The sequence below is a fragment of the Crassostrea angulata genome, chromosome 7 (assembly GCF_025612915.1).
Source record: "Crassostrea angulata isolate pt1a10 chromosome 7, ASM2561291v2, whole genome shotgun sequence".
NCBI classification, from domain to species: Eukaryota; Metazoa; Mollusca; class Bivalvia; order Ostreida; family Ostreidae; genus Magallana; species Magallana angulata.
This window is the reverse complement of record NC_069117.1, coordinates 38,407,341-38,479,429: the sequence shown is the minus strand read 5'-3', so window position 1 is coordinate 38,479,429 and position 72,089 is coordinate 38,407,341. Positions and strand designations below refer to the sequence as shown.

The window sequence follows — 72,089 nt, the reverse complement described above, 5'->3', positions numbered from 1 at the left end:
TCCCTGTATTTCAATGTGCTTGCAGTACTGACGTGAATCCTGTGCACTTCATCTAACTTGTATTTCAGTTTACTGTTTGTTTTGACATGTTCTCGGTGTTCAGCGTTTGATTCGTATTTTTGAATACTTTTTCTTTTGACGTCATCTCTGTGTTGTTTGTCTGTTGAATACCTCTTAATGCTTCTCTTTTTTAATTTTTCTTTATGTTCTTCATCATTTCTATATTTTTCAGTGCTTCTCTTTTTGACATTCTGTCTATGCTCAATATCTGTCGCATATTTCTCAATACTTCTCTTTTTAGAAGCATTCTTATATTCTTGATCTGTTGCATATGCCTTAATAATTTTTGTTTTCATTCTTTGTCTATGGTCAGTATCTTCTTGATATTTGATTTTGCTTTTCTCTTTTGTTTTGATATTGTAGTCAATGTCAGAGTGATACCTTTGTTTGCTAACATTTCTGATATTATCTTGAAATTCTTCATCTTCCAAATATCTTTGTGCAGCTGTTTTGAGCTTTTTATTTCTAAAATTCATGTCATTCTGGTACTTCTTTCTCAAACACTGTTTCCGTTCCTCTGCATAACTTTGATTTTTTAGTACTTTTGACGATTGTTGTCTAATTTTTTGCATTCGTGTCCGGTTTCGGCATCGCTTTTCATACTCAAGGGAACCTTTATGAGTTGGCATTTGGGTCATGTTTGACTCTTCTCCATTAACCGAGAGCACAACATTATAATGGTTTTGTTGCCGATGATTAAAGTAAAGTGCTCCTGTTCTGTTTTGTTCATCAGGTTCTACATCATTCACTGAAAATCTTATCCATCTTCCTCCAGAGAATGTGTATATATCGCTGTTCAGCAAGTGAGCTGTAGCAAATATTTCAACCTCAGTAGCCCACGTACCTTCTTGTGTCATTTGTGTAGAAGAAATGTGACTTTCTACAGATTGTTCATCATGTACGAATGGTTGAAATAATTGCTTGTTTTCCATCATATGCTTACAGACAGCGTTGCGCATTACATTGTGAAAATCCTCTGAGTTTGTAAGACTGAATGAAACGGCTCTGAAAAAGCAGTTTCCATCTCCTAAGATTTCCTTTTCTATCCTTGGGGTAGTTATGTTTGTTCTCGAACACTGATTATCAATTGAATCCTTGTTTAATATGCAAGGGACATTCAATTTTTGACAAAGATGTTGTCTCATGCTTAAATTCAAAGGGAAAAAACTGAACTGAAACTGCTCTTGACTAATGAACACAACATCATCATTTCTGTCATATGTTTCAACACTCGTGGTTTCTAATAACATGGGGCTTTCAAACAGGTCACCAGAATTTTGTTCGTTCTCTAGCTTGTTATTGTCATGTTCAATAGAGTTCATTTTGCAGGACACCCCAGTCAAATTACATTCAACGCTGTTTGAATATTTCATTGAAAGAGCAAGATTCAGTATGTGTGAATATACTTCACCTACATTATGAAGTAAAACCCTTGTACTTTTTCCAAACATACTTAACATCCCATTAGAAGACCTTGAATGAGAATCAAAAGCAAAATATCCACTTTCTGTTTTACCTATTAAAAAGGTGTTACCACCAAAGCAAACAAAGCAACCATCAGTTTCTGCAAGAGCAACCTGCAAAGCTTCATCCAGAGGTAATGCATTAAATTCTGCAAAGTTCAATTCATCCTCAGCCATAATAACACTTACAAGTGATTCGTTTGCATGAAATTGGTATGATCGATTAAAACATTCAAACAGTTCTGGTAATTCTTCCACAAGCAAATACCTTTCAGTAATTGATGAGCTCTTTTGCAGATATGAATACAACTCATTCCCTGTCATTAATACTCTGTCCAAATCTTGTGTAGTCCAATTCTTTGCATTTTTAAATTTGTGATAGGCCAATCCTGCTAAACAATTTGCAACACATTGAGTTCCAGCATTCTCTTCAAACAATGGATTAGCTTGATGAAATGACCCCTGTACTGAATAAGTTGAAACACAGTTACCTGTTTTAAATGATTTCTGCGTATTTCTGTCTCTTCTGTTTTCCTCAATATCATTATCTGAAATAGCATATTTCTCATAGTTTTCATTCTCATTTCTATTTGATTTCCTTTCAGTTTCCTTTTTGTTTACCGTCAAAATGCCCTCATCTTTTGTTTTCCTACTGGTCCCTCCATACATAGAGGTTTCCAGCTGCGCCTGACCTGCTGGTCCAGACACGTGCACGGTGTCCGGTCCAGGTGCCCTCGGTGGAGCACAAACCCTTTCTAGGGAGTCAGGGGACGGTGCCTTGTCCTGCTCACGGACAAACAGACTTCCCCGAGGAGATGGCAACCTCGGGGCAGGTGAATGCATTTTCACTCTAGGCGAGGCCTGCACCCTGGCCAGGGGTTTTTCCTCTTTAGGCGGAAACCCCATAGAACCGTGCCCCGGAAAATTACCGGGAGAAGCTGCCTCAGCTTCCTCCTCTGTTCCGCAAGGAACAGAGGACTTTGTCAAGGTCTGGTCGTCTAGGACATCAGGAAAAGATCTGCGTCTCTTCTGTCTCATTTTCTCTCTATTTCTTTCTCGCTTTTGTCGAGTGTTGACAGCTTTTTTCTTCGGCATCTGCAAAAAATATCCCTAAAACTTAAAGTTTTAAATATAATTTCTGCATTATTTATATTCATTCTTATTTGAGTGCAGGCACAAGGTAATCGTAATCAACTAATCATATTTGATTGTAATGGATACTTGATTATAACAAGAAGCCCATGGGCCACATCGCTCACCTGAGCATCACTAGGCATGATAAAATCAGCTGTATGGAGTCATAATACAAAATATCTAGACAATGTGGTTTAATACATGTAGATCCTGTATAACAAAAATCTGGTTCACCCATAACATTCTTATATTAACAATCAAATCCCTTTTTAACAGGATGATTTTATAGTCATATCACATTCGGCACTGCAGTTGTCATAAGACCCTAAACGATTGTTTATATACAGGATATAAACCTACATCAAACTCTGAACCCTTTATGAGGCCCGATAATCGTCCAGAAACCAAAGTTTTAACACTTTTAAGGAATCAGCAATATGTAAAAATCCTTGCATAAAAGTAATAGCATATATAATAACATTTCAATGTTGTAATTATTATCAATAATTAAAATGTTTTCTTTTGTACAACTGGATGTGGCCCCACCCTATTCCAAAAGATTTTAATTACTACATTTGAATCTACATTATCTGATGTTACTTTAAATAAAAATACAGCTCTTTTTGGCAAATGTTTTTTAGAAAATCAAAGGCCGGAACGGCCACAAAGGCGTCGAACAGACATTTTCTTTTATATAGAATGATATCAATAACTTGAATTTCTGTTAATTTAATAGTGACTTCGTATTTCAAATAATTTTAGACATAGAATAGAGATGTATATGAATTATGTTTTGTGCTGCTTTAAAAACAGAAATAAGTTTATTTTCTTATAAAATAGGTATTGGTGCTTTTACAATTCAAAAACTCATTATGGTTACAAAATTCGAAGAAAGTTCAAAAATAAATTATTTTTTTTAAAACAATTTTCACAAGTTCATGATTTGAATACATTAACAGTATGTTCCTATTATAATAACAAAACATACTTTTATTTATTCCAATTCCCATTTGAAACAAGATTCCCTATGGTACGGTTGTTTACAAACAAATCCACAACACGTGCTATCTAAAATGCTCTACCAGACCAACTACATTATCGTGTTTATTTTTAGCAACAAAATCACTAGATACGTTTATCGCTTACATATTTTTTGGAGACCGTGCCCGATAACAAATAAATTTACATCGCAAATTTTATTTCTATCGGGCACGCTCTCTAATTAAAATGTAAGCGATAAACTAAACTAATATTTAGTGAATTTTTACACCTGATTGAATTCATCCGCCATTTCTTGATTAAGCAAATTTATACTTATGCAATGAGTTGTCAATAACCAGGTAGGCAAAGTTTTTTTTTTGTACACAATTTATTTTTATAAATGGACTACGTTTAATACTTTAAGGAACTTATTTCTTATGCGCATTTAAAAGGCGGTGCAGTGCATGAATTTGGACGATTGCCAATCCAGACGATCGCTAGAAGGCTCTCGAGCATTAGCTCGACGCCTTAAAAAATATGATATTTATGTAATACTTTGAAAAAATTTGTCCCATCGCCCTCGTTGTGACCCCACCCTACTCTCAGGGATCATGATTTGAATAAACTTGAATTTTCATTACCTGACGATGCTAACACACCAGATTCAGCTTTCCTGACCAAATGGTTCTTGACAAGAAGATTTTTTTAAGATATACTCTACATATTCCTATGTAATAATTCGACCCCCTCCCCATTGTGGACCCACCCCATCTCCGAGGGTCATGTTTTCACAAATTTGAATCTACACTATTTGAGGATGCTTCTACAGGAGTTTCAGCTTTCCTGGCCACATAGTTTCTGAAAGACGATTTTTAAACATTTACTCAATATATTCCTTTATAAAAAAATTGACCCCCCCCCCCTTTGTGGCCCTACCCTACCTCTGTGGGTCATGATATTCACAACTTTGAATTTACACTACCTGAGGATGTTATCCCACAAGTTTCAGCTCTCCTGGCCAAATGGTTGTTTATCAAAGATTTTTAAAGATCTACTCTATACATGTATATTTCAATGTTGAAATTAGACTCCCTCCCCCCATTGTGGCCCCAACCTACCCCCGAGGGTCATGATTTTTCACAACTTATAATCTACACTACCTAAGGATGCTTCCACATAAGTTTCAGCTTTCTTGGCCTTATGGTTTCTGAGAAGATTTCTAAAGATTTCTTCTGTACATTCCTAATTTGTGGCCCCTCCTTACCTTCGGGGGTCATGAATTTCACAACTTTGAATAAACACTATGTGAGGATGCTTCTAAACAAGTTTCAGTTTTCCTGGTCTTATTGTTTCTGAGAAGAGAAAATTGTTTACAGATTTACTCTATATATCACTATGTAAAAATTTGACCTTCCCATAGTGGCCCCACCCTACCCTCGGGAATCATGGTTTTCACAGTTTTGATTTTACACTACCTTAGGATGCTTCCACACAAGTTTCAGTTTCTCTGGCCAAATGGTTCTTGAGTAGAAGATTTTTTAAAGATTTACTCTATATAATCCTATGTAAAAATTTTAACCCCCCCCCCCTTTGTGGCCCCAACCTATTCCCGAGGGTCATGATTTCACAATTTATATCTACACTACCTAAGGATGCTTCCACATAAGTTTCAGATTTCCTATCCTTATGGTTTCTGAGAATTTTCACAACTTTGAATCCCCTGAGCCTAAAGATGCTTTGTTCCAAGTTTGTTTGAAACTGGCCCAATGGTTTTTGAGCAGATGTTGAAAATGTGAAGAAAAGTTTACAGACAAACAGAGGGACGACAGACAAAATGTGATCAGAATAGCTCACTTGGGTTTTCAACCAAAGAGATTTTTAAATACTTGCAATAGTAATTTTATCAATTACAGCCAAAAATATAAATGTAATTTTAATTACATTTTTGATTAGTTTTGATTACTTTGTGATGCACTTTTAGTGTTGTTTATATTATAGTTCATAGAAAAAATTGTTTATCTTCATTTATTAATTTATGATTTGCCACTTCCACTAAGAGGATTAGATGGTTGTTGCCATTTTTATATGATATTGATCTGTTATAGAAGAAATAAATAAAAATATTGAGAAATACTAAAATCTAACCCTCAAAGTGTTTAGATAATAACAGTTTATACATCTGTAGGTAAACAAATTATGTCTTAAAATATATAGTAGATCTGATCGTTCATGTTGACTACTGAGCTGCCTTAAAATATAAATATTATCTCAAATGTGGAATCCGATGTAATTAGATGTTTACTCTGTGTTTTTTACTTGTGTGCAGATTTTTTAATATTATCTTATCTAACAAGTAGAGCTAGCAAATGGTTGACCATAAATGAGAGATAGAAAGACACATGTAATTTGTGTTTATCTTTCCAGAGAAAGAGACAAAAAGGTGTGCTAGTGTCACTAAGTGAGTTTGTCATTGTCAGTCAAAATATTCATAAAAGCAGCTACTGGGGTATGACAACCCCAATTAGGATCCATCATATTAAAACAATAACAAGCTCTACAAGCAATTCATTCCAATCATGAAGTGGGTTTATCTAAAATTTCTTTATATATTGCTGATAGTAATTTAATTGCAAAATTTAAATCAAATTATTTTTTTTTTAATGAAAATCAATATTTTGATAAAAGAATAATTATGATTGTAAATTGTGCAAGGTCTAATGTGAGCAAATCTTATAATTAAAATATTATCCTAAAAAACAAAGAATATTTAGGGAACCTTGCTTCAGTATTTGAATAAAATGTCTTTGAGCTTGTAATTTTTATAAATTAATTGGTATAATCTATATGTTTGGCTATTTCATTCATTATCCAATCATTAACTGCATTCTGGATCTATGAACAGACAAGGACAAACACTACTAGTGACACACATGCTTTTGTGTCTCTCTGGCAAAGTAGACACACAATATAAAATATCTCTCTCTCTCTCTCTCTCTCTCTCTCTCTCTCATGGTTAATCAGTAGGTAGCTCTAATGTTTTTTTCTAAAACACATTATGTTAAAAATAGTTTGTCATTCTGTTTGTCATACCTATACCTATGGTTTGTAAATCTGCAAGGAAGTGTGAAACACAAAGTAACAACTGACTAACATATTGTATGAACAGGTTGATATGCATGCAAAGTAAGGGGGTGGTATAATATATCATATGATACACCTTTGTATTATATTGTAGTGTAATGACAGATTATTTAATATTTGTCAACAATCAAACAAGATTATCTTAGTGTCCTTGATAAAGGAGATCAGCCTCTGTACCTGAAGATCCCTTAATGTCTAAAATACTTACAGTTCCTCCTGGATTAATATAATTAAGATCAAGTTGTGTATCTATGGGTACCTTTATTTAGCATTTACAAATTCATAGTTATATTTAACTGTTAAAGGGGGTATGGGACATCTGTTGATATAACTGTGGTTTATAATACATAACTGAAATAATTTCACCAGTTTAATATTTTCAAATTTTACAGTATTTAACCCAAAGAAATTCTTTTAAAAGTTTACAAAATATAAAATTTTTAAATCAAAAGCGGGATTCAAACTCATGTCTTATAGATCTAGATTTTTAGTGAACCCTTCAACCCACTGCACTATGCTGCTAGGTTACAAATCTGGAAAACGAATTAGTTTTAAAATAACACCTGATTTTAGTGTCCATTTCAATACATACATGTAGTACGTCACAACATGGAGGTGTCCCATACCACCTTATGTGTGATCGATATGAATAATATTTACTTTATTTTGTAACTGACTCAAATACCATTACACAATTTGAGTTGATTTGAATTTTAAAACCTGCATAAGCATCTAGATAATCAAGATCACTCTCTGAAGCTATCTGTGTGTTTCATTTACATAGTTAAATCAACTATGCAAATTTAAATATAAGTAAATACTTATGTAACTACATAAACACTAACCTCTTCCAGCATGTGAAAGCTATGGCTCAGATTCAACATTTAAGCCAATAAAGTACATAATTATTATAAGACGCCCCATGAATACAAGTTGAGTAACGTCAGGACCAGTAGTGAGAAACACAGTCACAAAAGTCATTAAAACCAGCTAAAAAAAACATAACTTCAATCAGCATCCAAAACCTTTGCCTCAGATTTAGTAATTAAGCCTGCAAGATGCATGAGCATCAAAAGTCGCACCATCCATGCAAGTCGCATGAAGATTGGACCAGTAGGAACTTAGATACATGTGGCTATCATGCTGCTCTATAAACTAACAAGCATCAAAAACCCTAACCTCCTCCAGGAACTGATTATCATGGCCCATATTTAGCATCCAAGTTCTCCAAGTGCACAAGTAGCTCCAAATGCACCATCCATGCAAGTTTTACTTTGACACAGCGTATTAGATATCGAGTATTGATTTTGCTCTAGATCACTCTTATAAGCAATGAAAATAGTATTAAACAATTAGAATGGTGTTGTATACATGTATAATACTGAATGATCAATGAAATCATTAATGTAAGTATGTCACTCCATTTATAAAATGAGAAATAAAACAATTTTCTCTTAATAAAAATGCACTGATTAACAAGGATCTGAGATAAGATTCATTATACAACCAATTTAATTGAGACCTAATGTGTTTTATTAGTAATAAGGTAGCAGTTGAAGCGCACAATGGAGAATGAATATACGACAAATTAATAAATTATATCCGAGATCTAAATAATGATTTGATGTCTCATATTATATACACTATAACAGACCCACTGATCAAAAGACACTGATAATAAAGAAATGCCCGGTAGATGAAAATAATCAGAACTGAAACATTGTTAGCAAGATGTTAATTCACAAAAAAGAATTTTATTCAGAGAGAAAGAGAGAAATACTTGGTATAAAACATAAACTTGCTTGTGATTTCCAATGGTTACAATATGAGAACTTGATTATAAACTTAAATAGAAATTGTTTATTTAGCAGATTTTAGCAGAAGAAATTCTCACTGTGACCTACAATGTCTTAATCTGATATTTAACTTTTCACTATGAATTTCCTAATCAATGCGTGTCAAACTGACTTTACATATACCTGATAATATCTCTTTCTCTCTCTTGTCTATCTCTTTCATTCTCTCCGTTGAGTTTTTCACTTATATTTCATTCATACCCAATCCAAAACAAGATTCCCATGGGTCACATCGCTATTTTAAGCAACAAAAGCTGATCAAATCACCAATACAGTATCAAATTCAAAGTGTGTTAACAATTAAGTACAAAATACTTAAACAAAAAGTTTAAAAATCTGTCAATTTTTATCATAATACCAATCCCATTTTGTTGTTTCAGTATTTAAGATAAGATTTTTCTCTATTCCTTTGTATCAAATGGGATTTAAAAATCCCCCCATTTTAAAAAATAGCGTATCAGCCCCAACCTTGATATAGTTATTCCCTTGTAGTACAAAATCCTTGTCAATGCTACTCCTCTTACAGGGTACCTGCAGTGCCAGTCAAATTTAGATATTATAGAGATCTATATGTAAAAACATTATCCTGAAAATTTTTCTGTGATCGCACGAGTAGTTTTCAAGATATTTGGGGAAAACCAGATTTCACACCTGAACGAATTTTGAATCAGTAAAATTCCACCGAGGGGACAAGATTCACGGTCTAGGACGAGGCTTTGCCGAGTCCTAGACCGTGAATCTTGGCCCCGAGGGGAATTTCACTATCCCACACGAGTATATAATAAATGATTATTTTTCTCGCATTATATTAGTTTAAAAAATATGATGTTTGACAACTTTCTGTTATGACGTTCAAAAGATTACTTTCGGTGTATCCCTCCGCGTGCTTCAAATAGTGCAAGTTAAATGAAAGAATACGACAGTTTTTTCAATTAAAATATGAAAAATTGTAATTAATTAAGCAACACAATTACTTAATAGATAATCTCAATGCACTATTTTGCATTTCCCTATAGCAGACAACATTTGTTTACGTTTTAAAACGGCGTAGTAATACACAATGTAAGACAGAAAAATCTCACACTGCTGTCTCACACCGGACAAACCGATCTCACACCAATGATAATGCAAGACAAGTATATCGTATGAAAACTGATGTTTTCTTGCATTGTTTCATCGATATTTGAACTTTTTTTTTGTTATTGTATTTCATTATCAACCCTGGATGACTAAATGTACTGTTGTTTGATTTTAAACCTGTATTTTATCATACAAGTGAAAGGTTGTCAATGTGACAGCAAACCGGGTTTTCTTTTATGAGAACTGTATCCATAATCCATGTTAACCCTGAATTTATAAATACTACCTAACGTGTCCAGTGAAATTGAGTACCCAATAAGCAATATTTTGCCAAAAATGTTAAAGTTCAAAAGCTGGTATTTTTTTCATTAATTATTAAAAATCAAAATCCTAGCAATATTCACACCTCTAATATTTGCAAAATAACAACTTCCTATATTGAAAACTGTAGGTGACGTTATCCGTACAATAAGGGTACCCTATATGCAATTTTTTGCCCAAAAATGACGAAATTCAAAAGCTGGTATTTATTTCATAAATTATCAGAAATCAAAATTCTAGAAATATGCACACCTCTGATTTATGTACAATTGATCTTCATTAAAACAACTTCCTATCTTGAAAACTGTAGGAGGAGTTATCTGTACAGTGAGTGTACCCTATATATATGCAATATTTTGCCAAAAAATGTCTACGTTCAAAAGCTGGTATCTTTTTCATAAATTTTCAGAAATCAAAATCTTAGCAATATGCACACCTCTGATTTATGTACAATTGATCTGCAAAATACATGTAACAACTTCCTATCTTAAAGAATGTAGGAGGAGTTATCCGTACAATGAGGGTACCCTTTTGGCAGCCACCCGATCGCCATTTTCACCACTTCAATAACCGGATTTTTTCCATTAATTAAACCAAGTTAAAAATGTAAAATCCAGAAAATTGTTTGCTTCACGAATTAAGTCAAATGTGCTACACATTTTGCATGTAAATGCACAGCATATATGTACAAGGGTTGTCCAAAAAGGTCGTGGACAATCGCGTTTTTGTCATATAAAATGGGTTTATATATACATTTTGTATATCAAAATGTTTTGAAATCATAAAATTTCAAATCAAACTAAAATGGGTTTGAATGTTTTCCATAAAATTAAACTAAAATTTTAACGTATCAAACGGCCCAGTGTAAAAATTGTCTAAACTTTGTAATTGAGTTTTTAATTTAGATATAAATATTTACAGTTTTTATAAAACTTGTCAAAACTTCATCAACTTCTATTGTGATGTAGTATGTATGGTCTACATTATTTTCATACGTTTTTTGAACCGTTTTCAAACTAACAGAGGACTTTTTAAAGATATTACGGCAAAAACATGTCTTTAAAAATGCCAAAGAAAGCGACGCAGGCATACCGCACGGAACAGCGCGCCATCATAAATTTCTATTCCGACTGAGGTTATACACAGATACAAAAAACAAAAGATGGAGAAAACAAGAAAAACATAGAAATAGTTCACATTTACTTATCTACAAGCGACACCAGCGATATTTTTGATGAAGCGTGCAATTGTACCCTCTGGCCGGTCAGTGAATGCAGCATATCACTCTCGGATAAACCATGACATTTCAGAAATGGCGTTATAACTCAGCGTCGGACTAGGCCGTCCAGCCTATATAGGCATTATGTATATTATGATAACTCCAATATAAACTAGAACTGTCCTAATGGTACCAATACCCCCGCAAGGCTAATTTCAAATGAGGACAAATAATTGAATTGAATAATAAAGGTTTAGAACACATACAAATAAAAAAAAATTCTAGAATTGTAAAAAAAAAAAAAGTTAACAAAATAAAATTAAAATCAAAATTGTCAGAATTTCACTTTGAATACATACAACAGTAATACATTTACAAATTTATGTATCTGATGATATTTTTTTTATTTAATTGTTTTAACGAAAAACCAACAAAATGACAATAACCCCTCCCTTTGCAGTAAATGGAAATACCGGTAGCCAAGCAATGCTCTTCTGTTGATAAAACTTTGAATATCTTTCTAATAAAAGTCTTGACAGATGCAATTAGTTGTTTCAAATTTTCCCCACTTTCTCCTGTGGTACAATGGAACTCCATATCAGAAATTTCCCAACAAATGCTCCATCTAAACCATGGCTCAGATAATGGCCCCTTGGGACAAATGAATTCAGCCACACTTGTCTTTGATGTTCTTATTTAATAGCTCCTAAGAATTAATCATTGACAAACAAAAATTTTGCATTGTCAGTTGATAGAATACTTATAAAAAAGAAATTTAGTTCAGACATAAAGACAAAAAACTTTTATTGGATGTATTTATATAAATATATCTTAGAGTGTTTTAATACTATTAATTAATTTATAAAATCTGTTAGGATTCCCTCCCTTACTTTTCAACATCAGTGTACAATATATAGAATAAGGAAAATGAAAACTGTCATAAAATCATTAAATCTTGTCTGATCTTAAAAAAATTGCAGGTGCACATTTTCAGATGGTGATCAACATATGTACAAATTTTCAGATTGTTCCATGCAGTAGTAAAAAATTCTATAGGGGGGAAAAAGTTGCGTCTACAGACGGAAGGAGAGACAGACGGACAGGGTGAAACCAATATACCCCCCTAAACTTCGTTTGCGGGGGTATAAAAAGAACTTTGCTCTGATTTATATATACATATACATTATTATACTCTATATTAAAATATCGTAATACTCTCCTGAAAATAGTGCTGTTATTGTGAATATAATGAATTTGTGTTCACGAACTTTTTGGACAACCCTCGCATGAAGCAAAATGACAATCAATTAAAGCACTATTGTTATAATATACATATTTTGTTTTTGTTAATACTCTCATTCTTTTGGATGACTTTATAAATAATTTTGATAATACATGTAAATGTTTAGTAAAAGGTAACGCGGGGTCCATTCCTTGTATTTAAAGCATAAAATTTCAACTGTTGCCGCCCAATTATTCATTAATATTTACATCTCCCAAGTATTATTCCCTCTATTTCTTTTTCTTACAGAAACTTAAAGTTAATTCATAACTCTATAGAAACAGACAGACTGAAATCTATACGTCCCATTTATCGATTGGTTGAAATCTACAACGGCTGAAACTGACAAGAAAATGACAGAACAGATATCGACACGCCCTGTTTATTCATTGGTCCAAACCTATAGCGACCTAGGAAAACTCACGGACTGCACGAAATAATCATGACGATGTCAGACTCAAAGTCTCACAGGAGACGATTTGGCTGTTTCTTTTAGCTAACTTACTTTCGTACATCAACAGTAATTTAGTGAATTTTACTTACTTTTCCTAATCAATTTATCGATTAGCTTAAAAAAAGATGTTACTATAAACAACAAAATGCTTTCTTTGATGATTCATTCGGGTTATGAAGGTAGTGATCATTGCAGAAAAAATTTACATAACCCGCATTTTTTCTTCAATGTCACCACCTTCATATTCCCAATGAATCACCAAAGAAAGCATTTTATTGTTTAAATATTGATTTCAGACCAATAACAATCATAATAGCAAGCACATTTTAACAAACAAACATGGCAATATAAACAGATCAAGGTGAAAGTTCAAAATGGTTGCAGTTACTAGCAGTACTAATATCAGTGTTGGAGGATAAAGATTAAAGTAAAAAACATATAGAAGCACATCTACTGTGGGAGAATCTTAGTTGTCTACAGTAAAGATATTTTGGTACAAACTTGCTGTCAGTATGGTTTAAAACGTGAAATTTTACAAACCAGTATGAAACTTTCCTTCCTGTTATGAAAACTGTTACTCTCAAAACTTCCAATAGCAATCCACTTTACAGAGAAACAATATGAACCCTAGTAATTATTCTCAATACTTTTTTTGTCAAAGTTGAAGTGAAAACAATAAAATGTTAAAATAAAATGTTTATCCTACCAACCCGCCTCGTCTTTTATTTATAAAGCTGGAAAAGGAAACACACTGTTAATTTACTTTGGCCTAACCGAGTTCAGCAGGTAGCGTTTTTTTTTTCATCATAAATTACCAAAAATTAAAATCCAAGTAATATGCACATCTGTGTAATATCTTCTATTGATTTTCAAAACATCAACTTCCTACATTGAAAACTGTAGGACAAGTTATACGTACAATAGGGACACCTTTTTGGTAGCCGCCTGCCTGCCATTTACACCATTTCAATAAACCTATTTTTCCGTTGGAAAACCCACTTAAAAATGGAGATGAACTTTCAATTTCAGTACTCTATATTAATTGTTTCATCACAGGTAGTGCATTAATATGCTTCCGGGTTTCGTAATAATTTTTGTTACATGTCATAAAGTGTTTAGCATAACGATAACCACAGTTTCTCACAAAAATGTTCATTTCAGAAATATATCAAAAAAATACAAGTTATTTATCACTCATATTTACACCATGGACCAATCAAAACCAACCCTCTGGTAATTATAAAAAGCATTCTGAGAGTATTGCATAAGCAATACACTTCCCCTACCGGTTTGTAAAATTTAAGAAAACAATGCACTGTGCAGAATATCATTTCTTACAGTCTTTTGTACCACAAATAAACAGACCAACCTGATAACAAACCCGATTGTAATTATACAAAACCCCTGTCAATTAAATTTACAACACAATGCTTGAAACTATTTCATAGAACTTATTTGTTTGTTAGAAACAATAAAAGAAATAGTGTAAGTAATGCACGATATTATTTACTGACTACATACTTTGAAATCCTCGTTTGTTCAATATACACCAAACCGATAATGAACCCGAACATTAAAAAATTAGAATATAAAAAATCAGTTTTCTCGAAAATATGTCAACCAGACCCTACAAAAATGTGAATTTGATCTGTTGCTTGACATTTTGAAGCTGTTCAGCAAATTTCATATTATTCCTCAAAGGCATAAAGAAAAAAAGTGTGGGAAAACTGAAGTGGGACAGACAGATGGACAGACGGACAGATGGACAGAGAGACTGATGCATGCAGAGGAATGCTATAGTCCCCTTCAGTGAAAACCAGTAGGGGACTAAAAAGTTTTTACTTCGCTTTGCAGGTTTTGAACAATTTCAAGCAAAACATATTTGCCTTTGAATGGATTTTTCATAAAAATCGGATAATTCACCAAAAACTACTTAAATGGAAAATCAAATAAAGTCATGTATGTATCAACAACAATAAATATAGAGACAACATTTGAATCACTGACTGTCCATCACCAATTGTGTAGTGAGACATGGACAACTATGATACCCTTACATTGTGCTGAATTATTACCAATCTATTACCATGTTTACCCTGCATAACTGACCTTTTAATTTCATTCAAGAAGAAATTGTGTGATCATGAATCAACAACAAAAAAATTATATAACTGTAATAAGTGAACTAAAGGTCGATTATGTTTGCACGCTGAAATAAACATCTATATACATATATCGCAAAATATCTAAAATAGACTATTCTGAATAGCTGTATTATTACCTAAAGCCTTTTCAAGCTTTATAGCTGCTTGACCTGTTTATTGTGCGTGCTTCAAACTTTTTGGCAAAGAAAAAAATATTGGAACTGCCAAACTTTCTACACACCATCTGATCAACAAATAGGCCAACTTCATGCAATGCATTCTGTGTAAGTACAATCACTAGATTTAGCTACGTAGCTTGATTTACCTACATAGCTATATTTACCTACCTGAAGTAGGTTTATTTAGCCAACTTTATGCAATTTTGCATTTTATGTAAAACAGACAAAAAGTCGCAAGGAACTGTCTATCTATATTTGTACTGTGTAGTTTTATAAAGCAACCCAGAGCAAAAAAAGTTAAAACATTGCTGCGTTTGAGCAGTTTTAAGGAAAACATGCATTTCTATTGTTTGATTAACTGTATGACACCTTGTGTGCGATGAGGCATGGATATGTGTGATTGCTTCATATTATTAAGTTAACCAGAACTGTTCTTCTTTGTTTTCCCATTTAGAAAATAGCTGTTTGGTAAAACATAACCAGTTATATATCATTTATTTTAACAGTTAGCTCCAAAACTTTTAAAACTTTGACTGCATTTGCGCAAAAAGAGCAACAGTTTAAGAGTGATTTTTTATGAATTGTTTTCAGATCAGTTCAAAGTTGAAAATTGCTGCTTCACTTTAGTGCTAGTACAAATGCCCATTTAAGACAAAAGTATGATTGAGTAGCTAAATAAACCTACTCCAGTTAGGTAAATAAAGCTATGTAGGTAAATCAAGCTACGTAGCTAAATCTAGTGATTGTACTGGACCTGTTATACACGAACCACATTCAAGACATAAACAATCACAACAACTTTAGATAAATAAGTAATAATTGGCCTCTAGAAAAGACCAAAAACGATATGTTATTATGGTTAAATACTTTCATGTCGGTGTCATTTACAATACACCATGTTGAAATCAGACCCATGGAACTTTTACTTACGCTGCGCACTGATCAAATAGGACACGACCACTATTATATATCGATACACTGGAATCAATGCGTGTATTTCTTCTGATTGATATTGCCTCTATCACTTCTACTTAGGCCTAATACTGATTGGAATACGACGTTCTTCTTGACAACTCAATATTTGACAATTTCCCAAATTGCAAAAGTATCTTCGTAGTTTCTCCAGACCGACGCTATCTTTTCTATTTTAAGATAATGACATCATTTTTGTGAACTCTTACGAAAAATGTGATTCAACATATTAATTCGCACGATAAATTTTCGACTTTTTGAATTTTTTCTATTTAACAAAGTACTTCAAGTATCTACTTGTTTAAATCTGATTACTTATATAGATATATGTGTACATTAAAAAATGCATTTTTTTTCCTTATATTTGCAACAGGCAATCATCAGGATGTGAATGCATAATATTACAGATCGGCTATTACTGCATGCGCGGATTTAGGGAGGGGGGGGGGGGGGGGGGTAATTAGGGGGGTCCGGACACCCCCTATAAAATTCAAATTTCTTTAAATTACATTATAAAAATAACAAAAACATGCCTTAGAACCCCCCCCCCTCCCCCTGACAAACTGAAATAGCAGTCAGACCTTTTCTTCTATACTGCATTTCAAAATCTTTTTCCATTCTGAGATATGAATGATTAAAATTTTAGACTTTTGGCCCCTAAAAATCCCTAATTACGTATCACTTAATAAAATCATTTCATTGCTTGAATACATAACTGTAAGATAAACACATTTGCTTCTATAACATTTCACAAAATATCTCTCAGTAAAGGGCTACAGATTAAAGACTTTTGAGCCCTTTGATCCCCTTATTTGAGGGGCCAGCCCCTTTTTCTTGATATCAAATGAAAGGACATTTAATTCTGAACAAATTTTGTTCAACAAGTGTTTAGAAAGTCGTTACCGTTCTGGAGATATATGAGAAAGAAGGCTTTAGGGGCCGATCCCTTATCTCCTTATAGGGGCCGTTAAACGAAATTTTGAAGGTTGCATTTTGTTAAGAACATCATTTGGAACAACTTTTCTTTTGTACTGCATTACAAACTATTTTTCCTTTCTGAGATATGGGTGATCAAAATTTTGGACTTTTGGCCCTTCAAAACCCTTAATTACGTAACATATGATAAAATCATTACATTACTTGGATACATTACTGTAAGATAACCATATTTGCTTCTATAACATTTCACAAAATATTTCTCAGTAAAGGGCTACAGATAAAAGACTTTAGAGCCCTTTGGTCCCCTAATTGGAGGGGCCAGCCCCTTTTTCTTGATATCAAATGAAAGGACATTTATTTCTGAACAAATTTTGTTCAACAAGTGTTTAGAAATTCGATACCGTTCTAGAGATAAATGAGAAAGAATGTTTTAGGGGCCGATCCCTTATCTCCTTATAGGGGCCGTTAAACGAAATTTTGAAGGTTGCATTTTGTTAAGAACATCATTTGAAACAACTTTTCTTCTGTATTGCATTACAAAATATTTTTTCTTTCTGAGATATGGGTGATCAAAATTTTGGACTTTTGGCCCTTCAAAACCCTTAATTACGTAACATATGATAAAATCATTACATTACTTGGATACATTACTGTAAGATAAACTTATTTGCTTCTATAACATTTCACAAAAAAATTCTCAGTAAAGGGCTACAGATAAAAGACTTTAAAGCCCTTTGGTCCCCTAATTTGAGGGGCCAGCCCCTTTTTCTTGATATCAAATGAAAGGTCCTGTAAATATTAACCTTTCTTACATTACATGTCTTAACAAAATATTTTTCAGAAAAGAGATAAACAAAGAAAACAAGAAAAAAATACGACATTTTTTTAAACTAAATTTTCGGGTCCAGGCGAGCTTCGGCGCCTTTCAATCCAGTTCAAAATGAAAATAAAATTGCAAATCTACAATCTTTTGTCTACCATTCCATGAAAGTTTGAACTCAAAATCTTTTATAGTTTAGGAGAAGTTAGAGTAACAAGCCACCCCTCTAAAAATCGCTTAAACGTCAATATCTCAAAAGCGGAAGTGACGTCATCATTATAATTAAAAATCTATAAGGTTCCGATCACTATCTATCATATTTGAAAGTTTCATGAAAATCGGTCGAGCCGTTTCTGAGAAATCGCGTGCACAAAATTTGTAAGAAAAAAAAAAATAATAATAATAACTAGACACGATCTCGTTGCGAGCAACGAGGAGGTCTTCCGTCTGATTTTAGAATTTGAGATATATGTTAGATCTTGATATTGCTAAACATGATTTAGAATAGAAAAACGGGGTCTACATTCTAAGGGCCGGATACTATTTTGTTTCAGGGATAAGAGCTTTGTTCAACAAGTGTTCAGAAATTCGTCACCGTTCTTGAGATATCTGAGAAAAAAAAGTTTTAGGGGCGAGTCCCTTACCTCCTTATTGGAGCCGCTGAACCAAATTTTGAAGGTTGCATTTTGTAAAGTACATCATTTTGAGTATCTTTTCTTCTACACTGCATTTCAAAACATTTTCCTTTTTGAGATATAGCTGGTCATAGTTTATGGACCCTTGACCCCTAAAAAATCCTTATTCCATAACACATGAAAATATCATTACATTACTTGGATACAGAACTGTAAGATAAACATATTTGCTTCAATAGCCTTTCATTAAATTTCCCTCAGTAAAGAGCTACAGATGAAACATTTTAGAGCCCTTTAGTTTCCTAATTTTAGGGGCCAGCCCCTTTTTTGATATCAAATAAAAGGTCAATTGAATCTCAACTCATTTTGTTCAACAACTGTTTAGAAATTCGTTACCGTTCATGAGATATATGGGAAAGAACGTTTGAGGGGCTGATCCCTTAACTCCTTATAGGGGCCATTTAACGAAATGTTGAAAATTGCATCTTATTAAGTACATCTTTCTGAGTATCTTTTCTTTACTGCATTTAAAAATATTTTTCCTTTCTGAGATATTGGTGATCAAAATTCTATAATTTTGGCCCCTAAAAAACCCTTATTATGTAACACATGATAAAATCATTACATTGCTTGGATACATAACTGTAAGATAAACATATTTGCTTCTATAACCGTTCACAAAATATCCCTCAGTAAAGGGCTACAGATTGAAGACTTTAGAGGCCTTTGGTCCCCTAATTTAAGGGGCCAGCCACTTTTTCTTGGTATCAAATAAAAGGTCATTTAATTCTATACAAATTTTGTTCAACAAGTGTTTAAAATATCGTTACCGTTTTGGAGATATATGAGAAAGAAGGTTTTAGGGGCCGGTCCCTTAACTCCTAAAAGGGGCCGTTTAACTAAATTTTGACGGTTGCATTTTGTTGAGAACATCATTTTGAACAACTTTTCGTCTGTACTGCATTACAAAATATTTTCCTTTCTGAGATATGTGTGATCAAAATTTTAGACTTTTGGCCCCTAAAGCCCCTTAATTACGTAACACATGATAACATCATTTCGTTGCTTGAATACATAACTATAAAATATACACATTTGCTTCTACATCATTTCACAAAATATCTCTCAATAAAGGGCTACAGATTAAAGACTTTAGAGGCCTTTGGATCCCTAATTTAAGGGGCCAGCCCCTTTTTCTTGGTATCAAATAAAAGGTTATTTAATTCTACACAAATTTTGTTCAACAAGTGTTTAAAATATCGTTACCGTTTTGGAGATATATGAGAAAGAAGGTTTTAGGGGCTGGTCCCTTAACTCCTTTTAGGGGCCGTTTAACGAAATTTTGAAGGTTGCATTTTGTTAGGAACATCATTTGAAACAACTTCTCTTCTGTATTGCATTACAAAATATTTTTTCTTTCTGAGATATGGGTGATCAAAATTTTAGACTTTTGGCCCTTCAAAACCCTTAATTACGTAATATATGATAAAATCATTACATTACTTGGATACATTACTGTAAGATAAACATATTTGCTTCTATAACATTTCACAAAAAAATTCTCAGTAAAGGGCTACAGATAAAAGACTTTAAAGCCCTTTGGTCCCCTAATTTGAGGGGCCAGCCCCTTTTTCTTGATATCAAATGAAAGGTCCTGTAAATATTCACCTTTCTTACATTACATGTCTTAACAAAATATTTTTCAGAAAAGAGATAAACAAAGAAAACAAGAAAAAAATACGACATTTTTTTAAACTAAATTTTCGGGTCCAGGCGAGCTCCGGCGCCTTTCAATCCAGTTCAAAATGAAAATAAAATTGCAAATCTACAATCTGTTGTCTACCATTCCATGAAAGTTTGAACTCAATATCTTTTATAGTTTAGGAGGAGTTAGAGGAACAAGCCACCCCTCTAAAAATCGCTAAAACGTCAAAATTTCAAAAACGGAAGTGACGTCATCAATATCATAAAAAACCTATAAGGTTTAGATCACTATCTATCATATCTGAAAGTTTCATGAAAATCGGTCGAGCCGTTTCTGAGAAATCGCGTGCACAAAATTTGTAAGAAAAAAAAAGAAAAATAATAATAATAATAATAGGGAAAAAGAAACCGAACGAAAACAATAAGGTCTTCCGTTGGAAACGGAAGACCTTAATAATAGGGAAAAAGAAACCGAACGAAAACAATAAGGTCTTCCGTTGGAAACGGAAGACCTTAATTAAACGTTCTTTCCAACAAAATCAAGAAAAAGGGGCTGGCCCCTTAAATTAGGGGCCAAGACACTCGTAAACTCTATTGCAAATAACTTAAAAACGATCAAAATTTTGTAATGCAATATAGAAGCAAAGTTGTTGATTGTAGCAATATTTATCAGGTAAAATCATTTTCACACCCATTTATGACGTAATTAGGGATTTTAAGGGGCCAAAGTACTTAAACTTTGATGCAATATATCTAGAGAAGGAGACATATTTTGTTAGGCAATGTAGAAAAGAAAATGTTTGCATTGATGATTCTAATCAATTCCACTAATCAAAACTCCAAAGTCTGTCCCCATTAAGGATCTATAGGGCTGGCCCCTAAAATATTCAATCATTTGTATCTCAAAAATGAACAACAATTTTAGATGGGTGTAAGAACAAAAAATGTTAGTATTCGTGAGAACTTTCGATTGAACTCAAGAAAAAGGGGCTGGCCCCTTAAATGAGGAGCCAAGACACTCGTAAACTATATTACAGATAACTTGAAAACAAGCAAGATTTCAAATATCTTTGGTACTTAGCCTTTTTTACAAAATTGATACCAGCGAGATTTTAGTCACTGTAAGTGATTGAGACATAAACTTTTATAAATGATAGACAATCGATTGAAGATATATTTAACGGGTTTTCTTTTGTCAACCGTCACTTCCGGTACTCACCAGAAGAGTTCAAACAATTCATTTTTTTCACAAGTTTAACTGATTATCTTTGGTGTTTCATCTGCTATGATTAACAGTAGTGTACACGAAACATATGTATAAAAAACCCTAGCTTTTATTTTCATAAACCTCTTTTGTTCGTCCGTTTTCGGTCTCGAGACAAAAAACCTAGATTCACCAAGATCGCAGATTTGGCAGAGAATATCGATATTTCATCGTATCATATGAAAACAAAATCGGACGGAAGACCTACTCGTTACTCGTAACGAGATCTAGTTACATAATAGTTGTTTTATAGGTCACACTGCATATGGCTTTGAATCATGTTTATATAAAGTCCTAGTATTTTAGACCCGTTCTCGTTGAAATGAAACAAAATGCCTTTTTATGCTAGATTCATTTCCTCACTAAAGATACGGATTTAAAAAATTCATCGAGAATATGATAATGAAGTTGCAAAATATTTTCAAGTGTTTCTAATGTATAAACTATCTCTGTGACGCTAAGCTCACATTGGCGAAGAAAATACCAGTATTTTCATAGACCTCAACATGTTTATGTGTGTATGATATCTCAGTGTATGATATCTCAGTGTATGATATCTCAGTGTATGATATCTCAGTGTATGATATCTCAGTGTATGATATCTCAGCTGGCCACAGTCTGACACTGTATACAAGGTAATATTCGCCCCGTTTCATTTTTGCCCCTTTCGCTCCTGTTGTCTGCGGACGAATTTAGGACCGGGCGAATTCCTAATTACTAACTTTAAAAACAGTTGTGTGGCAAATTCAAGACGGGGCGAAAACTTTGTTCGTTTTTTTTGGTTTGTTTTTTTTTTTTTTTTGTAGAATTACCTAATGAAGATTATTTTGAGGTAGATATTAGCAATTCCGGTGTAGGCGATGTTTACGTTTGAATATTTAAGATAGGCATCTTAAAGTTTCATGTAATTCGATGTTGTGGAAAAAATTCGTTATGAATGATAAAAGACGTTAAAATACGTGAACATTTTGCCAGCGAGGTTTTTAAAATCATTCGTTATAACCGGTATACGACAACTTTTTAAAGGTTATATAAGAATTGTATCGGGACCTGAATAAGAATTTGTTATAGCTGTTAATTTGCTATATTCGTGTAGGTTAAAATCGAGTTTAAATAAAGGATAATATCTCTCTATCTGTCTGTCTGTCTGTCTGTCTGTCTGTCTGTCTGTCTCTCTCTCTCTCTCTCTCTCTCTCTGTATTATTAATCCAGAAAAAAGTAATGGCATAGTATCCAGTACAAAAATGTAGATTCTAAAGAATCAAAAGTCTGTCGTGTACGAAGTTTAGGTCTCAAGATTCCTACTCATTTATTTGTTTTGATCCATTAATTAAATTATTGTAGAAGGTATTAGCCATCCTCTATGAGACCAACGGAACAAAAGGGGAAATGTATCATATTTCTCTGAAGCAAGTCGTTGTTGAGTTGGCATCCATCTATCATGCCTCAATTTTTAGACAAAATTTTCCGAAAGATAAGATAATAGGTGTTTGGGAGACATTTAAATGTTCATTCATATTTGATGATACTTGTATGCAAATATTTGAATGAATTTTTCAATAAAATTCAATGAAATATCAAACTCCTCATGGTAATTTCTATCAACATTAAATGTACATCCTGGTGCGTCTGGATGGTGATTTACCGCTGTGAAATGATTCACATCTGGTCCATGTTAACTCAGGTATTCTGATTGTACACGTTAATAATTAATAAATTGGCTGAAAGGGGGGGGGGGTGTTCGTGTACATGTATATGTACACGCTCTCTCAGGAGTAAATCATAAGAGCCAGTTTTGATACGAATTCTGTTTATAGCATCTACTGATCATGAGCTTTACCAACAGAATACCAAGAAAATGTATTTTTGGTAATAAAAAAAAACAGATAATGATTGGTAAAATTACCAAGTGCATGCATATACACTATCTTTCTTATTTAAGGATCCTATAAGCAAATATAAATCATTTTACATGTAATTACCTCGGCTTGAACTTAAATTATTGTAAAATTAAAACATGTGGTAGTACAATATTTCTTATTTTGAGGTGATCTAAATAATTTGAAGGAAAAAAAATACGTATATACATAGTGCAAAATATGATATTCCTAAATTATTAAACATTAAACCATTTTGCCTTAAACACTTATGAATTTATGATTCTGAAATGCACATGATGTAACTATGCTAGGCATGACCCATTCAACAAAGCGCGCTATTGTTCTCTGTGGTCACTGGTCAACTAATGACGCGGTGTTGAACTAAAAACAATGCATCGCGGGGTGACTACTTCACTGTAAATATTCCACAACACTTAATAAAACGGAGCTTGAATCCACGCGCTTAGAGCTTCAGCGATAAGAACTTTGGCAAATGCTTCAGGAAATGCCACCTCCTTCGTCAACTGGTGTCTTCAAGTTCGTTCTATTCCGTTTTCCCCCTCGAATCTTGGTGGTAAACGCATTCTTACATGTTTGAATATAAAAACACCGGCATTTTTTCAAACTTGAGAATTTATTGTTTACAGACGCTCCAGAGCGGGTGCTTGCGTCAAATTCTCTCTGTGTGTTACCTAATTAATATTCAAACAATATGCGCTCAAGGTAAGACTGGTCGCCATGTTCTTTTGCTCCCATCTGAGCGCGCTGTTATGTATTTTAGATCCCGATAGATAACAATATTTGCTGTTAATTTCTTCTTTCGTTTAATCACCCCGAGTCTAGCTTTGATTCATTTTTTTCTCTTTCTCAGCGGGAAATAGCTTGCAGACGATTTATGCTAATTAGCCACGCTGATCGAATTCTATCCGACTATCGGTCGAACCTAGTAAACGCATGATGTAATAATAACAAACGTAAATAAAGATTGGCCTGGCCTATTTAACCACCGGCTTCATCGTGCATATCTCTTAACACATATATTCATAAGACTTCAATTGCCAAGATATATCCGTAAGTTATCGTGTTATGTATTTATCAAATTAAATGCTATCCAGAGTGTTTCAAAATTTGAAGAAAAAAAATTATTATTAAAAACACTTCATCAATATTCTGTAGATTTGCTCATCGTTAAATTGAAAGTAGGGGGAATCTGTTGATGATCATTGCCATTATTTCCCATTGAGCCACGTGTGCCCAATTAGCAGGAATTAGTACCGAGATCAGTACTTGGTGGTTCATATTGCACCATTTTGTTTCTGTACATGTAGGTGAATGCGATATATTTCATCGAAACACCCAGTAACTGGAATATTCGGGACAATCGGCCATGTAAGTTTCCTCATTTTCTTCTTTAAATGGCAAATAAATATATTAAAGATATTTAATATCGTCTTTTTTAACCTTTGTTTAATTATAATTAAAATGACTCATTTTAAAAATTCTACGTACGTAATATAATTCAACCGCACGTTATGCATGGTAGTCTCCGGGTTAATTTATCAAGAGCAACGTTTTTAGTTTTAATCTTCATTCACAAATATTTCGTCAAACCTGAGCATTTAAGTCATTCATCTTAATTCTGTCGATATTTAAATACTCGCCTACGAACAAAACCTTCCCGACAAAGAAATGCAATTTCGAGTTCTTCAAATTATGTAACATTAGTCTCAACCTATAGTAGAGAAATCATAATATTTGAACATCAAAGTTATTTTATAAATTCACTTTTAAATTCAAATATTTGTTTAAAATGATAAAACATATTGTATTTCATAGTCTCTCTTAACTCAAACGAAGTTAAGGCCAACTTTAAATTTACGGGGAATAGTTTTACCTGTGTGTGTTGTGTGTATACGTTTATTCAAATTAAACCTTCCTTATTTTGACACAGTTGATCGACATCGGGCAGACGACAAAAGCCGGTGTTGTGTAGAGTACCGAAGAATTCCCGATCGGATCAACATTTTTACCTGTTGGCGCACACATGCAGTATTAATCGCCCACAGCGTGTGGAAAGTATATACTGCACAGACTGCAGATGAGTGCAACAACGTAGTCAAAATGGTTACCATTTCCCCGGTGTAAGACAACAGAGGATTGCGAGTCATTCAAGAAAGGTGCACGTACGAGGAGAGAGAGAGCCATGTCGGCCTCCTATTTATGTACATTGTGTGTGTTGTGTTTTGTGTTGACTTTTGCGAGTGGGGTGTATATTCGTGCCCCCTCGGGAAAGGAATCTTATGCCCAGTATCCGAAATGGAACGCCTGTATTAACGCTTCTTTGAGTTTTGAGTTCAAAACAAGTCAGGGTACGGGAATTTTAATGTACACGGACGATGGGGGCTCCTATGATTTCTTTGAGCTGTCGCTCGAGGGTGGGGCCGCCCGACTCAGGATAAACATAGTGGACGGTCACGATGGAAGTGTGGAATTCCAGGTCGGACAGAACCTGAATGATAACAAATGGCATCGAGTGACGCTTCAAAGAAACAGGATGGAGACCACTTTTTCAGTGGACCAGGAATCGTCGAAGAATGTGTCATATGGGTCCGACTTTTACTTCGGAAAATTGGAGAATAATAGCGATGTGTTCTTCGGAGGTTTGCCCGAGTCCTATATGAAGAACCTGGAAAACCTTGCCCTGCCCTCGGTCATGTTCTCAAAGCATTTAGCTGTGGAAATACGTAATGTCATATACGGAAATTGTTCGTGTGAGCACGTCCGTGGGAGCTTAGTTCACGGAGTCTCCCTGGATGGGAGGTTTACCGAGGCCTGTGAACAGAGGAATCCCTGTGGGGACTGCCTCTGTATCAGTGCTGATGCGGGACCCCAGTGCCAATGCGACGAGACCGACAGATGTGGGAAAGGTAAGAGAACAGGTTATTCAGGCAACTTTATGTCAACAGGTGCTTGAGTTAATCTGACTAACCATAAACACGCAATCGTTAGGCCTTATTGACCAAGCTCAATGCACCAGTAGGTATGTGGTCTTTGTTGTTGTTTCACATGTCCACACACCTATGGCGATGGACGACCCATAAAAATGTCTAAAAGTCCGGATCACCCTATATAGTATTATTGACATTGACTCTATTATTATCATTAGCTCACTACATACCAAACGGACTAAAATTGTCCACTTGATCTAGCTACATACCGTAATGAAGTACCTGTCATTCTAATTCTGGACTACCAAACCGGACCTGTTTAGAAATTGGACAAAGAAAAAATCTGATGTTTATCCCAAGTTAACCTATTACAAACATGCTGACAGAATTCGTATTCAGAAACTGTGTATTTAAATTAAAAGCAGGGACCAAAGATAAAAACTTCGTTGGTTTGCATGTAGCCTTGACCACTGTGTATGTCACCGAGAAAAAAGACATGATTTATAACCTCAGTAAAAATACATGTAGGTGATCTAGTTTCCAAAGTCAACAGCAACATACGATGGAAAAGTTTCTAAAAAGAAAAAGATGTCTGTAGCCAAATTTAATTTGATCAGAAATAGAAATCGGTACATCACCTAGCTATTTGTTGTGCTTGCGAGCGTTTGGCAAATAGGTGCAAACTCCTGTGGTTTCATAAATGTTATTCAAATAAAAACAAATAAAAGGCAGTCTCCACGACGAAGCTTGACTTTGTCAATTAAATTGACTTCACGAATCTACGAATGTTCTGTGTAATGTATTCATATTATTGCCAGAACTTATTTACACGTTAAAGTTATTCAAACATTCCAAGAATTTCGCTTTGAAACTGCTAATTTTCTCAGACATTTTAACAAATGTATCACTAGGTTTTCACATATTCTCTCTATCTCCTATACCTGTTTCATTGCTACTCTAGCGAAATGCTTTTCTTCATAACAGAACTCAGTCTACAGAAGATGCCTGAGAAAACTGCATGTTACAATGTTTCGTGAGCGCGTTTTTTTATCAGGTGCTTATACCTTATTGGCCTCAACAGTGGTGTTAGTTGTCGGTTTTCCTTTTCCTTGATGGAGGGTGAAGGAAGAGTTGTATAAGTTTCTCTGAGTAGAACAATCAAAAAAGGCTAAAGATCTGCAGACATATCTCCAAGGAATCTGTTTCGTGAAATGAATTTCTCATATCTAACTTCAAGAGGGGATTATTTAAAATATGAAATTTCTGTTAGACCCGACATTATTTTATTGAAATACACAAGTAGGAAGTCGATCTTTACAAGGTGTATATAGTCATGTAATTACGAATTACCATTATCGATAGAAAGAATGGACATTGTCAGAGAAAATTCGGGTATCACGTGTACTTACTATTGCAGATACTCTAGTATATTGGTTATTTCTCATAATTTCAAATCAGGCAATCATTCCTCATGTATGCTTTTCAAAACGAATAAAAGAACAATTCAATTGAAATGATATGCATGTATAAATATTCTTATCTATTGGCAGTTTAAGTGCATTCATATATTTCTACAGAAGTATGTTCATGATTTGATAATAAAAGTTTTAGTACCCAGTAGCTTATCTTGCAGCATGTTTGTTTATTATTCTATCAGATGCCTGTCGATTTTCGTGTCCACTTTTTTATGAACTGTAACGAAAAATTTGCAACGGAAATGTTCTGTTCATATGGAATAGTCATGAAATTCACAGGAAATAGGCATGACTTCCGGGCAATGACTTACTGAAGCTAAAGCCATAAATTCTGAGGTGCAGATGTTGTCTTGCAACTTTGACTATTCACTATTCTATTGAAGTTTTTAGCTTAATAATTTCAAAGAAATGGAAATACGGTATATTACATATACATGTAGTATATAAAACGATATCTTCTATTGAAAGGGAGCTTTATATATTCACATAATTTTAATTTTTGTTGAAGTTTTCATTGGTTGATTTAAGACATTTTGTCATAGAGTATAATTATATAAACTTCAAATTCATACCTCTATGCTCAAAATATTTTATCATTTACGGAACTCCGTACAAAATAAGCCTTTATATACTTTCCGTTCCTGTACATAATATGGATGACTATTCCGTGCATATATTGCAAACAGTTATATGCATCAGCCTGCGAAATAAAAAGTTCTATTTTTATTTCTTCATCAACTCTCTAATTACGGAAAATTAGTTTACATAAGAATATAGGCGGGACGGAATATTACAAGAATCTAATATTTGATATACTGAACACGTGGCCTTGAATTAAACGACGATGTTGATTAATATGCAGGAAAAGTCGAAAAGCTGCGTTCTCGGGTGTGTGTGAATGTGTGTAAAATGTTTACAGCAGAAACAGGTGCAGGTTAATCTGCATAGATTGCATGTACAATTGCCACTTGAAAAAAAGTTGAAATGTTACATCAGTCCCGCGTCGGTTTCATTTTTGTCAGAAGTTTCTGTCAGTTTCCATGTTATTTTGGGAGTTTGTATATTTTGAAATGATGTTTCGTTTGGGTTTGCTGGCTTAGTTGCAAGAAGTCTGCATCTTACGTTGTCGCGATCGCAAATGGAAATAATTTGTTTATATCCTATACTCTGGGAATTTATTGACTTTGTTTGCTTTAAGAAAGTTTTGTACAAATAGTTTTTTCCACATAGAAATGTAATTATGCTAAAGTCTTCTGCACCTTTCTATATGTATGGTTCTAATTACTCAGGAACAATCTGTGAGCATCCTCTCTTCGCTCGTTGTCAGTTATCTAACTAGATGAATACAAGGAATTCTTCACACTGTGTTTTAGGGGGCCTAGTGAATTAAGATTAACTTCATTTGGTTAATGGTTCTGAAAATATTTTGAACCGACCACAGAGCTGATAGTATGTACAGTAGTTTTCTTTCGAACCATTTGCTCAAAATTTAATCAGTTCTTGGGTTTTGCAAGAATATTTAAATTTGTTTAAATCAGTCTTTCGATATTCCTCTTAACATTTTAAAATTGTGGTTAAATACTTTAGCTGTTTATGATAACTTTTTCACCAACTTATAAACACATTTGCTGTTTGATTGAAGCATGTCAGCATGATGAGGTTGCTAATTAGGAAAGAGGAACCTGTAATTGGATCGTTAATATCAAAGGAATAGTTACGCATTTTTATGGAATAGCAAATGATGAGGCAATGACGAATAAAGAGATGAGAAAGAAAGGGTGTTCTTCATTACAAAAAAAAAACCCTCATCGCGAGTAAGTGTTACTCATTCAGGTGTGCATCTGTTGATCCTTGGGATGGAAGTAATGTTTTACTTGGACAGCTTACAAAGCGAGCTTTAGATCAGTCGAGCTATGTTACAATGTACTTACCAAATCGTCTGCTGATTCAGGGGTACATGTATGAGTCAAGGGGTTAGAACACGAGACGATGAAATGTGCTTCAAGGCCAAAACTAAAATGTCGCATATCATTTTCAAAAAGAATCATAATTTAAAATTTCCTATTTTAAAAAAATTATTTTGAAGGAGCTCATTTAAAACTTGTATACAAAACAGTATAGGATGCTTTTGAAAAGACACCTGTAAACGTATTAATGGATAATAAATTTCGTAATTCACGTGTACGTTTTGATTATTAAGTACATGTAAATGTGAATCTGAAATTCTTTGATTTATCGCCCTAACACACATTCTGATTATTAACGGGTCGCATTATTCCATAAAGGTGAATTTTTGACCTGGAAACAAACAAATACAGAGGTGTTAAAATCAGTGATAAGATGGTTTGAACTGTTCATATAAATCCTCTCCTCATCCAATAATTGTGCTGATATCTACAACGTTCAGGTGTAAGCTTCAACCTTTTAATGGCCTTAAATTGAAGGGGCTGTTGTAATATTAAGAGTCGTATCTCAAGTACTACTTGTCCGTCCAAACATCAAACATTCCAGGCAAGGTCACAGAGCAAAAGTAGACTATTTTCTTTTACATTCTATTTTTCACGGTTAATGATTTTTTTATATGTGACACTGGTTTTTATTTCATAACCTAGTCATCATTGCATGCACAAACATCTGTTTATATATGTGTACTCTACTCAAAAACCTGTTTCTGATTATAATAAAAATGCAGCACCTATAGCTGTAACAGTGTTAGTGATAATGTTAACGTCGAATGTCATTAAATTTTACATGTTAATGTCATTATTAAGGGTGTTCAAAGACATAGAGAATAAAATTGGAAAATTAAAATGATTTTTACACGGAATTAAAAAAAATATACAGTATATATAGGGGTGCCCTTAAAAATTTGTACAAACTTACAACAAACATGCATGTATGACGAAGCTTAGCCTACACACGTGCATTGAATAGCAAATCTGCTCCATAAAATCACAGGATTAGATAATTTAATCTGATACACATGTAAATATACGCACCCATTTAGCAGTGGGTGTACGATTTTCCTAGTGGACATTTGCCCTTTAACCATGTTTAAGAAAATATAACTATTGTTCATTCAGATTGAAGCAGATTATACAAATGTCCCCGAATTTAAGGTCAAGCTATTTTTTGGCTTTTTAAAATGTTCTATATTTAATTATGTTTTTAAAAAAAGAGTTTACACCTGCACACATGGGAAGGTTCACTCTACCGATCCTAAGTCAAATCCTGAACATTCAGAGCATTTGATTTGAACATTATGCGAACTCGAAATCCCGAAAAGATAATCCGTATGAAAATATTTAATGTAGTGAATTAGTATATGATAAAGCAATACATTAACATTGCCAGAGGATATTAACTCTCCATTTGTTAATTTCATGGTTTATTGCCTTCCGCTACAAAGGAAAGATAGCGCATCTTGTGTTCTGCTTTTTGTCTTTCGGACCCCTTTGGTCTTTTACGATGTGGTTAATATGATTCTGCAGAGACCTTCCGTCGTGGTTCGTCAATAAAAGACATCATTTCCAAAACGTCTTCCTGAGAAGACTTCGTACATCTTGATAAGAAAGACATTTTCTCGAAGTCGAGTAAATCTGGAGAAGATCAAAGACAATTAGTAGAGGCACACATATGTGACCAGCAAATAGTGGTAAATTATTTTTATATACGAAATTCGAGCTATAAATGAAGAGAGTAAATAGCAGAACATTAGATTGGCGAGAAAAAGATGGTAGGAATCATTTGTGCTTTGTTCATTGTTTTATTTGGCTTGCGTTTGCTGCCTTTCCACTTTTATCGTTAAAAACGCAAAACAAAATCTAGCAAACAATGTAGAAAGTCATGATAGAGAGGCGAGATGTACTTTAATGATTCTCTCTCTCTCTCTCTCTCTCTCTCTCTCTCTCTCTCTCTCTCTCTCTCTCTCTCTCTCTCTCTCTCTCTCTCTCTCTCTCTGAAACAGAAGGTTTGAGAATCTGAGAACCACAGACGTTGGAGCTAAAGGATCACTCGTATAATCTTCTGACTTTTGACAGATGGGAGCGAGGTTGCTCTGAGAGGAACTTGGCCCCCTCCCAAGGACGTTATGCGCCGCCGGTGACAAATGTCTCAGACAAAAGCGTGAAATTATACATAATCTCGCGAGTTGCTAGGCAGCAACACGAAAATGAAATTCATTGTATACCCTAATTTTATGGCATATGTGATAGTTTTTTTTTTAAGAGGAAAAGAAGAATCTTAAGGCTAGACGAAGTATCAAATAAAAGAATATATAAGCAATGAAAACTGAGTCTCATTCGTAAAATTTACATCTTATAACATTATTACTTGCACATTACGGTTGAAGCTAATTGTTCAAAATGCATAAATAAGCGACATTTCTTAAACAAGAAATGTGATCAACGACTATTTCAGGTAATAACTGCAAAAAACACTGTCTGCCACATTTCAATAGGACGAACCACAGCCTTTCATCTAATAATAGCCCAACAAAAAAAACTGATTTCGATAGAAGAAAGCTTGTTTTCACTGAGTAACTCTACTCCTACTCGTATGTTAATGAGGGAATAGGAAGGATCCCATTAACAGGTTCTATGAGTATGTCAGATAGCAATCACCTGTAGGGTATTGGCGGAATCTTATGCTGCACCTAGAAAACCTTGCTACCTACACAGTTCATTGTTTGGAAATAAAAAAAAAGATTGTCGACTTGTATTTTTTAATAAATGCAATAAAGTATTATTATCCTGTAGGATGAAGATTGAAAACTTGAAAAACAGGTGGTAAAGCAATTATGTCACCCCCCCCCCCCCCCAAAAAAAAAAACCAACATAAAAAATTGAATTATGTAAGGTCTCGGGTGTAATTTTTAAAGGGTTCTTTGGTATAAACATGACACCGATATACTATCTGCCTATGCAACGTTTAAATGATAAAAAAAAAAAAAACTTCAAGGTTGGCACAGTGAATAAAAGACCGATTTAGACGATTAAGAGACCTATACTGCCAAAAAAAAATGCTTCGCTGACTTGCCATCAAAAGAGAATTAGAGACCATTGTGTTTGCATGTATGTGATAAACAATGTGCATATGTTAAGATGAACGGATGAATTCATTGAAAGATATCAATTTACACATCAAGTCATCAAATTTGATGGTCCTGCTAAACAGTGAAAAGAAGAGACATATTCATTTGCACGCACAATTACCTGTGCTATATAAGCAGTTTAAGTTTTCTAGTTTTCTATAACATGGTTTTTTTTTTTAAACCTTAGTATCTCTATGTGACATGAATTAATATGTGTTAAGACCGCATAAGTAGGTACATGCATTCTATAATTGCATATTTTACTGGGGGAAATGCGACCATTGGATGATTTACATTTAACGTCCGGGCTAATGAAATAGCCAACATTCCAAGTAAAATATGTCTGATGCGTAATTCATTATAGTAGAAGTATGGCGATGAATTTTATCGTTCATTATTTTTTATATTGTCAACATAACCGTATTTACTGTATCGAACAAAAAATGTACAATAACTTATCCTTCAATAAAGATAGTCAAGGTGAAATATCTATTTCAATTTTGATTTCATAAATAATAGGTAAATTAATTAATTATGTTTCTGTGCATGTTGTCTGTATACATTGCAATATTGCCTGTCTACTTGTGTTTATTTGCGTGGGTTCATAAAATGTAAGGGTGTATGTATAATGAAATGAAAATCAATTGACTGAAAAAAACCCAAATATTTACTGTATTGTAAGACCCTTTTTAATAAATTTATAGTGACAAGAAATGATTACAAAAATTAATTTATTTTACAGAAATCTCTAGCGTGTTTTACCATCTTCCTATGAACATGCTGATTGGACGAACTTCTGTCAATCCTTCGGGACTCGATGCCAATATCGATGGATCCAATGGACTTCCGAAGAGTGTCAGAGGCCCTGAGGGTAACGCCATCCGTATTCGGGGTAGGAGGGAGTGGCTACAGGTTTCCGGGCCGGGCCACAGATACGAATGTTTCGGGGATCTGGAAAAATGTTATAACGGTAATTCACAAGAACTTTCTCGTAATGCTACGAATTTAAATAAATACTTTAGTAATGCAAGTTTTAAAAGTTCCCTGTTCTTTAAAGGGTCAAGGGCACATATTTTGTGGATTTTTTTTAATAAGAATTGAATAAAGATGATTCGAAAAATATGCAAACTCGTGCATGTAAATGAGGGTGCCCACGAAATATACAAAAATTGAGCCACCTTGAATTTTTAGCTATTCTGTGAATTTTTTGAGAACTACACCAGCAATTACAAAATAAATGATAGAATTGAAATTTACAGACTTCCTCTAAATAGTATTATTATACAGAACATTTTACTCTCATACAGGGTACACTCTTGGCCTGTGGGTGAAATTCAACGACGTGGGGGACACAGAAGGGGTGTACATGTCCAACGGGGGACACAGCTCCAGCTCCCACGGGATTGCCATGACCTACAAACTCGGGGAACTGGAATTCGTGTTCCGGACCAAGTCCGGACTCTACTGGAACGTCAAATACGACAACGCACTGGAGGATAAGTGGTACCACGTGATGGTGTCCTGGACCAATAAAAAGGGACTTAAGTTATACATCAACGGGGATCTGGTCAGCGAGTCTACTACACCGGAACAGAGGTTAATTTTAAGTCATGTTAAGCGATATATTGCTTTATTTTTCCTGTTTATTTTCTTTGGGAAAGGGTTGATTCTACCGATTCTATTGAGGTTTTTAATGTCTCGCCATTACGTTGATTTGCAGGATGGCGATAACTAGAAAACCTCGTTTCAACGAGTTCCTGATTGGCCGCAGTAACGATAGAACGGGCATGGACTCTCTAGGAATCATTACTGTAGATGACCTGAAGTTCTGGTCCGAGTACAAGGACGAGTATCAAATCCGGGAGATCGGTAAGTCCACTAAAAGACAAAAATAAGCTTTACCTTTCCTGCTTACCAAGGATGTTGTCCGATGCCAACATGCTTTCTTATTCTGAAATGCCAGTAAAACTTTCTACAAACCTTTTTTACAATAGCCTGAAATTGCTGATCATTTTTATGTATACCATACAGCTTTGTATAATCTTATGTTAAGCCTCATATATAAATCAAAGATAAATTCCTGGGTGCTACTATATATACATGTAGTATATGGTTTCACTCAGTTCGATTGTTGGATAAAAGGTTTTAAAATTTCATTAAAATCATGGTATTTATTCGTTCTGTGTTAACACAGGACCCATGTACAGATACTACCTGGATATGGATAGCATCGTTGGAAGAGAACTAGTTGTGGACAACATGGCGTCCGAGGTTTTGGGAAACGTCCAAAGCGTGAGCGGCAAGATCGGAAACGCCCTGAAATTCAACAAGGACGGGGGAAATGTGGATCTGGCGGATTTCAGCACCTCCTGCCTTGGAAATCCAGACATCTGCCTCCATGGATTTCTGATTTCCTTCTGGATCAAACTGGACGAGCTCCGCAGATATTCCTACTACTTTTCCAGTCCGGGTATTGACGTCTACTCGGTGGGCAAAAACCTGTACGCCGTCGTCCACGCCGGGAACAGGAAGTGGGAAGCCCGGACGTATGGTTTAGAAAGTGGTATCTGGCAGTTCGTGGAAGTAAGCTGGAGCGAGAGTAAGGGGTTGTCTATCTACATTGACCTTCGGCTGGCTGTTAAGCAAGCGGGGCATTCTATAGAGTCACCGAAAAAAAGCACCGATCCCACGTTCTACATTGGTCGCGCTAACTATGCTAATCAGCAAGAATATCCCTACGGTCTTATTGATGATGTGGAAATGATGTATGGGGAGAGAGACACATTGCTGTTTTTGGATCTGATACAGAGAGGTAAGCGAGATAACTCTGTTCTGTTAGACTAACTCGGTTTAAGATTTTTATTAGAGTTATCCTTCCTGTAGTGTGTTAACAATATTGGTACGCATTTAAGAACATGAAACAATACCATTATAAATAACATTAACAGTTTTTACTTGAAATTAATTGTTAAAATATTAATTAAAAATGAAATTCCACACACTTTGCTTACTTCTATTTATAAATACATGTACACGAAAAATCATTGCAGGCAAACCGACGAAAAACTACGTCAGTTTCGACAGCATGGTCGGAGACCGGGTGTTCCACCCCAACATGCTGATTGAAACCTACGGCGGGCCGAAACTCGTGTCCGGAAAAATAGGCCAGGGCATTAAACTGAATGGTAACAGGCAGGTAGTGGACTTTGGCGAGCACCAGGCCAGGTGTCTTGGTAACCTAGACAACTGTAACCATGGCGTCCTCCTAGGATTGTGGTTCAATCCAACAACCTTCAGGGACAACATGTATTTTGCGTCCACTGGAAAGAACGGCATCACCATCAGAAACACCGGAAGTCGTGTCACAGTAACGGCCGCCACGTCAACCCGCGAGTGGTCGGTTAACACGGAACTTTTGTCCTACGGGAACTGGTATTTCCTGGAGGTGTCCTGGGATCCGGAAAAAGGCCTGGAGCTGTACATCAATAACAATTTGGTGGATAGCAGTGACAGTCCGAGAAAGCGCGCGGTATCTGTGGATACGGGCATTTACGCCAGCTCGCAGGAAAATAAGTTCTATCTTGGCCGAGGAAACACCGGGATGACGTCAAATAGTTACGGTAACGCCATGTATGACGAGCTGGAATATTGGTACGGTCCAAGGGACTATCTGATCGCCTTCGATTACATCCAGAGAGGTGATTTATAATTTCATCACATGCATTTAAATTAAGCCTATTTTAAAATTTGAGCATATGCAATGGATTTTGAAATCTTGATATTTTTTGGTTGTAGGTAAACCAAGGGGTTATATAATTGATATGGAAGCCAAGAGAGGAGATGATCTAGTCCACCAGGACCTGCCTCTGCGGCTGTATGGTGACCCCCAGCTTGTGCAGGGCGTAATAGGCTACGCCTTACACCTGGACGGCAACAACCAATACCTAGACGTAGGCAGACACGCGGACGAGTGCCTGGGAAACTTACAGAAATGTACCAATGGACTGACAGTATCGGCCTGGCTCAACTTCAAAGACTACTCCGAAAACATGTACATACTCTCAACCGGAAACGACGGGATCCGGATGTACCAGAAGGGAGGAGAGACCGTCGCGGTGGTCCATCAGAACGGCAAGGAGTGGGAGGTGTCTGTGCCCAATCTGGAGCGGCAGGCGTGGCACTACGTGGAGCTGTCCTGGCACCCCGACTTCGGACTCAACATGTATGTTAACAACACCCTGGTCGCCCACTCCTCCTTCACTAACGTCGTACCCAACGTCAGGAAGCCCGGGGCACGCGTGCTGGTGGGTCGGGCTAATGACGGGGATACGGGGGAGACTACCCGTACAGCTATGATGATCGTGGACGAGATGGAGGTGTGGTACGGGCGGAGGGAGGGGCTGGTCGCCTTCGACTATATCCTCAGAGGTAGGTCATGGAATGATGTAGCAGACTAATGCCATTGTAGTATACGTGTTTCTTACGTAATGTTTAGAAGACCAATACCATTGTAGCACATGATTGGTAAACGGAACACAATATATGGCAATCTTAAATATTTCTCGATCTAGAATTATTAGCTATATACATGTTATAGTTCTTGCATTAATACTGTTGGTAGTAATTTGTTTTAATAATATAAAGCTTTGTTACGCAACTAACAAAATACATGTTGCTTAAAAACGATTGCAATCTTAGAGGAGTGGTAAGATATTCATGGATATGTTGATGTTATCAACATGCTTCAAATTTTATTTTTATTGGACGTTCTTTAATTTTTTTTATCGCATGTTGTCAAATAAAATGGAGTTTAATTTGTTCTATTGGAAGTTTTTTGTATGAGGCATGGATTTGTTGTTGTTGTTTTTTTCAGTTTAGCTATTGGTCATAAAAGTTATGAGCTTATTACGCATGCTCTTTTAGTACGAGAAACGTAAATAATTGTTGTCTTATGGAATTTTAATTGGCCAGGAACTGCTTTGGATGCAAATTAGGTAGTATGATGAAAGGTGAATGTTTGTATATGTATATGGGCTCGATGTTTTGTACTCAGGACAAGAATTAAAATTTGTTCGAATATATAAAATAGAAAATATTTTAATATAGGTTGTGGTTTAATGTATGGCATGAAACTGAGTCACAGAATGAAGGTTAAAATTCCATTTCTTTACAAGACCTAGTTACAGGTGATCTGAGGCGTTGCCATGGAGACGTCTTGTTGTTGTCTGGGAGTTGAGAAGTTCCCGTGAATGGCAAGTTCCGGTTATGTGGATGTTGTCTCTCATTTCTTCATTTGCATATGTTTCTGTCTGATAGATTTCTCATTCTAATCTATAGAGCATGAACATTTTGTTTTCATCCACGTATATAGATCTATAAACAGTTGTCAGAGCGTTGATGGAGCGGTGGCGGGTCGTTTTCTTGCATGGACAATTTTTTTTTTTTTTGATTTGTTTTTGTTTTTTTTAGTATTTTTACAAAGAAGTTTTATTTATTTATTTCGAATGCTATGAGTTTTAGTAATTGTGTGTGCAATTCCTTATTTTTATTCCAAGAAAAGTTGGTATGATTTGATCTTACATATGTAGAGTGCTTGTGTTATGTTTATTTCATAAAATTTACATTTTCACAATACATGTATTGATTGTTTATACTGTTGCCATCACCTCATATCTCATTCAATTTTGATTATTTGGTATGAAATTATTTTAACTGGTGTATCATAATATTGCACAAACCAATCACTTTTCTTCGAATTATTTTTATTAACCAATCATTGCACCCTTTTCACCTCTATATTCGTTGTCACGGTAACTGCATGGTTTTGATTGGTGTTTTTTTTTCTAACCCTTGACTTCCAACAGACAACATTCAACACGAGACTATCTCCTTGGAAACGGCGTCAGGGGGCGTGGTTAACCATCCCCGACTAACTATTACTTTAGCCAATGGTGCAAGTCTAACCAATGGAAGAATAGGACAGGGGGTTTCTCTGGAGGGATACGGCCAATACTTGGACCTCGGAAACAATGGCGACAAATGTATGGGAAATCTGGACAAATGCAGAAACGGACTAACCATTTCCCTTTGGATAAAGGCGCGAAAATTAGAAGATGGTACTTATTTCCTATCGAGTCCTTCCAACACGCTTTCCTATGAGTATGGACAACTGGTTTCCCGGTTCTTTATGAACGGAAAGATGTGGGAAGTATCAAGCCCGAACGTTCAAGCCGATCAGTGGCATCAGGTGGTGATGTCGTGGTCCCCCAATGGTGGTGCCGAGCTCTATCTGGACGGCAAGAAACAGGGAGCCACCACCACGTGGAGCTCCTTCCAAGGAGACGATCCCACCGTCGGCAAGACGTTTGTGGGTCGGTCGAAGGACAATAGCCGAAAAACCGTCAATGCCTTGGTGGATGAAATTCAGTACATCTATGCTCAGAGGGACCAAGCCATAGCTTCTGGACAACTGCAAGGTTTGTTGACAAGTATAACCTCCCCCTCCCCGTAACTTTGTAGAATTTCACGATCCTTAGCTCACTATAATAAACCAGTGTGGTGTCTTTCGTAGTAGTACATGTACTCAAGTGTCTTTTCACCTTTCAAATCCATCCTCACTTCCCAAATCTACATTTATGGTTATGTATACAGGAGGAATCATCACATCACACAGATACACTCACAAGTCACAGAAATATTGCGGACTCTACGTCTTTGTTGAGAGTCATGTCGAGTGTATTTACGAGTTTTGATTCTTTGTTATCAGGATACGTGAATCACCAAGCCTTGCCTCTAGATCGGGTACCCCGCATTGAGAATGGCAAGTTCTTCATCAAGCTTCCCATAAGAACCATCCTCCTTCACGGAAATCCGGCACAGGTCCAGGGCCAACACGGGCGAGCTATTAGAATTAACGGAAAGAGCCAGTACCTAGACTTCGGAGAAGACTTGATTTGTAAAGGCAACCTTGCTAACTGCGAGTCCCGTGGTTTCACGGTACAGTTCGCTGTCAGGCCGGAGCGGCTGATAGAGAACATGTACCTGATGGACAGCTTCCCCCTGTCTGTGTACTACAGGGACGGGAAGCTGTGGGCCACCGCTAGGACCCCGACAATGTCCTGGACCACTTCTACCCCTGACTTCATTGCGGGAGAATGGCAGCTCGTAGAAATCACATGGCAACCACAAAGAGGTGCAGAACTATATTTGTACAATGTTGTATAATCCATAAAAGGATATATATGCATCAATTTGTGTATCATTTCTTTAGTTTACTCGATCAAATATTATAATTGGTTTTTTTTTTCATGATTTTTGCCTAGGCTTGTCATTACTAATCGACGGCACAGAAGAATCCCATCAAACCTTCGGAACCCCTCAGCAGGAGATCAGAGAGTGGGACCGCAAGACCTACTTCGGTCGTTCCCTGTCCGACATGGTCCGGGAGAGATACGCTGATGCCACCTTGGAAAGGCTTGATGTCTGGAACGTCCAAAAGGACTACCTACAGGTCCACGGCTTGATCGGATCCAACACCACCGGATCTACTGGGTACATAGTAACAGGCGACCACAACACGACGTCTGGCGGTTCCGGACAGAGTCTCCACGTCGATAGGATCAACGTCACCCACAATGTGGTGACCATCCGACCGGGCGTGGAGGTGGTGCCCGATGACTTCATCACGAGTGTGATTAATGACGACCGTCGCATCATTCGGGATGGGGTCCAGACGACCTTCATCGAGCCTGGCGGTGATACCCACTTCATCCCACCCCCTGGGGACAACAGCGGGGTGGATATCATCGTCCTGAACGGAACCATACGACGGGAGCAGAGAAGGAGGACAACTCTGCCACCACGTGAGTCTTTTAAAGCTATAAAAATTATGAAAATAGTCTAGGTTTCTTTAATTTGATATTACTTCTGGTATTGCTCTGAGCTGTGATATTTTAAAATCAGGACGTTGTCATTATCTGTAGCATTTTATTGAATATGTCACAAAGAAAAGATGACAAAAGATGACCTCTTCATCATAAGATAATGAAAATGATTAAACGAAAAAGTATAAATGCCACATCTACATGTATATTTGTAGTGGAAAACAACTTCAATATTGAAGCTTATTTTAGTGCACCGTACTTTATTGCATTTTACTGCAGCGTGCGCTGAAAAAAACCCCAATCGAATCTTATTTTAATACTTAAAATTACAGTACATGAGAAACTCGTGTGAAAATATAGTTCAAAAAGCATTGGCTTGAATGGTGTTATAGCAAACTGACTATAATGACCAATTTGCCGACGTATTTTCAAAAAGCCGCACCGCATCATCATTTTATGCATGTGACATTTACTCAGTGTTAATATCCATTCTTCCTTTGTTGTGCGAGTTTTTTTAAAAATAAACATAGACACAAAAATGAGATGATTTTTTTTCTAAAGAACACAAACGTCTTTTTCACGGACCGCTGAGTGAAGAAAAGCACCCCTTATCTGACGTTATCTTGTCTCGGTATCATAATCTTGGCAATCCTGACTGCAGTTTTCCAGGCTGAATCATTCATTCCACTCAGCTATTTTTACATACACATGTTATGTCAGAGACCTCTTGCATTGTATTGCCTTTAATTTGGTTGAAGGTCCGTTACGAAGTGGTACAAAAACTCGACTATCAAACCTGTCAATAAATTATCAGCGTTAAAGCTGCAATTAATTTTTTTTTTTCATGAAAAGACTTCTACCTGTATGCAGTGAATATTTTAAAATAATTTTCTTGCACACTAAACCGCGCGTATCTCTTATATCTTTCCACCATTGCCGGGGGTTAACTTTAAGCGTAGCCGGCTAGGGAGCTACCACTTCGCGTGTTTATGTTTTGCTCCTGGGGGGTTATTAATTCTGTGAATGGTGTATCGGTGTGATGTATCAAACTGGTCCACCGCTCGCACCTCGCTGTGACTGAACAGGCACACTTCCAAACTCATCTTTTGCTAGGAAGCGCTCTGTCGATTACCGTCTGCTCAAATTTTCGTTTTCTTGTCGATTACCGGAAATGACGATTGCCGTTTGGAATCTGATAGTCTGACATATACATATTTCGGGGGTTGCTTCATCCTCGTGTGTTTATCTTTAGGAAATATACATCACACACGCGCAATCTGCATCCCATTGCGAGCCGAAAACAAATCTATTCTGAGAAGTGGTTGTCTCTAAGACATACACACGTTTGAAATCAGTAGGATTTAATTTCTCTGATTTTGTTAATGGAGTGATCACAAAAGATTCTATTGGAATGAGGACAGAAACAATTTTAGCGGTGCTGGCAATAGCAATAGGTAAGCTGTTTTTCACCTGTAGAAAGTTAATTCCATGAGTCATTCGGGAAAATCTTCTCTTTGATTGTTATTTTAGTAATTCATTCGCGTGAAAAACTAGTTTGGCAACTTAGCATACGACAAATTGATGCATATTTAAGATTGTAAGAAAAAGTTGACAAGTCAGGAATCCACGCGTGTATTTTAATTGAGTGACTGTTTTTTAAAAACATTTTTGTGTGGGCCGAGTTCAGATTTTTCAGAGAAGTGTTTACTCAAGATTTTGTTTTTCTTTTAATGCTATGTTGGGAGAAATCTGGCTCAATAATCCCCCACAAAAGCACGTTACGACACAGAGAGAAAATAAAATCGACAGTTTAAGGGGACTACCTTTAAATTACACGTCTTAATCTATTGGGGGTCTAAATGGGTTTAACATGTACATACTAAAAACAGGAAATAAAGAAAAGTTTCGATTTAATTCGCTAGATCTATAGACCTGATAACCTTGAAAGGGAAACTGGCCTCTAATTTGAGATGAAATCTATCCCTGTAATTTTAAAATTCGAAAGAGAGACGTCCATGCTGAATCTCAGTCAATGATGTGTCATTTTGGTGCGAAACATATATTTATCAATCCTTTAAGTACGCAATCAAAAACCTCCATTTCCTCAAACGAAATCTACACAGCAGGCGTCATTAAAAATCTCTCGCTATGACTCTCTGTCTCCTTCTCTCGATGGTAGGAGGAAAACCACTTGACTCATGCATGTGCATTTCTCTACCCCCGACCTCCTACTGTATACTATCGGCGGACAGTAGCCGCTCGGTGTGTGTTTACCTGAGAGATGTAGGGAAAACATTCCTGAAAGAAGCGGTGGTGAAAATAGCTTCCGCATGCAGCTGCTTCAAATTAAACATGTTTCATGTGTTATAAATTGCACTTAAATGATACCAGCTTATATTTGATTTATCGGATCTAATAGATTAAAGAAATCATCATTTTCAAAAATAAAAATGTTCAAGTTTTTATAAGGTTCATAATCGCAATAAAAAACTTTTTTTTTAAATGTTTTTTTAAGATGTGACATACACACCATTGTAGTTTTCATTGTAGACATATGTTTTGTAGCGGTATTACCTGAAATTAAGTGATTAATCACAAATAGCCACTGGACTTGGGGCGTTTGTTGATACAGATACTGTCACAGCGCACCTTGCTGCGAAACAAATGACCCCCAGGAGCAAGGGCGGTCCGGCGATTCGTGGACACCGCTTATGTACAGAGAAAAAAGGGGTGTCTTCAAATGCATTCCCGATGTCTTATTAAGCTGATGAATTATTGTAGTAGGCCTGAACCCAATTTTTCTTTTTTTAAACACCAAGAATAGAGAGAAAAAAACAAAAGGAAATACCAAAAAAAAAAAACCTCCGAAATTTAGAAGTAAATTACTTCTATCATAGGCATACCATACTGACAAATGTGTACTGTTTATATAAATAAATCTCTGCACATCGCTCAAAAATTTTTGACGAGAGAGCAACATGTGTTTTAGTTGAGCGTCTAATGTTATCGGCAGTTGACCTCTTTCCCTCTGTTTTGTCTGAAGGCGTTCTTAATTTGGTGTATGTTCCACAAATCTTTCGACAAATCGGGCAATACAATAGTCATCTACATTGTGTATACACCGACTAGTTATAAAAATACTAGTATACATGTATCAAGAATTAAATAATGATTAAACATTTAGACAGTTTTGACTTCACAAGTTATATCTCATTTGAAAACACATTTGGTACCATCATGTGTTGTAACATCGTTGTGTGCCAAACCAATAGATAGATTAAACTGAAAAACTAATATCACTAAAGCTAGCAAATCTCCTCATAGTTTTGGTTTTAATTTCAATGTTTTTGTAATTACATGTATTTGGGAACCGAAAGTACCAATGTAGAAAGATTCAGTAGCTACTTCGCACACTAACAGATATATGACCTGTGGTATAGTGACCGGTCATTGTGAATGATGAAGATCGTTTATCATTGGTCACGTCTAATCATTGTTTGTGTATATCAGTGTAGGTAGAGGAATTTGATGTGTCAGAGATACTATACTATACTTACTTTGTTAGGGGACGGGGGGGGGTATTTCTACGCTTAACAATTTGTATATTGTACATACATGCGTTCGTTATTTTATATACATAAACGAATAGAGCCAAATTTATAAATAATCCATATATAAGCACCAAACCTTCATCTGGAGAAATGTTTTAGGTTTATAAACTCGCGGTAACATTTTACACTTTATTGATATAGGCGCATCCTCCCACATACACTGTATGTTATTGAAACATTGTATTAAGTTGTAGAGCTGGCGATATGCCGATGTAGGTAATATCACTCGATGTTCATCTGCCGATGCAATGTATTCTAAAAAAGATTTCATCTGTTGCATAATTGCAAAGTTGCAAGATAATGACAAAAAACAGTGCATCTCAAATCAACGTGCTGTTTTTTTTCCTAATTTTCATTGCATTCCAAGCTATGTTTTATGGTTTTTGCAGAATGAGAGAGAGAGAGAGAGAGAGAGAGAGAGAGAGAGAGAGAGAGAGAGATCTTATTTGATATATTAAATATAACAATGAAATATCAGTATGACGGCAAATTGTGACTATACAGGCGTCAAAAAAAAATTAATTTTAGCATATACATGTACATGTATATTGTATCTCAATTCACTCAGTCCTACACTATATGTGTGCCTCATTTACTAGAATTGAGAATAAAATATTTACATCCATATTACAATGTATACGCGAGTTAATCTGCCTATGGTTGTGATTTTGTATTGAATTTTAATCATAGTGACAGCGTTGATACAAACAGTATACCAGCTGTAAAGATCATTACCATATAGCAGAAATAAAGCCTATATGCGTACATATTGATTCAACTTTGATGCACATAATTAACAACTTGCGAAAATATACGTTTACAACATCTGGTGCATGTTGTGTTTGCAATTGGTTTAACATTTTAAAATACTGGACTACCGTTTTCATATTGAAAATGCTTAGACACGCTTCGTGAACAAATAGCGGAAATAAACATGCGTGCAGCTTGAATGCAACATACATGTAGGTCTTCCATTTTTCTATTCCTGTCTTATTACACCAATGTCTTTTATTCAACAGCCATACCCACCACCCAGGCCCAGATCAACACAAACCTGTACGAGGATGTGGAGAGACAGGTGTTCCGCCAAACCCGGCGCTACTCCACACACACTATCCGCTTCCTGGGCAGCGCCTACATCCACTACGACTTCGGCGCCTTCGGTGTCAACGCCCCCAAGATGATGGAGGTGGTGTCCAACGAGACCTTTCATTTCCAGTTCATCACGAAGAAAGCCAATGGCCTTCTGTGGTTGGACAACAGACAGAATCAGCTCATGTATATAGCCATCAAGGTATAATGGGTTACTGGAACTTGAGTGATCACATTGAAGCACAAATATTCTGAAGGTTTTTATTTTGGTTTTTGGTCCATTTTTATTTTTCATTTTTTTTTTTGAGAGAGAATTTATTTGTTTGCGCTTAAATTTTTTTTTATTCCAATTTTCGTTCCTGTGTAATTTCAAGTGCATACTTTTTTAGTATTTATTTTAAATGATTTTTGGGTTTTGTATGTCCGAGTTAAAATGAAGCAAGCATCAGAAGACAAAATGACCCTTCAAGATCGTTGAGAATTAGCCATCCAAGATTTCTTTTATGTACCAGTTTTAAGTAATGTATACGGTAACACAAAGTCACACATTTCCAACAAATCATAATTTCTGGAAAAACTTGAAATTACAACTAAATACTTGTAGTTTATAGAAAGAATTTGCGTTAAGTGTTGTACAGTCTTTTATTTGATATACATAAAGCTAGCACTGAAATCTCTAGCAAGCCGACTGAGGGTTTCCTTCTTTTCGTGTATGAATATTTCAACGATCTTGGGCACACCTCTTAGCAGTGGCTTGAATGTCATGTGCACTCTGTTTTCCTGCGAAAATATATATATGCATATAAAAATCATATCCAGCATATTAGCAGAAGGAATTTCCCCCCGCTTTGATTATCAAAAATTCCAGTCACTATAAGAAAGGTGACCCTCTTATCTGGAGCAGCACAGTTGATATTTGTTTGCTCTGTTTTTGGCAGAATGTTGAAAACGGCAAAAAGTGTGTAAGTAATCCGGAATGACAAGATCATCAGGACTCTGGTGCCATATACATACTAAGCATGCCTAGAGGTTACCATTGTTTACCGAGACAAGGAGTTGTTTTAGCATCAAACTCTTCCTCACTCACATCAGACTGAGTTCATGGAACGTGTTTCATAATTCATCTTCATCTTAATCAAAGGAAAAAAAGAATGAAATGTGTTCAATAACAAAGCAGATTTATATTAAATATAGCATCCACAATGAGAGAGAGAGAGAGAGAGAGAGAGAGAGAGAGAGAGAGAGAATGTATTCATTACATCAGATCAACTATTTTGTCTTTTTACAGGGATTTTTTTTGTTTCTGCAAGATTTTGTTTTGCTTATTTGCTTTTCAAGTTTTGACCGATTTTCGTTTTGCATGATTTTCAATGGATTTGTTTGATCATATCATTCTGTAGAATGAACGTATATAAAATATATATAAAAGACGGGGCAAGAGGTTTATACATAAATATTCCTTCATTTAATGTCACTATAGTCTAAATATATATACCGATAGAAAACATGTATTTATTTACTCTTTTTATCATCCACATTCTTAAAGTGTTTTTTTTTTTTCATTTCAACGTATATTAGATCTTACTTTTGTTTCTAATTTTGTTTCTCTCCAAGTTTATTTTCATTTTTATTTTTTACTTTTATTTCAATATTTTTCTCAGTTTTCATAGTGGTAACCAGTTTTTTAAAAAAATTGGTTGATTATACGCACATTTATTTGAGTTAATGAGCTAACTAATTTTAAAGTATTGTGAGTTCTGTATCTGTGTTCAGCCTCTCATCTGTGAGTTCCTCTCTTTATTACAGGACGGTTACCTGACTTTTTACCTGGACGATGGGACGAACAGTCCCCAGCAGGTGCAGCTCCGCCCCGAGGACTACCGCGACCTGAACGACTGGAGGTGGCACAAGATTTCAGTGGAGAGGATGGGCCGCCATGTACGTAACACGTCACTGGCAATCTTTATAGTTCGGTGGGGATGGGGGTGGGGAGGGGTTCAATTTTCGGGATTTTGTTGTGAATACAAGCAAGCATCCAAGAAAATAGATACAGTTGTTTATACGTTAATTTTTGTAACCTTGATATTTCCGGTGGGCGGGGAGGGGTGCAATAATCGGAAATTTGTTGTGAATATACATGTATACTGTAAATGCACGACCTCGCAAATATTCATACACATTGTTTGTACCTTGACGATGCTTGATATTGGGTTGTTTAAATAAAATCCATGCAAAAACGTTCTAGAAATTTTGTGCCTAAAATTAAAAAAAAAAATAGTCCGGACTTAAAGATGTTTTCACATACTATAGTTGTACTTTCTTATTGTGTACGAAATGGATTGTCTGCCAGGTTTTCTGAATGCCTGAATTTATATAAACTAAAGGATCACTGCGTTAGTGCTTGTAGTAAAATGGACATTCTTTTCTGCTACAGCTGAGATTCTTTATCGACGAGAAGTACGCGGGCGAACTCTTCACCAGGAACGAGATTCAGTTGGTTGCCCCTGGCGACGTGTATTTGGGAGGGAGCCCGGATACCATACAGCTCACCGATAGAAACATCCGTGAGGGCTTTGATGGGGCGCTCACCGAGGTAACTCATCACCTGCGTGTCTACATTGAGTAAAAACATATAGAAAAACTCAGTAGACATGGAAATAGGAGAGAAAAATTGTATTTAAATGCTGAAGGATTAAGTTAACAATATACAAAAAATCCCAAAATAAAGTATTCATTAAAGAATTTTTTCGAGCCAAAAACTCTGCAAACATATTAAATTATGTTTCAAAGGAATTATTATTTCTGAAAATATTACTTGCAGGTCATATACACCAAATTCGCTAGAAACAATCACGTGACGATCGTAAGTCTTCTAGCTCACATCGAGACGCATGCGTCAACTCATGGCCGGGTCATTATCTACAAACCTAACGAATTTGGCACCAGGCCGCCACTTCCGGCCACAACCCTTGCCCCGAGACCAAAAGAAATCTATCTCTTCCGGACTCTCTCCATTCTGCAGTTCAACTTCCACATCCGGGCCACTGGCTTTATTGACATGAGGAATGGCGGCGAGATCTCTTTCCGCTTCCGGACTCTCCAGTCACAAGGTCTGATATTCGTTGCCGGAACTTCCGGTTCCTTCGTCAGTTGCGAAATAGTGGACGGATATTTGTACATGGTGTATGATTTTGGCGCTGGCGCTAAGCGTGTCCGACTTTCCTCGAGTATTGTGAACGATGGTCAACCCCACACTGTCCGACTTGTATTCAGCTATGGCCGCCGACTTACGGCGTATTACGACAACGTTCCTACAACTGCTAGTCTCTCGGGCTCTGAGACTTCGTTATACTTCAGCGGAGGAATATGGTTCGGCGGTCCGAGGGAGGACGATCAGTTGTCCTGGTATCTGATATCAAGGAATGGTTTTGTTGGGTGCTTGTTGGACTTTGTTTTGACAGATACCAGTAAGTACTGTAACTTCGACGTTTTGTGAAAACGCGCAAATATGACATTTGCTTAGCCGTTGTTCGTACTGCAATATGATAGAGAGGCCTTCTTGTAATTGTTTGAATTGGTTTTATTTGTAGGCACGGATTTTGGATCCATGATTATCCAGAATGTACCGGAACTCTCCCAGTCCTGTGTAGTGGGGGCAAACGAGTGCGCGGTGCCCTCAATCTGCGGGCGGGGGGAGTGTACATACCACGACGCCCTGTCATACCACTGCTACTGCGCAGGGACAGGGATGGCCGGCGACAACTGTAATATATGTAAGTTAAAACCTTTTTTCATAAACTTTTAAAGTTCTCTGAAATTTTTAGAAATCAAAGAAAAACTTTTTAATTTTAGAATAAAGAATTTTATTTTTTCAATTATTCATTCTTTTTTCTTTTAAAATCAGTACACTTTGAAAATCATTTTAAAATTTGAAATTAAAATGAAGAATTTTTTTCAATGATCAATTTTTCGTTTAGGGCCCGTGACTGCCGCATTTGAGGGGAGGGAATACGTGATCTACCACTACAGCAGGTATCTGGAGACTCACATGAACGACTTCTCGGTCAGATTCAGGACCAAGCAGAGTAACGCCATACTGTTCCAGACCTACTCCACCCAGGGGCACAACGACTTCATCCGTGCGGAGCTCGAGAACGGGCGAATCAAGGTCACGGTCAGGGTCAACGGCAGAGACCAGGTAAAGAGTTCAAGGATATTTATATATTTTAAAAAAAACGAACGTGCATTAACTCTGCGTGCTTTAGCTTTCAGGATGGAAATTTTCATAGCCCTTGCATTTCACCTGTTCTGCATTATATAAACACTAGTACTTTATCAACGGTTTGCCGTGTGTGTGTGTGTACCATTACATATTTATGACGAGTTCTAAACGTAAATGTACAGTTCTGTTGTTTTTCTTCCTTGAGATCCTTTTTTTTCATCTTAACGTTATTAAAAAAATATATTAATTACAAGCTACATTATCCTTCTTATAACCAATGCATATCATGTTCTTGCACAAAATATATTAACAGTTTGCCGTGTGTTTGTCCCTACATTTTTTGTCAAATAATAAGCACACACATAACAGTGTTGAAGCCTGTTGTTTTCTCCTTGAGATATCCTTTTCCATCCGCCTATTATAACAACTTTCAGTGTGTTCATACTCATTGCAGCTTTAGCCTGTATGCTTTGACATTTTCACTAGCCTCGTGGTTGCTATGTTATTTTCAGATTTTCGATCATAACCCAGTGAGTAGCTAGATGTCAATTTTAAACGTAAAAATTAGAAAAAGTGAAATTTTAAATTCTGCATGAGAAAAGAGAATGGGGATTTTGGATGAATGCTATAGTCAGATTTTTTTTTTAAAGTTTTAATTTATGTACAAAAAATATTTCAGTAAATTTATAATTTTTAAAACCTGAATATTGTATAATTTTATTTCATTTCAGATTATATTTATTAAATTTTAGTTCTCTTTATTGTATTACAGTAGTTAGTTTAGATATCTTTATCACATTAGATTATGTCAATTATTCAATATAAATGAAATAATTGATTGATAAGTTATTGAATTTTATTTACAGTATACTCAATTAGGAATGTTTTCATCTCTGAATCATGTGAATATAATAACATTTATTGATTCAATAATATCAATTAATAATTACATTATTTATATAAATAAATGCTTAATAAATACAGCTGTTTCTATGTGATTTCAATTATTACATCCATTGACTGATCATTAGGTGTTCTACACCGGGATCTATCTCAATGACGATGCCTGGCACACTTTTAACCTCCGCCGGCGCGCGGACCACTTGGAATTGTGGGTAGACTCCCAGCAACACCAAACAGGTAAAATTCGCGAAAATAGATTATCATCATCCACATGCTACGTCTAACCTGTGTACATAATCTTGTGGTACTTTCTGAAGAATTATATTTACGAAACGTTTCTTCTTTTCCTTTAATTATTTTAATATTTATCTGTCATTTCAACAGAGAAAATATCCGGCCAGGATTTCTTCATCCACTACGACAAGATTTACTACGGATCCCTATATGAGATATACCCTAACCTGCGAATTCCTGCCTTCCACGGGTACATGCACAATGTCTACGTTGACCGGGTGGACATCTTTGAAAAACTGAAGCAGCACAGCGGCGGCCATTGGCCCATTCTGATCTTCACGCGCGGTGAGTGGGAGAATCACTATAGGGGTCACGCTGACCTACATACTCCCAGACCCACTACCCAGAGACCGGTCACCCCGCGTCCCACCACACCCGCACCCCAGCCAACCAGAGTCAAGCTCATCAGCACCATATCGCTCCTAGTTCACGGCAAGCACTACCACATTCCCGGCTACGTCGACTTCCGGCAGAGAGGAGGCGAGATCAGTTTCCGCTTCCGGACTTTGCTTCCTACCGGTCTTTTACTGACCATACCAAGGACCACCTCTCTGTCTCACTTCATGAGCTTTGAAGTCTTCGATGGAAAATTGTATTTTGTTTATGACTTTGGAGCGTTAACGCGACGTATATTGGTGTCTAACGATTTCGTCAGCACCGGGCAGTGGCAGAGCGTGAAGTTATCAATGGCCGACAGCTACATCCTGGTCTACCTGAACAACAAGCCCACTCGTATTGAACTGTCTTCATTTGAGACCAATTCTTTGTACTTTGCCGGTGGAATTTGGATTGGAGCACTACCAGCAGAGAATCTGTCGTGGTATACGTTTGCCAGAGACGGGTATGTGGGTTGTATAGGAGACCTCACGCTTCACAAACTTGGTGAGTGAATGTTCATTTGTCTCCTCTAAACTTTCTTTCAATTATTTTTGGGTTATATTTTGCATACAATATTCCCTCTAACTTTCTTATATATATTTTCAGTTATGACTATTTTCAAGGTTGTTTTTATCATTATTTTCATTTCCGTACAGATTCCAACATGCGACTCAAGTCTTTCATCTCGGGATCTGATATTTCCAACCAGTGCTCAGCGCTCACCCGCCATTGTGACAATGCCAACATCTGCGGTACCGGAACCTGCGCGTACTCCGACCAATCCAATTACATCTGCCACTGTGAGGGGACCGGATTTGGTGGAGACCGTTGCGACAGATGTAAGCTTCTATCAGCAATATTTCCGGACCAATTTAAGACATCGTGATAATACAATGTGCGTCATTTTTTTTGTATTTATTCATCGCAAACTTACAATTTCTTTTTTACTTTTATTTTGCAGGGCCGATAACTAGCATCTTTGAGGATGGGCACTATATCTTATATAATTACCTACTGCAACAGAAGACCCACAACAACGATTTCTCCGTCCGCTTCCGGACCGCTCAGGATAACGCCGTTCTGTTCCAAACTTACTCCACCCGCGGCCTTGACGAGTACATCCGGGCAGTTCTGGAAAACGGCCGCGTTAAGGTCACCTTCAGAATCAACGGAGTTGACCAGGTTTGTGCTTAATTCAAGTCATTAGAAATACTTTTTTTTCTAAACACGTGAATTTGTGTCAAGTGATTTCAAGATCGTTTCAGAGAATTATTAGTGTGCAAGTCTTGAACAGTTAATTTGAAAATTTTATCGGAAACATTGCACTTGCAGCCAATTTTGCTTCCATTTGTAAGTAGATTTGGGTGGTATGGAATTTGATATCAATGGAAAGCATGATTCAGCATTTGTACGACAGTATCCCGCTGTGAGGAGTCTACTCGATCGTGCATGATAACATACATATCAAAGATATTCACATCTTGTTGCGGAAAAATAAATCATCAAAGCGCGAAATGAACGGAACTAGCGCATAGCATACAAAATTACGATTAAGTCAATTCATTTTATCGTCATCGGTTTTTATGGAATTTTATTTTTTATTTTCTTATTGTCTGGTAAAGGTTTTGCATCGAATGTTCTATTCTATTCTATCTGTTCAGTTTTCAACCTTTCCATCCTTACGTTTACAAATACATCCACACAAAAATCTTTTGAGTTTGGTTTTGTTCTCTTCTCCTCCACAAATAAATTCTTCCAAGTTCATTTTCCCCATTTTGTTTTTGTTCTTTTTCAACTGATTTTTTTTTTACATTTTTTTAATTTATCCTTTCATTTTTACTACATGTATTTTAATTGAATTATAATTAAGACTAGTTGATCTACATTAAAACATTTCCGATTCTTTTGACATTAGGAGTACTACGTGGGAGAGAACTTGAACGACAACCATTGGCATACCTTCAACCTCCGACGTCACGGCAACCTGGTCAAGATGTGGGTTGATGACCTCGCCGCTAAAGAAGGTACTTTTGCTAGTACATGTGCATATATAATTTTTTCAAGTACAAACATATTCATGGATAAATGTATTAATTTTTCAATACCAAATTTACCCGTTATATTTATTAATGAAAACCATAATTAAACGTTTAAATTTCAATATTCCGGTATCATTGACCGCTGCCTTCTGGTTTTGAACAGAAACATTGAAGGGAGAGAACTTTTTCATCCACTACGACAACGTGTACTACGGTTCCCTGGCCAATCTGTACCCCAGTCTAAACATCCCGTCCTTCTCTGGCTCCATGCACAATGTGTACATCGACCATACCGACATCTTTGACGAACTGAAGCAGCACTCGGGGGGACACTGGCCGATATTCATTCACACCAAGACCGAGTACGATAATTACCACTTCCGGCCCGTGACCTTCGTCACTAGGGACGTGTACGCCGACCTTGCCCCTCTCCACGCCTCCCAGAGGATGCATCTGACCTTCAACTTCAAAACTGGTGAGGAAAACGGAATTCTGCTGTTTACACGCGGAGGTGGAAACCAGTTCATAGCTGTACAGTTGATCGGTGGACAGTTATACGTCAAATTCCACAACGGTGTACGTCAGAGTTCTCCACATCTTGTTCCGACCCCGAAACTGAACGACAACCAATGGCACACCTTTGTTCTGAGGGAGCGCACGCGAGGCGAGCAACGTCAGTTTGAGGTGTCCATCGACAAGTTGGCGCCCATTGTCATCAACCTAGGAACGAACCCCCTGGTGCTGACGGGCAGACTGTACATCGGCGGCGTATCCGCCAGTGAGTACCTGGACACGTTTGTCCGGGAGGTCCTGCAGTCCAACGAGGGCTTCATCGGATGTATGTCTTCCGTGGAGCTTAATGGACACACACCGGAACTGCTGAAGTACGCCAGTAACCTGGACCACATAATGACTGGATGTCGTGGTGCGTTCTCTATCTCTCTCTCTCTCTCTCTCTCTCTCTCTCTCTCTCTCTCTCTCTCTCTCTCTCTCCAAAGAATGTTTCTAATTATGACATTTTCAAATACGTGTTAATATCGTATATTTGATTACTGTTTTCAGCGATTAGACCATGCCCCTTGGACGCCTGTTTACACGGGGGTATATGTATTCCCGGAATCACAGATTTCACGTGTAACTGTCAGACGACCGCTCACTGGGGACGAAACTGCGGCGAGTGTAAGTCAACCAAAATTAATTGATAAGCTAAGCAACTTTCCTCTGAAAATAAAAGAGAAATAACACTAACGGGGAAAATGTCAAAGTGTTTTTACATTTCTTTCACAGTAGTTAAGAATGTATATTAAGGTACAGAGGAAGTTGCAGCTTTGCAATTATTGTGCTATATTTTTACATTTCGTTATTATTTCTTGCACCTGATATTTGATAAACTAAAAAAAATACGAATTTCCATTTCTTAATTTAGATCCCAATGGCACCATTTTTGGATCCCCTGACAACCAGCAGGGCGGCCTGATTCTGTACACGTTCGACGATCTCCAGGTGTCCAGCACGGATGAAATCGTGTTTGGGTTCATGACCTTCTATGAGGACGGATTATTATACAGAGCAGAGAGCCGGCTGGGAAATGAATACATTGCTATCAAACTGGTAATATACCAACTCAAAACCCCAACCCCAGCCCCTAGACCCCATACGATTTGAATTCAAAAGATGAATCGTGTATTTCTTTTTAAGTGATGTATACCGCTACAAAAAATTAAAATTGGAATTTTAGATATTATTTTCTTAATCATTTTCAGGAAAATGGTTTCATTGTTGCTGAATATGACACTGGCAGCGGAAAACAAACTCTGAGAATAGACTCAAAGACGTACAATGACGGGAAATACCATGTTGTAAATTTCCTGCGTACCGGCGAGCGCGCGGACCTGATAGTAGACAGTCTCAGCGCCTTTAACATGCACCAATGTAAGCAGAGAGTGTGACTATTTTGTGTAATTGTTTGCAAGTTCAATATTCAGTGTAATTGTTTCTTTTGTCTTCTCGGCCTTTTATATATCAGACAATATAAACAATATTTTTTTACACAGCTACCCATTCTAATTTCGACGAAATGCACAAGGTATTCATTGGTGGATACACAGACTCCGCCCATTCTACCATTTTGGATGGCTTCAATGGAATCATTGGAGGTAAGACTAGGAACGAAGTGACGACTTTCTCCGTTATTCTCATGAAATCAACTACGTGAAGAATCTTTCCGTATTTGTATTTTGTAATAAATGTTTTTGCTTATTTTTTGCACAGGCGCCTACTGGAATAAGTACCGCTTTATTGACTTGGCCCACCACGGAGACAGCAGGATCAACATTGTCGGAAACTACGCCACTCTGATCGACAAGCACGGCTACAATCTACGGCCACCCATGTAAGACATTTTTAGTACAGATTCGTACATCTTGTTTAAGATAATTGATTTATTTACGAATAGAGATGTGTACAAGTTGTTGTTCGTTTTTCAGTATACCCACACGACCCCCGGTCCCTGATCTTGGCCCCGGACCCCACATAGTTCCCGATCACATCGGAGGTGGTGGGTCCCTCGGACCTGGTGCCTCGGGTATTGGAGGTTAGTGTCATCCTATAGTTAATGTAGTTAAACAAGTTGTCTTAATTTCAGCCTAGCTTTAAGGAAGTTTCTGCTTGATCTACGATGGTCTTTTCTTAGAATGAGTATTATTTTCCTGATGAACATCCTTTGATTTCACAGGAGGTGTTGATGTGATCCACTATGAAAAGATCGGTGGAATTTCGGGTGGCTTTGGAACAAACCCTGGTTTGACTGGTGGACTGAACACGCTGCCACAAACCGCTGGTGGTGGTCCCGCTGTGGTTCCACCCCCAGCAGCTGGTGGTACGCGGGCAGGTGCTGCCATGGGAACACTTCTCGGTAAGTAATACCAGTAGTTTATCGAAACGTTTTAAGGGCCTCGATTATTAGAGATTGTAGTTAAAATGAAAAGGTTTATTTTTCAATATAAAAGGAAACATATCAATATGATAAATATTTTACTAGGTACCATGGCGTTTTTGGCTAGCTTAATGTGGGCCTTCTGGAGAATGAAGCCGGGTATAGTCACATTCCCAGGTGGTGGCGGCGGTGGACCCCCACCGGCAACCATCTCACCCCCAACGGCGACCAACCTACCAGTGTTGAAGGCAATGGGCGGCGGCGGCGGTGGCGAAGGAGGTGGTGGCGGATCTGGCGGTGGCACCAAGATCACAGTGGTCAATGGTTCTGCAGGAGCCGGTGGCGGCGGCAGTGGTGGTGGTGCTGGCGGATACTCTTCCTACTACACATCCTCGACAACAACAGCGGCCGGTGGTGGTGGTGGCGGCGGCGGTGTAGGCGGGGATGTATTTGATTCTGCCACTCTCAGAGCTACGGGTACGTTCTCGAACAAAGGAACCATTATTGGTACCCCCAAGGCTACACGAGCGTACTTAGGATCCGCGTCGTCGGCAGGTTAGCGTTGTTGTTAGCATGTGTAGCTAGCTCGTAGTGACGATTATAGCGTAGTCTGTAGCATAGGCGGATCCAGGAACTGGTGTGGAGTGCGTTGCTATGATGCTATATAATCACTCGAGCTCTGTGTATTCAACTTTTACAACGAACGCGACGCGTGTTTTTACATTTTTACGACATCCGCCTATGTCCAGGTAGTAAGTTTAATCTCCGTTGTGTAATCCATAGTACGGCCATTTTGTCTGAACTTTCAACAAATGCAATGATCTCAATCTTTTGGATATTTTCTTGAGAAATATTATATATATAATTAATATGATAAAAATAATAAATTCTTCTGAATTTAAGTATTAATTTTCTCTCCTAAGACTTCAACACAGCTCAGGAAAAAAAGACAAAATGGACTGTAATGCTTACCGTGTATGGGTATTCTGCCGAGGATTTTTGATGTACTCAGTGTAGCCTAGCACAAGTATATACCGTAACATTGTACTATCACTACTTACTAGTGTGCCAGTACAAACATATGTATATGTAACATACATGTACTGCAATATTTATTTATGTATACCACCTAGTATATACTTTTTATATGAAGTGTATTTGTAGTAGATGTCATATTTCCAAATATATCATAATTTTTTATCAACCCATGGAATTACAAAACACAGGATCAGAAACGGGAAACAATGATTAATTGTTGAGATATCTATCTTTAGGCAGCGGAAGTGGCGTTGGTGGTGGCGGCGGTACCTCATCTTACCTTTACCAGAAGGAAACCACAACCTACAAGTCTGGCGGCGGCGGCAGTGGTGGTGTTAGCGGTGGCGGTGCCGGCGGAGGCGGCAGCAGTTACAACATGGCGTACGGCGAGTCTACCACGGCGGATTACGATATGGCGACGCCCGCTAACTATACCAGTAACACGCTCTCCTCCTCCATGGGAAGTGGTTTGGGTGGTGGCGGTGGTACGCTGGGTGGTAGCAATACCATGTCCAATACCATGTCCAAGAGTGGATACAATACCATGTCTTCCTACAGCTATCAGGTAAGGAGCAGGTGCCCTTTATTCTCTGTGATATCATGGTTTGTTTGTTTTTGTTATTGCGGTGTTTTCTTTATGTTTGTCATCCATTTGTTGATATCAAAGCATGGTTAATTTTGTGATTTTTCTATCGTTGAATTGTGTTTGTTTTCCATCAAAATCATTCATTTGTTCGTCTTCAGTTGTAGATGAAATCTTTTTGAAATTTTAATTGTTTTCATTTTCAGTGTATCGTAGTATTTTCTAGATAATTTTCAAGAAATTTAGAATTTAATTCATTAATTCAAAGTTTATCCAGAATTCAATTCAACATCTTGATTTTAATTGATCAAGCGTGCATAGAAGCACATGTAGTTGAATTTATTTTAGGTTAAGTTGAGTTTACTTTATACTTTAAATCCATTGATAATAGTCCTGAATATGGTTAAAAGAGTTCATGACTTTAACAACCAGAACAACTTGTTTTAACAGACATCCTCACTTCATCAGAAACGGTTCCTTGTAAGTCATCATACTCATTCCCAGTGCATGCTGCCTGTATCCAGACTCTCTCTAACCCCTCCACACAGAAAAAAAGAATCTTTCTTTCTATTCTTTATCTCTCTATCTTTGTTGTCTAGAAACGGATTTTGATTCCAAGAGCACAATATCGGCTTCTAATTAAGGAGGCTGCTGGTTGGTCAACAAATTACCCATCAGATTTATCTTAGAATTTTGGATATGATATATTTATCTATAAACCGAGATTTGGTAAAGAAAAACTCAATTTTTTTTATATTTAAAATTTCTTTTTTTCCTTTATCATTATAGAGCACTATAGATCTCATTCTCAATGAAGTTGATATATTCTAAAAGTTAACACGAGTCGACCATACAGTTCTCTTAATTAAGTAGCCTAATTGTGGATATTTTGAAAATTTATCGATTGATTTTGCCGGATTGTGTTATTGGAATCATGAATCATTGTTATGACTCGATCATTTCTCCTCGCATTGGAGATGGTTGGATCATAATATTGAGAGCGCAATTTTAATTTTTTAAACATGAAACGTGCTTAGAAAATAGCGTTTTAGGGTTATGTGTAATTCATTTTATTTACTTTCTGTTTCATTTACTTATATTTAATACGCGATTTCGCCATTTGATATAATTGTCATTTTTTTGTCAGCATTCTTTATAGATATAATCAGATACTAGAAATGATAAATTCTCTTTCGAAAATATATACTGTGGTTTCATCAATATTCGTTGAATACCAATTTTCGTGGATTTCGTTGTTAAGTTGATCCACGAAATTAAATGTTCATTGAAATTCAATTTTCAACAAACATTTTGTATTGATAGAATCATTGGCCACGAAATTACGTATCCTTGAAACTGTGGTTTTCAGAAAATCCACGAAAATTTATACCCACGAAAATTAATGAAACCACAGTATAACTTATTATAATCCGAGAATGAGAGTAAAAATTCCTCTCAAAATTTTTTTAAACTTTTTATAAGCGGAGTATTGAAAATAATAATTGTCTAATAAGAATTCAATATGTAAAACTTAATTTACATGTAAATGAATCGCTTAACATGACATGGTATACTGCACGTAACAAGAAAAGATGCTTGAAAGAAAACATGGCGTAAGGTTACACCTTTGCGAATTCTGTTGTGCATTAGTGTTGTCATGCAATGTTCAGAATGTTTGAGTTTGCATCCCTATTGTTGTTGAAACCAAGATATAGATAAACACGGAATTAATCTTTTTTGAAGGCGTCGGTTAAAAAGTAATATATAATGAGTTTTTTTTGGTGTTTTCAAGAGCATTCACTGTTGCATTAATGCATTCAGTGGCCATTGTGAATAAATTAAATGAATTCCTATAGTTGACATTTTGATAAAGCGCCCACTTCCTTAGCATTAATTCCGTGTTTTTGCTATCTTTTTTTTCTTTGATTGACCTCTCCTTGATTGTGAACCTTTAGCATGTAGATGGAATGTGTCTTTGGATGTTGAGCTAATTCATCTTCTTTTCCTTTCTTCTAGGTATAGAGATGGAATGATTTAAAAATTACGTAGAATGTGTCATTTAAAAAAAACTTTTTATAGGTGTCTATGAACTTTCATTATATAGAATAAGCAAAAGAAGTCTAAATAGAAGTAGCAATTTTCGTAGATTTTACTAACAGTTAAGTAGAAATCAGAATTTTAAAAGTTTCAATGTTCTTCGTTTTTACACTCAATATTTTGCTCTCAACATGTGCTTTTAAAAATATTAGTATTCAGATCTTCAAATGATTATCAGTATTTTCTATATGTCTCTGTTTGTTATATCAGTCATGCTTTTTATTCCATGATATATACCTCCGCTTTTACTTTTATCATAACTTTTAAATAAATGAAAACAAAATTTGAGTTCCAAAAAAATTGATTTTTCACAGGTCCAGAATGTCCGTACAATGATGGCGAACCAGGCCGGAAATCAGATGGTACAGTACAGTGCGACCTCTAGCGGCGCGGTGACGCCGGGGGCTGCCGGAGATGAAGTGCGCGTGGACTGTTGTCTGATGGCGACGGACGGACGAAGCGTAGTGACCGGATCAAGCCTGGGACCACCCCAAGTCTGGGACATGCAGGTAATTCAGCAGGCCTGCAAAACAATGCAAGCGTCGTCTGCAGAGTTTAAGATTATTACCCGAGTTTTATTTAAGGGATGCTTATAAATGTATTTTCTGTAGAGTTTGAAAGAAGTATATATTTTTTTACTGGCTTAAGTCTTTTCAATTTCTTTCCCCTCGTCGTATTTTTAGGTTATTGAATAAGAAAGAATATTATAAAGTTTGATAACAAGACAAATGTTGCTTAGAACTTAAAAAAAAATAATAAATATCGTTAATGGTTCGTAAAAGAATGGTCAGAGAGGACAAATTTTGCAATGACCGATTTTAAGAAGAATGTTTAGAGGTGTTTGATTTACATGTACTAAATTATGATTTTTGTTCCAAATTTAGAATGGCGAGTTGTTACGCATTATGAAAGGAGATACTGTGGGATCCACAAACCTCCATCTTGCCTGCAATGATCGTCTGCTGGTCGGAGCAGTGCACGCAGATCTTGAAGTCAACGAATACTCAACTAGGAAAGGTGTTACCAATAAAAAATTACAGGTAAAAATGTTTTCCTTCAATTTTCCTATATTAATTATTTCTATAATTGGAATTTATACGAATTGTTGTTTTTGACATCATAATATCATTTACTTTAACATCCTAATATCATGTACTGCTTTATTGGTATTTTCTATAAAGGATCAATAAATTTCGGTTCTTTTCAGATTTGGGATTACACAACAGGAAAACCTTTAGAGATGGGAACAGAGGAAACCTGTTCCGCTCTGTGCGTTATGTCCGACCCGGATAAAGTAGTGTTTGCTCGCTCAGAAAAGTTCGGCAATGCCACACATGTGATAGTGTGGGACTTATTAGGAAACCAGGCACTAAAAGAAGTGAAATATGACGCACCCGTAGGAAACAATGACTATGTGAACTTCTTAAAACTTTCCCACAATGACCGATACTGTGTATTAGGATTTAATAATTCATTTGACAATCACGCCGAGTTCGTGGTATTTGACATGAATCAGACCCACCACGAAGTCACGGACCCATGTTTATTGAGGTTGGATGCCAACACGGACTGCACCGTCATCCTGCCTCGAGACGAGGCCGTAACGGGACTACGCAATGGAGATCTTGTGGTCTGGAGTCTGCGCACTGGTCAGCCCAGCCGACAGCTGCTTTCCGGTTCCGGTGTACATGCGCATAACAAGGAGGTGAAGGCGGTCGTTCTGTCAGAGGATAACAGATACTTAGTGTCTGCCTCAGCAGACGGCACGCTGAAGGTGTGGGACATGCAGACGGAGAGACAGATGAGCACGCTGAGGGGTCACAAAGACGAGGTGAGATATCATACTGTTAACATTAGTTGCAATCAACATTGAAACAGTTTTATAAACTTGTGTCAATTTTTTTTAATTTTAAGTTGTTAATAAAAACATAAAACATTTGCGTTATCAGTTCTAGCCAAACCTTTCAGAAAAGTCAAAAAGCATTGAATGATGAAAAACGGAGAAACTTTGTGGTAAAGTTATAGTGATTCCTTCTTTCTTCTTTCAGGTTTGGTGCGTTGCCATTTCTCCTGACAACGAAATCGTCGTATCCGGTGGTAAGGACGCTTCCATCCGCCTCTGGAGAATGAAGAACGGAAGTGAGATCTGCGCATTCTCCACCGCTGTGGACGTCTTCTACGTCACGATGAGCCATGACAAAGGAACCATCGTTGCCCTTGGAGACAGATTTGGTGCTCGAAAGTTGATTATGTTGCAAGTCGTACGCACTAAAATTCGCCGAACTGTCACGTCATAGAACTTCAAACCAAAAAAAAAGATTAAATGAAAAATTACGATTCGAAGCAGACTGGTTGGCCCTTTTAAGTATATATATATGATATTTTTTGTTTGAAATATTCTCATTTTAAGGATGAATTAGATTACGATTTTTTTAATTTTCTGATATATCGGATGCTTTTTGCCAGAATTTTCTTGCCAGTGCCAGCTACATATATTTTCTACAATGCAGAATAATATTTCAATCTTTGAAATCTTCACTGCTTACCGATAATCTGCCACCCTTTATTGCCATAAAAAAAAAGCTGTCGAACTTTCTAGAACATTTCTAAAATGTCGAGCTAAATTTTTACGTTTTGAAATGTTATCTGAATTGTAACATTTGTTTTGGGGGGAATTTCCCGAATGAGGAAATGCTACGAAATCCATTGACGTGTTGTTTAGACTGTTAGCGATTAATGAGTTAGCCATGACCCCTTCCACGCGCCGAAAGTACGTGGAAAACACAGACCCTGGGCAAGAATACTCACATTAAGATTCAATCTTATGAAGGTTTTTTTTTATTGAATGTCGTTTATATATATTTACAATGCTTTATTTATTACGTGCTTTAATATATGATATAATAAAATAAAAGTTTATGATATGAATTTCTGTGAATTTTTATTATTTCCTATCTTAATAGATTTATTCTATCAATGAATTCGATAGTCGAAGAGAGAGTCAACATTTACTGTATATTTGTTTTGGAAACGAAGCTATTCGGGAGCAATGGGTCAAGTTTTAATGGAAATCTGGTGAAATATTTACAAACATTGACTCCTTTCAAGCACTGTCCTACATAGATATCCCGTTATCAAAATTTTCTACATGTAAAGCCAGGATGTCGATACAGTCTACTCAGTATCTTTGACAAATTGAAAACTAAATTCTAACATCGCTCCAAATATTCAACTCCAGATGTAATTTTTTTTTCAAGACGACACTTTTTCTTGGCTTTTTAGAGAGTTTTAAAAGTTTTTCAAAGATAACCGATATTTACTTGTACAAGCGAAATCTTTATATTACACAACGATAGTGTACTCTGATCCTGGCAGGAGAACCCATTAATAATGTGGCTGTGCTTGGCATTAAAATGTAAGTTTCATATTTCACAAGATCCAGCTGAAAAGGAAAATTTATGATGGTATGATGTAAAATATGGCCTTAGTAATAGTAAATTGACCAAAAAAAAAAAACTACGTAATTTTTTCGTTTTCATCTGTATGTACTGAATCTTTTATATTTGAACCTTCAAGTACAATGCAATCCTTTTTATTTTTATCCAAAATGAAACAAATACGTAAAAGATGTACATCATTTTTTATGGTAGGGGTACACTGTTCATTCAGTCCCTGTATAGTTTTAGCTCTGGCCCATATTTTAAACCTTTTATTTTCACAAATCAGAACGAAATTCCCAACAAAATCAGCGATATCGCGAAAATCTTATGGAGGTAACTTATAAAACTTTCAAACGATCAAATCTTTGTATTCACACTAATCAAGATAATTATATCACTTTTTTCACTTTCGTTTAAAAAACAACAAATTCACGGTAGAGTTTTCTATAGTTCAATGTATACATACAAAGAAGCCGTTGGCATGTGATCAGGGTTATGATCTTTTCATGACCTCTCTTTAAGGTTATATGCAATAGGTCAAGGTCAAAAATGGCTGTGAACATAATCAACCAATTTTCTCACAGGTGAAAAGTCAGATAATACGTTAATTAAGAGGGATGGATGGTCATGGCTATTTTTCTGGCTGTTTTAGTCTCCTTTAGAAAAAGAGTTCTGTATGATGATATTGGGGAAAAAATAAAAGTTAAAAGCTATAATGTATGAATTTTTTCTTTACTTAATACTGAGAAAAAATTATTTTTTTGATAGTTCACAAATCATATCTAAAACTTTGAGGCTTATCTGATGGTTAATTAGTTGACTACACAGCCTCCTTAATGAAATGTGAGAGCGTATGTTGCACATATCTCGGATTGTCTTTATTGTTTAAAACAAGTTAATCACTGATACAACTTTAACAATTTTAACAGTTTTAGTTTTCATTAATAATTCAAACATACATGCTTTTTTTATATGTCAATGGTTCAATTTGTAGTTGACTTTTGTTCAAGTAGGGAAAATCGTATGACCCATCAGAATTAGTATAATTGGCCGTATATACTCTGTCGTATGTTCTGTCCGATAATTTACTTTTAAACCAGTGACTGACATATATAAGAGCATGTGTACGTAGATCAGATTTGATTTGACCCCAGATAACAAATACCAGCCGGCACCTGGTAGAGTCGATGTCACTAATATCACCCCAGAATGAAAAGGGCGGTCTTATATTAATCATATAAAAAGATCGTTAATGAATATGATATTAATGTTTTCATCATCAAATTTCAGATACGTAGACTGTTTTAAGACAGACTACGGTATTTGGTATTACCAGTACGGTCGTGTTTTTTTAGCTAATTTGGTGGAGAGAGAGAGAGAGAGAGAGAGAGAGAGAGAGAGAGAGAGATTTGCAAGTAACGCAAGTATTTTTTTAGTCGAAGGCACTCTTGTGTAATGTACACTATGGAAACGGAATTGGTCATATTTAATCAGTATAAAACCTTACTATTTATGATCATATAATTGTAAATACATACGTGTTCATTCAATTCAATTTAAGGCTTCGAAAAGTGTTTCTTTTTAAAAAGTGGATTAGAAATAAATGTTTGAGGCACTGAGTTAAATATCAAAATATTTATATATCGCTGGAATCAGGCAAAGACATATACACTTATTGTTAAAGTTTATTCTTTTTAGGGTATATTTTTGTGTATATCCTATCGTCTTGTTGGTATCAGAAATGTACTTCAATTTAGAATAAGTTAAAACATTTAGAAAACAAACTTCACACTATAATTATTGTTTATAATATTTTATTCTATTAACACGTTTTAGATAATTTACATTTCAAAAACACAAAACCTAAGTTTATAAAAAACACAATGAGAGGTTGGCAAATAACAAATTAAATGAGTGGATGCGCGCAGATGTATTCGATTAGATACCCAACAGCGTAATACTGGTCTTCGATTGGATGAAATTATAACAGTACCGATCTTTGATTTGATGGAAGTTATTGGTCTTTGATTGGATGCATCATTGAGTGGTTTCTAGATGATGAAGTACATGGGCGTTTTAACCTACAACTAATAAAGAGAATCAAATTCAATAAAAAGTAGCATACACATGCTAGTACAAATGTACAGACATAACGGAGATAACGAAGTAAATCCATTGGTCCTTAGGACTTCGCTATAACCGAGTTTTACTGTACAGATAATAGGAAAAATTGCGCCATAGTTTAGGAATTTTTCTTTTGATGTTTGCGAATTCAAGCATACATTAAAAGTCTGTGCTAAGTAACTGTTTTTGTCACTTTTTTCCATTTCTTTAATACATACATTTACCTACAAGTAAAGAATAGTTTAAATCGATATATAAGGGGTAAAGTGCACAATTTCTTATTGAACACGCCATTCCGAGAAATTGACATCGCTTGTCTAATGGGAATTTCTCCGAAAAACTTTCACAAATTTTCTAACATTATATTCCAAGTACTATGGTGTGGTATGCAAAGCCTGTCGGCTAGATTTTTAAAATTTCTATAGAGTATTTCTTAAAAAATACTTCGTTTTCATTCTAGTGAATGCGTGAAGATTGAATATTAAGATGTTTATGAATTAAATTAACAAAATTAAGCAAAATGTTATGGAAACTTGGACTTGATACATGATATTGTCAGCGGGTCGAAAGTTTATGCATGATAACTTTATTTTCACTGTACAAAAACTATCACCTAAAGCTGGTGTTATAAAAAAAAAAAAGGGAGAAAAAACAACGATTTGGATATTAAAAAAAAAACACGATAGTTTAGTACAAAGTTTTTTAAATATTAAAATTTCGAAAAGAATTAATTGAAATAAATTGACAAAACAAGCTCATAACGTCAATGTAAATTAATTCCAGAGATTCAGTATAAATACAAAAACTTGAAACGTCTAAGAGCTGAATGGCCTTGGCAATTTTAGACTATCATTCTCTTTGAGAAGAACTCTTTATAAAGCTATAAAAGAAAATGATTAGATTTTAAAGCTAAAGTATCTGAATTTTTCCTTGACTCCAGAAAAGCTTATGGTTAAAGAAATCATACATAACATTTATTAAAGTAATGGGTAATTCATTCACTATTCAGCTGCCTCCTGAATATTCCCTTGCGATATCGATTATCGATTACTTACATGTATCATGAAGGATGAATGGAAAGCAAGTAACGGAGATACATGTGCGACAAATTATTGTGTACTCCTCATGACTGGTGGTTTTAGAGCTTGGGTCTTTTATTCTCTCTCGTTTAATCCTGCGAATCACTCGCGATGAAGTCCTTGACGTTCTTCTGACGTCATCAGCGGGAAATAGTTCGCCATAACTTGCCATCTGACCGTAAATCGGCACAGCGGACGCAGGGTTTACTTTCACAGGGGCCCCGTCCCTAGTCTGTTCAATTGTCGCCTCGCGGCGAAAGGAGCAGACAGGGCTCGGAATGGTTCCGTGGTAATTTTTGGCCACACATTTTTCAAGACATTCTCTAAATGTCATCTGACTTCGATTCTGTTTGTTCGGAACCGTTCCTTCAAAGCAAAAACAAAGCTATGAAATGAAAATGCCCATATGACTAAATGAAACTAATAAATGTCTCTTGTTTAATTATTATATTTTACATAAATATGTCAATAAATTGAAAATTTATCTACATTCAAAAGATGTAGCAGTAACTATCAAAAAACATATCTATTCAAATACAAACCTTCGCGTTCGCGTTCTGCATGTGCAATGCCTAATAAGGTCATCCATACACAAAATAGAACAAAATAAGAGTGTTTCATTTTCCCGTCATGCTGCGCGTCACTGTCCCGTTGTCGTCTGCTCCTTCACCTCTTATAGGTTTGGGTAACGTTAAGCTCCTAGCTCTAGATACTTCCTTGTGTCACCTTTGTTTCTTATTGTAAAAAAAATATATGTTCGAATAGATAAAAAATCTCCTAACTCATTTATTGGTCATTCGTTGTCACGTGCACATTTAAAAACCTCCCAACTTATCCGTCCAAAGTCAGACATTCCTCAGTTGATAAGATATGTGCATTTTTACAAAACGGAAAGTATAAATTGTTAAAAAGATTTATGCATGTAAATAAGGAGATGTGTTAAAACCCTTTGATTCTTTCTATAAAAATTTTAGAATTTCTGTGGCAGATTTTTACAGTCTCATGGCTAGAGACTTCAATTGTGACTGGTATATGATCATCTTATGTTATATACTCGTCTCTCTATCTTGTTTCTTATAGGAACCAATGATATAATTTATAACTATATCGTTAATTGTAATTTGAGTATCAAATTCGAATATGACCTTAGTTTACACTTCTACCTAAAATGAAGGAGTTGTTTGTCAACTTCCTTTTAGAATCACCTTGCAAATTTTTATGATTTGTTTTACAATAGTAACAGTATTTAATACACTTTTATCTTGTATGAAAACCCCCAGTTTAAATATATTTATATTTCTACTGTTGCCGAGCTCCAAAACTCCCACTGTGACCAAACTCTCTTCTACTATTAATAGACTATCATCTTGGACTATATCCAAAATTCCAGACACCAACTGTAACTGATTCTCAGACGTCTTTGTGACTTGATTTTCACTCTGTTATTGTAACATTTTTACAGCTAAAAATATCTCGCTTCATAATTGCGGAAATGTTACTTTTAAGATATTGTCGTTACCTTATATAGTCAGCAGATGACGTCCAGACCCTACTTTGATTACTATGATTTGAATTTCATTTTTATATTTTAACTATAACTGGCACTTTAAATTTGTTATTCTCCTATGATTAAGCTCTCGGTCTTCTACGGGGTCTTTACATTCATTGTTCAATGGTATCTTTCCTCGTTATCCTATAAGTATAGCAAATGTATTTATTTAGCAAACCTCGTACAATCTTTAAGTTATTATTTTCTCCACTCTAAGACGTGTACTGTAACACGACTCACATATTTCTACTGTAACAGACTTCTACTGTTAAATGACTTACAGATTCTATTGTTACATGACTTATAGACTCTACTGTAATATGATCCAAAGATTTTTACTGTTACAGACTTCTACTGTGACATGACTAACATATATTTTACTGTAACAGACTTCTTCTGTGACATGACTCACAGATTTCTACTGTATTAGACTTAACTGTAACATAATTCATAGACCTCTACTGTAACATGACTCATAGATTTCTACTTTATTAGACTTCTACTGTAACATAACTCAAAGACTTCTACTGTAACAGACATCTACTGTAACATGACTCACAGATTTCTACTGTAACAGACATCTACTGTAACATGACTCACAGATTTCTACTGTAACAGACGTCTACTGTAACATGACTCACAGATTTCTGCTGTAACAAAGTTCTACTGTAAAATGACACACATACTTTTACTGAAACATGACTTACAAACTTTTACTGTAACATGATTAACGACTTCTACCGTTCATGATACATGACTTACCTCTGCTTTAAAATGACCTATAGACATCAACTGTAACATGACTAGCATACTTCTGCTCTAAAATGACCCGTAGACGTCTATAAGATGACTCAGAGACTTCTACTGTAACATGACTCGCATACGTTTGGTGTAACATGACTCGCAGACTTTTACTGTGCCACGAATCAGACTTCCTCTGTTACGTTAAACATGAACTTTTTGCCTAAGTCCATTCTTTAGCTATCATCAACATCATCGTAAATTATTGCGTTTGAAAGTAGTTCCTTTAATGCATAAATGTATGAATGCATTGCTTGAATAAAAAAAAAAACGTTATGTTGTTGTTTTTTATTGTTGTTGTTTTTTCTTTACTTAAGAGCATACCTTTAAATAAATAAAACATCATATACGCTATTTTAACGTTTCACCGCATCTCTTATTATTTGAGAAATTTTTTCAATAATTTTGTATTTCCTTTTGTTAAAATATGCCTCGGTTGACGGTGAACGTCAACGATATTCTCGTTACCGCCCAGCATATTATAATACTTATAATATCTCGACATATTTATTTTGTTTTTAAAAAAAATTTGATTTTTTTCCCCCAAAATGCATTCCTCGGTTTTTTATAAACTTTGGATTACACATTTAGCTAATGAAGAGTAGCGGCCTAGTAACTGTTTTGAGATGAGATCAAATACTAAACACCATGATTGTTTGTAATATTTTATTTTGATAACATGTTTAAATAATACATAATATTTATATAAAAAAAAAAACCAAGTCTTAAAAACACAATGAAAGTTTGGCAGATAACAATGGAAAACATTTAGTGAATGCCGGGTGTATTTGATTGGATAATCATCAGCGTTGTAGTAAACCTTTGATTGGATGTTATTATAACAACACTGGTCTTTTATTGGATGTACATATAATAATAGCAGTACTGGTCTTTGATTGGCTGAATCGACAGCACTGCCGGCTTGGATGATAGGTTACATGGAGGGTGCTAACCTACAATTAAAGGAAAGGAATCAAATTCACAAAAGTAGAATGAAAATGCTTATAAATGTTTAGGCAGCAAGAAGATTCTTCTTTTCTCTTTGAGCCACGCTTTATGCCAGAAATGAAGTATACAATTTCTTCTTGTATAGGGTTTGAGCTATGTTCAGTAACTTACATATAACTTACAAATTCAATGCAACACTGCAATTTTTTATGCATAATGTGAAAGTTGAAAGAAAAATTATTCTGGGTAAACCGTTCTCCAATGTACCTTTTTAAAGTCATAAAGTAACATACAAAGAAAGAATTAATTTACCAATGCATATTACAAGTCAAAATGAACTTTAGCCATTTTTAAAACCCTTTGTAAATCTAAAGACAGTTGTTTTTTTAACCATATCGAATAATTAATAACTGAATACCATATTTCGACACCTGCAGCGAACGAACCCGATTCAGATTCCGTAACGCATGCTACAAGTATATTAGCTGTTCTTTCGTTAACTTTTAATGTTATCGTTTGTGTTATGAAAATTAATATCTATACGCTATTGTTTTTTTATGTTAAAAAAACTGGGGGTGGGCATTGATAGGGAAATGTCGTTTAACATCAATAGTCCTTAAAATTAATAAACTGGTTTACCAGTAAATAATATGAAGCAAGCAACGTCACAAAATAATAAAAGCGATATGCAATATCTTTAATTCAAGCTGAAGACTTTATCGCTGAAAATTTATTTAGTATAATTTAATTATAACACAATAGGGGTATATAATTCATAATAATTAGCTTAATTTTATTCTTTCATTTATCTTCAAAATGATTTTAATGTTATTCAAATTTCTCTAGAGTTTAATATATATTTTTAGGTATATCTTCGCTAGCCAAGGGTTTTCGGTCCACTTTGCTCCCCATAAACATAAATATGGGGAGCAAAGTGGACCGAAAACCATTGGCTAGCGAAGATGTTTTAGGTACAGCTATGTATTTTTTGTAAATAAAATATATTTTTAACCAGAATTTAAAAAATCATGGCGGTTTTCCAAATTAAAGCAAACTCAAAGCAAAGCAAATTCATATATATTATATCAATATATTTCAGTGATGCAGAATGCACATGTCTCTTACCAAAGAAGATGTAGGGTCGACACGTCCCGGAGATACAGTTGTAACAAATGTTCACGTAATCTTCACGACTTGAGGTTTCAGAGCTAGAGTCTTTCCTCCTGTCTCTTACTATTCCACGAATCACTCTAGATAAAGTCTTTGACGTTCTTCTGACGTCACCTGCGGGAAATCTTTCGTCATAACTCGCCATCTGACCGTAGATCGGCGCAGCGGCCGAGGGGTTAACTCTCACAGGTGCCCCGTCCCAAGACTGTCTAAATGTCGCCGAGCGCCCAAAGGAGCAAACAGTGCTAGGAGAATCCCCATGGTAATTTTTGGACACACATTTATCAAGACATTGCCTGAATGTCATCAGACTTCGATCACTTTCTTTTGTAACAGTTCCTTAAAAAAAAAAAACCAAATTTTTAATTATCAAAATGACAAAATAATTTGAACAGATTTTGTCACGTGATTTTTAATGTAGTTTTTTTATACTTAAAGATAAAAAATTTAAATCGAATGTATATTGATATTAAAACCAAATACATACCCCCTACATATGCATGGGCCAACAGGGTCATCCATACACAAAGAACAAAATAAGAGCGTTTCATTTTCCCGTCATGCTGCGTCACTGTCCCGTTGTCGTCTGCTCCTTCACCTTTTATAGGTTTGGGTAAGCTCCTGGCTCTAGATATATACTCTCTCGCGCCAGCTTTTTCCGTGTGGATGTAAAATGTTCGATAGATTAAAACAAACAGACAGTACAAGAATGTCAGCTAGTTTGTTATCACTAACTCATTCATTCATAGTCACATGGGCATTACAAAACCTTTATTTTACAATTAAGAAGAAAGAAAAAAGAACTTTAAGACTTTCCATTCAATATAAGACATTCTTCGGTTGATAAGTGACAATGTGTC

The 72,089-nt window shown here is 35.9% G+C and overlaps 4 protein-coding genes across 9 annotated transcripts in view; 1 reads left to right on the top strand and 3 right to left on the bottom strand.

The window, feature by feature from the left end:
* Window positions 1-2,618, bottom strand: part of LOC128191325 (uncharacterized) — a 7,116-nt gene extending 4,498 nt beyond the window's left edge. Inside the window, exon 1 of the mRNA XM_052863401.1 lies at window positions 2,015-2,618. Coding sequence (XP_052719361.1) covers window positions 2,015-2,618 — 604 coding nt within the window. The remainder of the gene's footprint in view (window positions 1-2,014) is intronic.
* A 21,618-nt stretch (window positions 2,619-24,236) lies between these two features.
* Window positions 24,237-63,046, top strand: LOC128193015 (uncharacterized). Of its 6 annotated transcripts, none has more exons than XM_052866172.1 (39): window positions 24,237-24,251; window positions 24,857-24,917; window positions 25,480-26,455; window positions 33,786-34,013; window positions 34,351-34,639; window positions 34,764-34,912; window positions 35,238-35,855; window positions 36,094-36,741; window positions 36,839-37,471; window positions 38,908-39,519; window positions 39,810-40,235; window positions 40,366-40,905; window positions 45,557-45,831; window positions 46,568-46,591; window positions 47,436-47,567; window positions 48,064-48,222; window positions 48,451-49,096; window positions 49,220-49,402; window positions 49,607-49,827; window positions 50,883-50,991; window positions 51,139-51,930; window positions 52,083-52,265; window positions 52,388-52,608; window positions 53,342-53,450; window positions 53,629-54,390; window positions 54,528-54,644; window positions 54,892-55,076; window positions 55,229-55,397; window positions 55,520-55,621; window positions 55,737-55,857; window positions 55,952-56,058; window positions 56,200-56,379; window positions 56,506-56,955; window positions 57,675-58,003; window positions 58,472-58,501; window positions 60,433-60,627; window positions 61,003-61,158; window positions 61,326-61,949; window positions 62,167-63,046. In XM_052866172.1, exons 3-39 carry the CDS (start codon window positions 25,732-25,734, stop codon window positions 62,413-62,415), a joined length of 11,697 nt encoding a protein of 3,898 aa, XP_052722132.1. In that variant the 5' UTR covers window positions 24,237-24,251; window positions 24,857-24,917; window positions 25,480-25,731; the 3' UTR covers window positions 62,416-63,046. The 6 variants fall into 6 exon arrangements, with proteins under 6 accessions (XP_052722132.1, XP_052722136.1, XP_052722131.1 ...); XM_052866176.1 differs by lacking the exon at window positions 24,237-24,251 and adding an exon at window positions 24,464-24,599 and having other exon boundaries at window positions 38,989-39,519; XM_052866171.1 differs by lacking the exon at window positions 24,237-24,251 and adding an exon at window positions 24,464-24,599.
* A 2,309-nt stretch (window positions 63,047-65,355) lies between these two features.
* LOC128193019 (uncharacterized) lies at window positions 65,356-67,501 on the bottom strand. Its single transcript, XM_052866187.1, has 3 exons — window positions 67,304-67,501; window positions 66,738-67,127; window positions 65,356-65,645 (listed from the first exon to the last, which is right to left on the bottom strand). Exons 1-3 carry the CDS (start codon window positions 67,380-67,382, stop codon window positions 65,635-65,637), a joined length of 480 nt encoding a protein of 159 aa, XP_052722147.1. The 5' UTR covers window positions 67,383-67,501; the 3' UTR covers window positions 65,356-65,634.
* A 2,259-nt stretch (window positions 67,502-69,760) lies between these two features.
* Window positions 69,761-71,872, bottom strand: LOC128193020 (uncharacterized). Its single transcript, XM_052866188.1, has 3 exons — window positions 71,717-71,872; window positions 71,185-71,568; window positions 69,761-70,064 (listed from the first exon to the last, which is right to left on the bottom strand). Exons 1-3 carry the CDS (start codon window positions 71,778-71,780, stop codon window positions 70,060-70,062), a joined length of 453 nt encoding a protein of 150 aa, XP_052722148.1. The 5' UTR covers window positions 71,781-71,872; the 3' UTR covers window positions 69,761-70,059.
* Window positions 71,873-72,089: the final 217 nt, after the last annotated feature.

Bases quoted from the DNA above. Each gene is read 5' to 3' on its own strand.
- LOC128193020 (XM_052866188.1), bottom strand. From the start codon at position 71,780: ATGAAACGCTCTTATTTTGTTCTTTGTGTATGGATGACCCTGTTGGCC. The intron at 71,569-71,716 runs GTATGTATTTGG...TTTTTTTTTAAG, and splicing joins GGCCCATGCATATGTAGGGG to GAACTGTTACAAAAGAAAGT.
- LOC128193019 (XM_052866187.1), bottom strand. From the start codon at position 67,382: ATGAAACACTCTTATTTTGTTCTATTTTGTGTATGGATGACCTTATTA. The intron at 67,128-67,303 runs GTTTGTATTTGA...TTTGCTTTGAAG, and splicing joins TGCAGAACGCGAACGCGAAG to GAACGGTTCCGAACAAACAG.
- LOC128193015 (XM_052866172.1), top strand. From the start codon at position 25,732: ATGTCGGCCTCCTATTTATGTACATTGTGTGTGTTGTGTTTTGTGTTG. The intron at 34,640-34,763 runs GTTAATTTTAAG...GTTGATTTGCAG, and splicing joins TCTACTACACCGGAACAGAG to GATGGCGATAACTAGAAAAC. The intron at 37,472-38,907 runs GTAGGTCATGGA...GACTTCCAACAG, and splicing joins CTTCGACTATATCCTCAGAG to ACAACATTCAACACGAGACT.